The sequence below is a fragment of the Polyodon spathula genome, chromosome 19 (assembly GCF_017654505.1).
Source record: "Polyodon spathula isolate WHYD16114869_AA chromosome 19, ASM1765450v1, whole genome shotgun sequence".
Lineage (NCBI taxonomy): Eukaryota > Metazoa > Chordata > Actinopteri > Acipenseriformes > Polyodontidae > Polyodon > Polyodon spathula.
Window position 1 is genome coordinate 24,631,093 of NC_054552.1, and position 62,796 is coordinate 24,693,888.

At 38.1% G+C, this 62,796-nt stretch overlaps 1 protein-coding gene across 7 annotated transcripts; it reads left to right on the plus strand.

Moving 5' to 3' along the window:
• Positions 1-2,633: 2,633 nt before the first annotated feature.
• On the plus strand, positions 2,634-52,766 carry LOC121294424 (C-type lectin domain family 7 member A-like). Of its 7 annotated transcripts, none has more exons than XM_041218102.1 (9): positions 2,634-2,796; positions 33,866-33,991; positions 35,382-35,504; positions 39,686-39,802; positions 45,955-46,056; positions 46,974-47,165; positions 48,179-48,330; positions 49,906-50,021; positions 52,147-52,763. In XM_041218102.1, the coding sequence occupies exons 1-9, from the start codon at positions 2,682-2,684 to the stop codon at positions 52,331-52,333; spliced, it is 1,230 nt and encodes a 409-aa protein (XP_041074036.1). In that variant the 5' UTR covers positions 2,634-2,681; the 3' UTR covers positions 52,334-52,763. The 7 variants fall into 7 exon arrangements, with proteins under 7 accessions (XP_041074036.1, XP_041074038.1, XP_041074039.1 ...); XM_041218099.1 differs by having other exon boundaries at positions 2,635-2,796; positions 35,379-35,504; positions 52,147-52,761; XM_041218100.1 differs by having other exon boundaries at positions 2,635-2,796; positions 35,379-35,504; positions 39,689-39,802; positions 52,147-52,761.
• The last annotated feature ends 10,030 nt before the right edge of the window (positions 52,767-62,796 follow it).

A 62,796-nucleotide genomic window follows, 5' to 3' on the forward strand; every position in this document is an offset into this window, starting at 1 on the left:
AAAAAAGGGAAATGGGAAAGAGCAGAAAGTGGCAACAGAAACCGCAACAGCAGGAGGAGGTCGGGGATGACAGCTGGGAGGTTTTTTTGAAGAGCCTCGCGGCGGAGTTGTGCCCCGGCTGTGGGGCATATGGAAACACGGTGGCTATCTGCCCCACGCAGTATGAGGAGGAGGAGCCGCCGTCCCGAGAGCCACCAGAGGGAGCCGGGCTGCTGTCCCCGCCCCTGCCACCAGAGGGCGCCGGGCTGCCGTCCCCGCCTCTGCCACCAGAGGGCGCCGGGCCGCCGTCCCTGTCTCTGCCACCAGAGGGCGCCGGGCCACCGTCCCCAACTCTGCCACCAGAGGGAGCCGGGCCGCCGTCCCCACCTCTGCCACCAGAGGGAGCCGGGCCGTCGTCCCCGGAGGGAAACAGCCCACCCAAGGGACATAATGGGACTCTTTTGTGGGGGGGGAGTTGGCCGATTGCAGCCTGCGTACTTTGTATGTGGGGGGAGGTGTGTGGCAGAGCTCTGCCCTTTATAGATTGGCAGAGATGGGGTTAAATTCCCCTGCCTGCCTGGGTTTATTGTGTTCAGGTGGCTGGGGTTGATTGGAGTAATTAACGATCAATCAACACCCAGCCACCTGACATAAAAGGAGGCCTCAGCTTCCCATTAGGGGGAGGAGGGAGCTGAGGAAGCAAGTAGATTTTTTTTGGTTTGCTGTTTTGTGTTTTGTGAATCTTCTGGTCCAGTGAAGGCATCGCCCAGCCTGGAAACCTTTATTTTGTAAGTTTTGCTTTGTTATATGTGTTTTGAATATCTTTGTTTTGGCCCTGGTGCCCTTCTATTTTGTGTTTAATTGTGAATAAAAGTATTATTTTTTTCAACTGCAGTCTGTCTCTGGGCCTCTATCCACTCGCGAGCCTGTCACAGTGCTGTTTTTAAAAAAAATAAGAAAAAAAGTTTAATTTTCAATGTAAATACAGAGTTTCTGCTATGAAAATGTTATTTATGATGTTCATAAATAAAAATATTAAGTTGTGTCCGATTGTTTTGAAATCGAAGCCATTTAAAATGGAGCTGCACATTTTGTGGGTGCAGTGGTTGTATGTAGTCCGAAATCTCAGCTGTTCTAGTGTTAAATCTACCCCAGCTAGTAAGGAGGTGGTTTGGTGGTCTGGGTGGTCTGTTTCCAGCTGAAGGTGTGGTGGTGGAGGTGGTGCTGGTCCTCAGCTGCTTGGTGGGACAGGAGGGGTCAGCAATCCAGTGTGGGCAAAGACCAAGGAGCCCTCGTAATCTTCCGGCAGTTTGACGGCGGCCTCCAGGGTCTGGGTTATGGAGCCGTATCCATCCATTTGCACCCATGTCTTCTGGGCTGGGCTAAGACAGTGAATCATGTGATCACAGAACACCTGGGCGACCACCCTGGGGCAGGTCTCCCGTGGCCGGTGGTACTCCTGGAACTGTACCTGGCGTTTCCCAGGTGATGTTAAGGCGTTGGAGGATGGCCTGCTTGGCCAGGTCGTACTGGCTAGCCTCCTTGTTTGTCATGGCCTGGTACACTGCCTGAGCCTCCCCTCTCATACAGGGACCTAGCTGACTAGCCCAGTACTCCTTCGGCCATAACGCGGTGGTGGCCAACCGCTCAAAAGCAACCAAGTACGCGTCAGGGTCATCTTCCGCCGTCACCTTCTGTGCCCTTGCTTTAGCGGTCGCCATCATGGGTCCTGGTGATACATGGGGTGCCTTCCTGAGTCCAACCCCTCTATCAGCGATGTATATCTCTCCTCCGTCTCTGCTCCAGCACTTGCAACAGCGCAGTTAGCTTTATGACATCCATCTCCCTTTTCTTGACACCACGTGTGAACAAGTGGTTTGCAGTGCACAGCTGTAGTGGTTATGCTCCAAACAACAATAGACACAAAGTTCACGGTTTAGTCTTTTTAATTCTCTTGGTCTGCTTGAGAACGTTGAATAATAATGCTGGCTGTACTCAACAATGTGTATTGCCAGCATATAAACCACAAGATTCAGTCCTGAAATAATAGTAACAAACACAGACACAGATACTTCTCTCGACAGTGAGTGCTCTTGGTGCAGGTGTGGCTAAAAGTGATGTATCAGAGGTGCAGTGTAGTCCAGGTTTGATGCTGGCTTGTAGCAACAGCTCCCAGGTTCGTGTTAGCTGCCTAACAATGACAAACACAGACAGTCAGCAACAAACAAAACACTTAATACTCACAATACGTAATTAATAGTCTGTTTCCTTTCTCTGTCCTTGCATCGTCACACCCCCTGCGATAGCTAGTTCAATCATGTATCCTCCAATCCATAACTGTCACTTTGCATACCGCATTAGGGCGACTCCACCCCCTTCCTGGATGGCTGGCTTCCGACTGACCCTGGAATGAACTGCCAAACCATCCAGTACAGGGCACATTGTTCTGTTGTACAGCGTCCTCACAGATCAGGATGGAGATTGTTAACTAGGATTCATTTGTTCTCTGTCACAAGTGCATACATACATCTGTCCATAACATGTTTTAAAGCTGTGCGCTCAGTGATGGCAGCATTTTAGAGAAGTGGTTATCTTGACTAATCTTGTGGCCAGGAATCGATATGACATAATATTGCAATTACAAAAGATAGAGGACTTCCTCATTAGATCACTTCTAACTCAATCTATTCCTGAAGCGCACTATGGAGATGAAAAATGTTTACTCTGAGTTGCAGCAGACATCAGTGGATGTCTATCAAACAGTAAGCACACCTGAAGATGAGAAAATAGAGAAGCAGAAGAGTGGACCAATTCCAGGTAAGATTTAAAACAGTATTGGGGAAAATGGGTTCCCTTTACAAAAATAGAATATACACCACCTGAACATAATAAACAATGGGTATATCTAGCATGGGATATATTTTTGTTATCCTGTGAGTGTATAATATGAATGGATAACATGCTGACCGGATCCAGTCTGCGCCTCTGTAGTTCAGGACTGAGCTGTGTGTCGGTACAATACTGCCATGTACAAGTGTTTTATATGACAACTTTAAAATGTGTGAAATTATTTCAAACTTCTATTGTTGTTTTGATTTAGACTCAGATTTCCCTGAGAACAAGTTTAGTCAAGAAATGCCAGTTACCGATCTGCCGGTAAAGGTAGGAAACAACAGAGAGGATGTAAACTGACAGACTGAGCTCAAGGTTCTATCTAAAGAGAGTTGCAAACAGGCCATAAATAGTGTTTGAAATTAATCTGCATCAAAGCAGAGTCTGTTGACATGAAAGTAAAGATCTATCAAGTAAAATAACCCTCAAATTAGTTGATTTATGTGGGATAGAGGCCGTTCAATTCAAAATTGGTACTTGAATGGCTACAGCACATATCATTTTGCATATAACACACAGTGGAATGCATATACCAAGTAGCATAAAGAATGTCATATACAACAAACTAGGTTAAGCATATAATGATACCAATATAACACATAGCAAAATAGATCTAATACATATAAAGCATGTAATGAAATGTGTAAGACATACAACAGAATGGATATATTATAAGGCAGAATATATGTAGTATGTTCTAAAAAAAATCCAGCAGAAATATGTAGCATTTACCAAAATAGATACAGCATATAACAAAGTTGATACAGTATGTAGTAGAATGGATTTCAAATGTAGAAGAATAAGTATAGGGGCACCATTTAGGAGGAGGGGGAAACATGGGCAGAGGATTTTTACATTCTAATTTTATAGGATTTTCTAAAGATTTTTTTTTTTTTTTCTGTCTGAAATAATAATTTTTTCCAAATATGTATTCATAATGTGTAACTTTACATAATGTGTAAAGTTCATTTAGTTGTAATGGCAGTGTTTCAGTGTTGTGCCAGTCAGTACATATATGTAAAAAAATAAAAACAACTTTTATGTTATTTTGCTGATGAGAGCCATACGGAAAGAATACATATTTTCAATAGACTATAGACAATTTTATATGTTGCATAAACATTTAATATGTTGCATATATGCATCACATATCCATACTGTTGAACATATATTCTTAATAAATAGAATATAAGCTAAATAGGAACATGAATGACAAAAATTAATGATAGCATGCATCTTGATTAGTCTGCCATATAAACATAGAGGAATATATATATATATATATATATATATATATATATATATATACACATACACGCACAAATACACAGCCGACGACTACTTTTGAATTCAAATATTTTAAATAAGATACCTTAAAATCATTTTCTGCTTAAGGCTGCATTTTAAACTATGTACATGAAAACCTGCAAAGTATATATCTAACACCCACAGGTCATATAAGACACAATATGTTTAGTCACACAAGACACAATAAAGCTAGCGTAGCACCCATACCATCTCATTGTAACATTTTACTAAAGAACAACCCTTGAATGAGGTTTTCTAATAGTTACTACAAGCTTTACTGCACCTGTCTTGTTTAACTAATCCATTTAATTCAGATGTAGTCTTTAATTTGCGTGTTTTAAGGGCTTTTTGTAAGTTTCACATTTTGATTAGGTAATATACAAGCAATTAATCAAGTAAATACCCATAATTGTAATGCTTAAAAAATGCTGCACATAACTTTCTACAGCACATTGAGCAAAATAAAAAACAACATCCTACACCCCAATAGCAATGGTACATCTTCTCAGATGTGTCAGAAATGTCTCGGTAATGCATTCTCCACTGCTGGGCTGAACAGTTACTGCATTTTGGATTGTTATTGTTTCATTGATCTAAATGTATACTCATATTTTATTAAATGTCCAGTTTGAACACATTTTCTGACATGACACAAAGTGAAACTGGCAGAAACTTATCTGCAGAGATAAAAACAGTTTGGCTTAATTTCTATATCTTTCTTGGAACATATATAAAAATATGTAGTAATTTGTATAAAACATTCATCAAATGAAGGGTATATATTTAGAATATAAAAAAAAAAAACATATTTAGATTATAAAAAACATATACTGACACATTAAATCCTTATATAAAAAATACTATACAATCAGGCCAATTTTATAACCAACCCACATATAAATTACATGAACATGTATGTATACACATAAAAAACAAATGAACATAAATAAGAGGCATATAAGTGTAACAATTAGAGCCTCATGTTTTTCGCAAATGCAAAATAACACAAAATAAAACTAAATGCAAATATAAAATGAAAAATCATTATAAAGCAATCATAGAATGACATTTTTTAATAGGTAAGTTTATACAAATAATAATACGTAGTTTTTTGTATATGATATCCATTATTTTTTCACTGGAGGGCTGACTTATGAAATGCCATCCAGATCCGTTTTGAAACAGACGAGAAAACATACCCCTCAAAATGGAGTTTAAACAAGGCTCTGCCAGCAAGCTCTTACCTATAACAGTGCTATTACGCCGCTATAATATATATATTTTCTTATGTTATTGTATTTTTAACGGGGCTTGAGCAGTATTTACTGTACATAGGCAGTTAATTAAAAAGAGTGGAGTTCATCACATATGTTACCGTTACTGCCGCTAATGAAAAATTATGGTAACTAATTATTTTTCTGTGCTAGGTCTGTTTGTCAAAATGTAAAAAAGAACTTTGTTTTTATTTATATACATCTATTTCAGTTATTTTATAAATGTGTACCTTAATAAAATTAAATAAAATGGAATTTGTTAAAAGTAAAATGAAAAATTATGAAAAATAAAAATAATTTCATGGGGCTTTACTTATGATATATGTAAAATCTAAGTTATTTCTGTATGGGGTAATTTGCCAATATTTTTTTCTAGCTTGTTTTGTTTTTGTTGTTGCAATTATACAATTTAGCCATGGTGTGTCAATATGTTAGTTTATTTTCATTTATAGGTTTAAGAATTATACAAGTACAGTGTATTCCAATTAATTGGCCCATCTTGCTCGTTTGGTTGTTAGTAGCTTATTGATCCCAGAATCTCATTAAGCAGCTTCTTGAAGGAAAGTTTACAAACGAGAGGAGGCCATTCGGCCCATCTTGCTCGTTTGGTTGTTAGTAGCTTATTGATCCCAGAATCTCATTAAGCAGCTTCTTGAAGGATCCCAGGGTGTCAGCTTCAACAACATTACTGGGGAATTGGTTCCTATTCTCTGTTCTGAATACCCCTTTTCCTAATCTCCATTTGTGACCCCTGGTCCTTGTTTCTTTTTTCAGTTCGAAAAAGCCCCTTGGGTCGAAATTGTCAATACCGTTTGGAATTTTGAATGCTTAAATCTGGTCGCCACGTAGTCGTCTTTGTTCAGGACTAAATAGATTCAATTCTTTTAGCCTGTCTGCATATGACATGCCGTTTTAAACCAGGAACAATTCTGGTCGCTCTTCTTTGCACTCTTTCTAGAGCAGGAATATCCTTTTCGTAGCGAGGTGACCAGAACTGAACACAATATTCAAGATGAGGTCTTACTAATGCATTGTACAGTTTTAACATTACTTCCCTTGATTTAAATTCAACACTTTTCACAATGTGTCTGAGCATCTTGTTGGCCTTTTTTATAGCTTCCCCACATTGTCTAGATGAAGACATTTCTGAGACAACATAAAGGCCTTAGGTCTTTTTCATAGATTCCTTTTTCAATTGATATTTATAATGCACACTTTTATTGCCTGTGTGCAGTACCTTACACTTTTCTCTGTTAAATGTCATTTGCCATGTGTCTGCCCAGCTCTGAATCTTGCGTAGACCATTTTGAATCACCTTTGCTGCTGCAACAGTGTTTGCCACTCCTCCTATTTTTGTGTCATCTACAAATTTAACAAGTTTGCTTACTATACTAGAATCTAAGTCATTAATGTAGATTAGGGATAGCAGAAGACCTAATCTTGATCCCTGTGGTACTCCACTGGTAAACATTTTGAGGTTTCTCCTCAGTACGTTCTGTTTTCTGCATGTTATCCGTGTACATGCATTTCCTTAAATCCCTACTGCATTCAGTTTGAGAATTAATTTTTTATGCTGGATTTTGTCAGAAGTTTTTTGAAAATATAAATAAACCATGTCATATGCTTTGCAATTATCCATTGCTGATGTTGCATCCTCAAAAAAATCAAGCAGGTTAGTTAGACACAACTCCTTTCCATAAAACCATGCTGACTGACTCCCAGGATACTGTTACCATGTAGGTAATTTTCCATTTTTGATCTTATTATAGTTTGCATATAATAGAAGTCAAGCTTATTGGTCTGTAGTTACCTGGTTCGGTTTTGTTTCCCAGTCAAGAGACTGTTGCATGATCTTGGTTAGAGGTTTGTAAATAACTTCTTTTATTTCTTTGAGTACTATTGGGAGGATCTCATCCTGTCCAGAGAATTTGTTTATTTTAAGATCCTCTAGTCCCTTTAACACATCTGCCTCGGTTATGCTAAAGTTATTTAAAACTGGATAGGAACAGGTTGACATGTGGGACATGAGTTCCATATCCTCCTTTGTAAAAACTTGTGAAAAGTAATCATTTAATATATTTGCTATTTTTTTCTCTTCATCTTTGATTTTGCCATTTGTATCTCTTAGACATTTAACCTCCTCTTTGAGTGTCCTCTTGCTGTTATAATATTGGAAAAACATTTTGGAATTGGTTTTAGACCTCTTAGCAATGTTAATTTCTCTCTCTCTCTCTCTCTCTCTCTCTCTCTCTCTCTCCTTTAATGTCCTTTTTGACTTGTGTTTGCAGTTCCAGTTATTCTTTCTGTGTACTTTGTTTTAGGTCCCTTTTAAATTCTTTGTAAAGTGCCTTTTTTCACTGATTTTTTTTTTTTTTTTAATTGATCTATTAAACCATTTTGGCAATTTTATTTTAGATTTAGATTTGTCTACTTTTGGTATGTAATTGTTTTAGCCTGTAGTACAACATTTTTTAAAAACAGCCATCCTTTTTCTGTGGATGTTCTCTTTATTTTATTCCAATCTAATTCTATTAGTCTCTGTTTCATACCTTCATAGTTTGCCTTTCTAAAATTGTAAACCTTAGCTTTAGTCATTACTTTTTGGGTTTTAAAAATCACTTCAAATGAGACCGTGTTGTGGTCTGAGTTTGCCAGTGGTTCTCTGACCTCTGTTTTAGTTATTCTGTCTTCGTTATTTGAAAAGAATAAATCAAGGCATGCCTCCCCTCTAGTCGGTGCCTTGACAAATTGTGTTAGGAAGCAGTCATTTGTCATTTCCACCATTTCTATTTCATCCTTCGTGCTACCCATCGGGTTTTCCCATTTTATTTCGGGGAAGTTGAAATCCCCCATTATTATGACTTCTCCTTTGCTACACGCATTTCTAATGTCATTGTATAAAAGATTATTTTGCTCACCGTCTGAATCTGGTGGTCTATAGCATGCTCCTATTATTATGCCCTTTGAATTTTTGTCCGTTATTCTGACCCATATTGATTCGGTTTTATTTTTTTTGTCCAGGTTTAACACCTGGGCTTCAAGACTGTTTCTTATGTATAGCGCCACCCCTCCTCCTCTTCTGTCCTGCCTGTCTTTCCTATACAGTGTATACCCACAAATATTATATTCGTCCCCATCACTCTCAGACAACCACGTTTCAGTAACACCTATCACATCATAGTTACCTGTTAGTGCAGTAGCTTCAAGTTCTAGAATTTTGTTTCTGATACTTCTAGCATTTAGATAAATACATTAATGGTTGTCTTACCTGAGTTGTTCTTGTTTTGCTGCGGTCTCCCTTCTGTTTTTTTGTTGATTTCTCCCCCCTTCCTTTCTAGTTTAAATGCTTCTGAACCTGCTCGAGGATCTTTTCTCCAAGTAGACTGGTTCCCTTGTTATTTAAGTGCAGTCCGTCCCGTCTATACAGATAGTCCTCGTTGTAGAATGTGGTCCAATGATCAAGATAGGTGAAGCCTTCCCGTGTGCACCACATCTTCAGCCATGCGTTTTGATTAATTATTTCCAGCTGTCCATATGGTCCTTTGCAAGGTGCCGGGTAGTATACCAGAAAATACCACAGTTTTGGTTTTCTCTTTTAATTTCCTTCCTAGCTCTCTGAATTTGTTTTGCAGGGATTTTGGTCTGTCTCTTCCAATGTTGTTTGTACCGATGTGGACGACTACTACCGGGTCGTCTCCTGTTCGTTCTAGGAGCCTGTCCACGTTCTCAGTGATGTGCTTGACCGAGGCTCCCGGAAGGCAGCACACTGTTGTAGTAAGGGGGTCCAAACTGCGAATTGAACTTGCTGTGTTTCTCAATATGGAGTCCCCAACAATCATGACCTCCCTTCTTTTTGCTGTCTGGTCACCACTGTCAATGGGGTCCTGGATGTTGTTCCTTTCGTTCTCTTGTTGTTGGTTCTGCTCATCAAAATTCTGAAGTGACTCAAATTTGTTGGTTGTTTTGATTTCTGGTGGTTGTGTTTGACGAAGTTTCTTTTTTTCCCTGCTTCTGCCTACCTGAACCCAGCTGTTCTGACCTTCTATCTCCCTGGTGGCTTTCAGTCTGTTAGGGGTGATGCAGACTTCCATGAATTGTGGGTGTGCCAGTTCCTCAAGATCCTGTTGCTGTCTCACTTCTTCCAGCTCCATTTCTAGCATACTTACTAGTTTATGCAAATCCTGGATAGCGTGGCACTCTACGCACACTTGGTTTAGCTCCGCTGGGTTTTCTCGGATTTCCCACATCAAGCAGGTGTCACAGATTATTAGCTTGAAGACCATGTTGAGGGTTTTTTTTTTTTGTTCAAGAAGTTTAGTTTCTATCTGCAGCCGTCAACCTGCTTTCAAACTGCTTCTAAACTGCTCTGTACTTTTCCACGCCCGTACTTCTCTCACTCGCTGTCGCTGGGAAGACTGCCTCGTTTAACTGCGTTGTTCTGCTGTGCTGTTGGCTCCTCCCCTCGCCCGTGTCTCAGAACCACTCCCTAATCCATGTACATGCGCTGAATTTGAATCAGCTGCTCCGAGTTTCAGCTTGTTTGTTATCAGAAAAACACACGCGACTGTTTGACTTTGAGCTGCTGCTGTGTTTCCCCAATGTCCTGTGTTTTCTGATTAAAGCAATTAAAGATGCAATTTCTCCTTACTGCTTCTAAACTGCTCTGTACTTTTCCACGCCTGTACTTCTCCCACTCGCTGTCGCTTCCACTCGTAGTCGTAGTAGTAGTATTTTAATGACTGCCTTTGACATGTACTTTTTTTCCTTTATTTATATACATTACAACTTTGAAGAAAGGGGAGGGGGAAAGAAAATGAAAGGGAAATACTTTCCTTTTAACTGAGCTTAATCAGTATGTTCACGCATTGACTGTTTCATAATTATATAATAAGTATTATTATTATCACTGAATCATTTTTTTTTTCTCATACACCTATGTTTGCAGTATTTTCAAATGGGAAAGATATGTACACATAGGATTGCCTCTGTTATTGTATTTTATGACCCATAACAACTTTTCATTTACTTTTGTCATGGATGGGATGCTATTGCTTTGTTATTGTTATTGCACTGCTCTGTTTTTTTTTTTATACAATGTAATTGTATTTATTTCTGCTGTCTGTGGGGGACAGTGGTATTTGCTGTTCCTATTGGTAGTGTTAGCTATGGTAGCTAAGTTTTATAGCACAGAGAGCAGGTTAGTAGCCTCAGGTTTGGGGAGAGGCTGGTCTAGGGGTGGGGCTTGGGGCTCTGTTCTGTTTCTTTTTTCTTTGTCTCTATCTTCTGTGACCTCTTCTAGTACTTGTTTTGCTAGGAGATGAGGGATTGCTTTACTACAGTTTAAAAATATGAAAGGATTTTCTAATTCATGGCACCTACTACTGGACTAAATACTGTTCATTGAGTTTTGTTAGCTGGAATTTGAAGGGGCTGAATGATCCTTTTAAGATAATACAGTTTTATCTACAAATGTAGGAATTGCGTACCTACAGGAGACTCACCTGCGTACTTCTGACCATTTTCATATTCGAAAGGGATAGGTTGGGTGGTTATTTAATTCAACTTTTCTAAGCTTAGAGCGCAGCAATTCTTGTGCACGAAAATGTGCCCTTTACTGCTTCCCAGATTATCTGATTCTAATGGCCGCTACATTATAGTGATGGGCAAGATAGTGTATAAACACTATGAAGCATGACTTTGCCAACTGACTGACGTTATTTTGCAAATAGATCAAAGATATAAGAACATAAGAACATAAGAAAGTTTACAAACGAGAGGAGGCCATTCGGCCCATCTTGCTCGTTTGGTTGTTAGTAGCTTATTGATCCCAAAATCTCATCAAGCAGCTTCTTGAAGGATCCCAGGGTGTCAGCTTCAACAACATTACTGGGGAGTTGATTCCAGACCCTCACAATTCTCTGTGTAAAAAAGTGTCTCCTATTTTCTGTTCTGAATGCCCCTTTTTCTAAACTCCATTTGTGACCCCTGGTCCTTGTTTCTTTTTTCAGGCTGAAAAAGTCCCTCGGGTCGACACTGTCAATACCTTTTAGAATTTTGAATGCTTGAATTAGGTCGCCACGTAGTCTTCTTTGTTCAAGACTGAACAGATTCAATTCTTTTAGCCTGTCTGCATATGACATGCCTTTTAAGCCCGGAATAATTCTGGTCGCTCTTCTTTGCACTCTTTCTAGAGCAGCAATATCTTTTTTATAGCGAAGTGACCAGAACTGAACACAATATTCAAGATGAGGTCTTACTAGTGCATTGTACAGTTTTAACATTACTTCCCTTGATTTAAATTCAACACTTTTCACAATGTATCCGAGCATCTTGTTAGCCTTTTTTATAGCTTCCCCACATTGTCTAGATGAAGACATTTCTGAGTCAACAAAAACTCCTAGGTCTTTTTCATAGATTCCTTCTCCAATTTCAATATCTCCCATATGGTATTTATAATGTACATTTGTATTTCCTGCGTGCAGTACCTTACACTTTTCTCTATTATATGTCATTTGCCATGTGTCTGCCCAGTTCTGAATGCATTGACTCTATCCCTAATCTTTATAAAAAAAAAAGGCTGGGTTTTCAGACTGAATTTATCTTCTTTCTACCAATCATGCTTAACAACTTTTGCCATGCCACCTACGACTATAGCGACAAAGCCAGTAAACAGCTAGCTCTTCAACTCTGCCAGTCTGCTGCTTCACACTTGATCACTGAAATAAATACACAATCTGGTTCAACACTACTGTGGATCAATTTTATATTAATAACAAATTTAAAGTTATTCTACTCTTTACTCTTCTGAAACTCCGATGAACCTTTGTCTGCTGTCTGCTATTTTGAGGGTTTTGCTGTACGTTCAGTTGACCCTCAATCTAGAGTAGACTTGGAAGCACCACTGTCACCTTGTGAGGTTACACAGGCCGTCAAGGCAATGCAGAGTGGTAAATCTCCAGGTCCTGATGGTTACTCAATAGAATTTTATAAGAAGTTTCCATTCAGATATCTCCACTATTGTTTTTAGTTTTTGCAGTCTCTCTCCCACGGCTCTCTCCCACATACTCTTAGTCAGGCAAAAACTTCTGTATTACTCAAGAAAAATAAAGACCCTCTTAATTGTGGTTCATACCGCCCTATTTCGCTTTTGAGCATGGATATTAAAATTTTGGCAAAGGCTCTGGCACAAGAAGCACTAGAATCAATCCTCCCTACAAAAATTTAATTAGATCAGACAGGTTTCATTAAAGGCAGGCATTGTTTTTCTAATCTATGCCGTTTGTTTAACATTCTCTACACTTCCCATACTTCCCTTCTTCCTGAAATCTCCCTAGATGCTGAAAAAACCTTTGACTGATTGCTAGATGCTGAAAAAACCTTAGAGTGGGATTATCTTTTCAGTTTTGGACAAATTTGGCTTCAGGCCAATTTTCCTATCATGGACTAAATTATTATATTCCTCTGGTATGGCTTCAGTCTGAACCAATAATATTTACTCTGAATACATTCCACTGCACCGTGATACTAGGCAGGGCTGTCCCTTTCCCCACTGCTTTTTGCTTTAGCCATAGAACTCCTCTCTATTTCTCTCTGTTGCAATCAGACTATTCCAGTGTGACACATCGGGGGTTGGAACACAGAGTGTCTCTATACGCAGGAGACCTTTTACTTTACTGATCCCAGTACTTAACTAGCTTTAATTATGGATACTCTGACTATGTTTGATAATATCTCTGGCTACAAGATTAACCTTCAGAAAAGTGAATTCTTCCCAAGTACTCGTCTGCAAAACAGCTTTCACTTGACACATTCCCATTCAGATTGGTTACCTGTACTTTTACATATTTAGGGATCTACGTTACACAAACATATAAAGACTTCTTTAAATATAATTTGACTGCTTTGCTTGAACGTGTTAAACAAGACCTTTCTCATTGGACAATATTCCTTAATTGGCCACATAAATTCTATAAAGATTAATATATTACCTAAATTCTTATATTTATTTCAGTGTATTCCTATTTGTATTCCAAATTCTTTCTTTGAAACACTCGATCAGATTATATCGTAAAATCTGTAAAATATTTCTTCAGAGACTAAAACGTTTGAAGAGGACTTGCTATATCCAATTTCCAGGTTTATTATTGGTCAGCCAATATTCATAAATTTGCCTACCTGGTTCGAACCCTCTCAAGAGACTTCTGTCTACCTGTTTCCCCTGTGTTCCCCACTCTCTTGTCATAATTCAAACCCCCTTTTTCAACAGTCCCTTCGAATTTGGTCTCAATTTAGAAATCATTTTGATGTGCAACATGTCTCAATATTTATGCCCATACATTCAAATCATATGTTTGCACCTTCACTGATTGACTCTGCATTTTCTTTTTGGAACAAAAACAGCTTAAGGACGTTTAAAGATCTTTATGTTGCTGATTCATTTGTTTAGTTTGAATATATTTCTAAGAAATACAATTTACCGCAGTCACATTTTTTCAGATATTTTTGTAAAAAGTAAATTCACTCAATTTCCCTCTTTACCAACTGGATCACCTGATAGTTCTCTGTTGAATTTGAACCCAGTGTGCAATGGATTAATATCACAGATTTGCAGTACCATCTCCTCTCTGCATTGCCTGTCACTATCTCATATAAAAACATTATGGGAACAGGACTAAATTTAGAACTTTCTGATGTTTGGGGCTCTATCCTCTACAGAGTACACTCCTCTTCTATTTGTGCAGTTTAAAGTTTTACATTGCATTCATTTATGCAAAGTCAAATTGGTGAAAATATATCTTGAACTAGACCCAACATGCAACAGATGTAAGCAAGCTCCTGCAAATCTTTTTCACATAAGAACATAAGAACATAAGAACATGTACTGGTCACGTCCTCATTTGGCTTAATTTTGGACTTTGGTATGTGAAACATTTTCCCAGCTTAATCAAATGCCCATCGAACCTAACCCACTTACAGCCCTCGTTGGTGCGATCCCAGAGGATGTTAATGTATAGCAACCTGACAGACGCTCTGGCCTTTGCCTCCCTGTTGGGAAGATGGTGTGTCCTATTTAATTGGAAGATGGCTGCTCCACTGTCTCACATGCAATGGATAAAAGAGGTCATGGATTTCCTGAAGCTGGGGAAAATATGCCATCCATGGATGTACTCAAAAGTTTTATACAGTATGGCAGACCTTAATGTTTTTACTTTGACATGCTGTCCCTCGCCTCAACCATTTATTATTATTATTTCTGTTCTCTGTTTCTGTCTTTAGTTCTCCTTTCCACTTCGATTTGTTTAGTCTTATATTGCTGTGCTTTTTAAAAAAAGTATTGTAAAAAAGGAGTTCTCATTAGGGCAGAGTGGCAAAATAAAAAGGCCTCTTCAACCTCAGTTTGAAGAGGCCTCTTCAACCCACTGTTTAGGCTTGTGACACAAATACAATGAATCTTGGTTGTAAAGCTCCCTCCCGACCTGTAAGCGCCTATAAAAACTATAAAAAAAACATTGTTAATGTTTGCCTAGACACTGAATCTAAACCAATTAATATTATTAAAATGTACGCAAAGAGAAAGTGCAGCATCCTCCTACTTTGCACATTGTAAAGACAGGTTTGGTAAATAAGTCTAATCTTGGGTGTCTTGCTATCACAAGTGGGATAGATCTCACAAAGTTCCTCTTCATTTCCCAGGAATTGATGACTCAACTTTTTTGGTTAAAATAGTATTTATCTCAGAATTAAATTGTGACACACTTTTTGTAGCAGCAGGCCTGCTAAAAACAGATAAGCTAAGTGTACTTCTCTTTTCCCCTTTTCTTGTCACATTCTAGAAATGTGTTTGAAGTTTAAAGTATTGGCACCACCTGTTTTAACTAAAATAATTTACCTGCAATCTTTACAGTACTCTAGCATGAATGAGTGTTCAAGAAACTTCAAAAACATAGCATTGCTAAATATAATACACCACATTTCTAATTTTGCTCATTTTACTCTGCCAGGGCACTGTATATATTATAAGTGATTATTTTTACATTACAGATGGTCTCTCGCATAATTGGCCTATAAAAGTTATAACAAAACATTGTTAATGTTTGCCTAGACACTGAATGTAAACCAATTAATATTATTAAATGTACGCAAAGAGAAAGTGCAGCATCCTCATACTTTGCACATAGGGCATGTTTTTGTTTTTGTCAGTCGTACAGCACAGGTGTCGACATAACTTCAGATCTACCGACGTGTGCTAGAAGACAAACATAGTACACAGAAATTTGCCTATACAATATATGGCATCTTATAATAATAATAATAATCTTTATTTTTATACAGCGCTTTTCATAGAGGACTACCATCACAAAGCGCTTTACAAGATACGAGACTAGGGTGTGTGAACTATGCATCAGCTGCAGAATCACTTACAACAACGTCTCACCTGAAAGACGGAGCACAAGGAGGTTAAGTGACTTGCTCAAGGTCACACAATGAGTCAGTGGTGGAGGTGGGATTTTAACCATATTATACCAAACTATATTATGACTCAAATGCTATGCCTGAGTATATTACATCCTCTTCAATAGCACTTTTATTGCGTTTGGCTTCATTATAATTATGCCATATAAACTCGCAGGGAAAACATTGTGCCAAGACAAAGCAATACAGACATCAGTCTTGCATTTGTGCTGCTCCACCTGAGTTTAGTAAATCAGTTCCTATTCTGCCTCTGTACAGCATTTACAACAGGCTTTTATTATTATTATTATTATTATTATTATTATTATTATTATTATTATTATTATTATTATTATATACAGCTACATTGCAGTTGGTTGAATGTACAATATGTATATCTTTTTCATGATTGTCTGAGGTAGAAAGATGCTGTAACATTTGCTTTTGCTTGAAATGTCTTCTAAACACCAGAAGTCACTCGCGCATTTCCTCCAAAATAAGTGTTTTTCTGACAAATACTTGACGCTCTTTCAGCATGTTGTCTTTCTTCAGCAATGATTTGATGTTGTGAGCACCAAACAAACCAAAAGAACACAAATAACAGCACAGCCATAGCACATAAAGTATTCCCATGTTGGGCATGATGGAAAAAGTAATCAGCAAGAGAGCCCAGTGCGTTTGGAAAGTGCAATGTGAAATCAGTAGAACTCTAATCTGGATGAAGCTGCAAGTGAACCAAAGAAACTAATTTGAATGCACTTTAAAAGTAACTCAAGTTCGCTTGAATGTTTCTGGTGTGAAACTAACTGAAGCAAAAGTGAATAAAATTAGTTTGGGGCCTTTCATACCTCGTTCGTTTGGAGAGGATAATTCGCACTAGAGTTCAGTTAACACCTAACTTTGGTTCGTTTGTGCAGGTGTGAAACATTTGTTTCGCTTCAGAGTGTGCACCAAAAAAAGAGGACTAGGATTCACCTGAAAGGGTGATCTCGGCTCGATTAAGGGGGAACTGTAATGCGCTTCTCCCCAAAGTCGGCCAGTGTGAAAGCAATCACGTTCAAATTCACAATGCAACAGAAACTGAACCGAGTGTGTTTGAAGTTTAAAGTATTGGCACCACCTGTTTTAACTAAAATAATTTACCTGCAATCTTTACAGTACTCACTAGCATGAATGACTGTTCAAGAAACTTCAAAAACATAGCATTGCTAAATAAGTAATACACCATATTTCTAAGTTTGCTCATTTTATTCTGCCAGGGCACTGTATATATTATAAGTGATTATTTTTACATTACAGATGGTCTCTCGCATAATTGGTCTTTCAGCCTTGACACACTTTTTCTGCGTCTGTGTCATTACAATACAATCATGTTGAGATGAGAAAGGCTGAAAACAAGGATTGATAAGGACTGCTTACAGCTCACCGATTTCGGGGATAATGTCACTGGCAACAGCTGACATACTACTAATATTGCAACCATTCACGGGCGGAACGCTGCATGTTTAGTAATGAACATCCGTCTGGGCATTAACAGGAAGTATCATTTTGGTCACATGCACAAATCCAGACAATCGGGTTCACTTGAAAAATTGCAATGTGAAAACAAATGCATTCTGGTGCGATTACAGTCGAGAAGGTGAATTTGAACTCTCTTGGAGGAAAAATGCAGTTTGAGATCTGGTGTGAAACCAATCAAAGCAAAATTGTAACATTTTAGTTAATTTGAAAGTGAATTCTAAATCAGATCTTCATAAATGAACTAGTTATGAAAGGGCCCTTTGTTTGCAAGTGAACCACGATTAGAATCACTTATAAGTGAACTAGGTGTGAAATGGCCCTAAGGCTGCACTAGAGCATATTTATTTTTCTTGCAGGCTGATACAACATTTGTGCTGCAAAATAATCATAGACATCGGTGACGACACTGATGCGATATCATAAACGACACTGTTTAGTAAAAGACAATCCTATTTATTTTTCATCACTCTAGTGTTGCAGTTTTGTTTTCTGGGTTGTAAAGATTATTATCGAATGTCTTAGTTCTTGTATTATTTTTGTTGCATTTGTTGCAGATTATGACCCAGATGTGAATTAACCTGCTTTGCTTAACTCTCAACAGGTTTGTTCCTTGTTTTGTAACATTAACTTGGATTCTTCTCCTTTAACTCTTTCAATAAGGACCTCAAAGATGAGTCTCGCTAATACTGAAAAAGTTAATGTGACTTGGTATAGACCTATTATTACTTTGGATATGAATTTAGTGCTACTAAACTGAAGGATAAAGTGTTTTCAGTGGAAACGTGTGAAGGACAGGGTTTTCTCAAAGAAGGAAAAAAAACGTTTCTACTGAGAAACTGCTGTCCTTCACACTTTTAATATATGCCCTGTGTCATTCTGTGCATCTGAAACCACGGGTTTTCCAAGAACCCCTCATCCCATCCAATGTCTTCAAGCAATGTCAGCAACACTGCTTAAAATAGATGAGTCTGCTTCCTCATTTTTAAACACAGACAAAACGTAAAACCAATGTCCTGCAGCATTTGTTGATGTATAGTTCACCTGCTAGTTTCTGTTCTCGCTTTGGATAAAAGTGTCTGCTAAATGACTAATTCATAATAATCAAAACGTATGTCTAGTCACTGAAATTATGGCTGCTGTGCCCTTTCAACGATCATGTCTTTTTGTAATAATTTATGTTAGCTAGTGTTAACGTTTAGACATTTTGTTCTTTTAAGGTTGCTAAAAGAATAATAAACATCAAAAATGGTAAAAACTACTAAATGTATTTTTTGATATATATTTATTTATTTTTTAATTATAGATTTTGATCCGAATTTATTGGATACTAATGACGACCCAACTGCTTCTTTAATTGAGGAGATCTTGGAAGCCCAATACAACCCATCCCAATTAGCAACTGCTACCGAGGAGACTTTAAACAATCTAGGTTAGGATCTGATCCACTTAGACATTCTTATACAATAGGTCTCAATAGATAGCTGATTGTGTTTGATTAGGTAATTGTTATATCTTCTTTTTTAAAAGGTTTGAATGTCCCGGATCAAAATACTGAATACCTGATGACCCCTGAAGAAGCAGATGACTACACAAAGGAACTTCAACATTATGTCTCCCTCCATAACTTACATTTCTCAATTAAAGAGTAAGCCCTCTATTCCTAATATACAAACAGTTAAGGCTCAAGTCCATCAGCCCCAAGAAGGTTGTACATGTAAGTTTACTTTTATTTTTGTAATTATTTTTAAAAACTTATAAATGTAAAAGTTATAACTTTTATATACACTTCTTTTATAGATGATCGAGACATCAATGTAAATAGACTCTGCAATCCTACTGTACTGCTTCACCATACCAGAAACCTGCGCTTTTGGTAGGTTCTTACACACACACACACACACACATTTATGGATGTTTTTAAATAAATGTCTTTGGGCATAAACTGTTGTTTTTTAAGCAGCGTCTTTTGGAAGCAGCATCCCCCACTTCTGCTGAGAGGGTTGTGAACAACAAGAGGGTCATTCTCAGGAAGTCCTAAAGTATTGGCTGCTGGGACAGCATATCATGAACAGGGTTTGTCAATGCTTTACACGTATCTGACATCATGCCCTCTGGGACCTCAAGATTACAAACAACATGATTTAAATCATTTAACAGGTTATTTAGAGCATCCAAATTTTCACCATCGTTTAGAGACAGAGGTGCGGTTGTGAAGGGTTGACGCAATGGTACTGGAGTTGTCAGAGTCTTTATGGGAGATCTCTGGGGATTTACCAGAAACAAGCAGGCTAGTATTAGAAGGAATCTTTTTGAGATTATTTAACCATGTACATCAATTTCACTATGCCTTTTCTTGCAGGTATGCTTTTTTGAGTTTGTTCTATGTTACACCAACCTGCTGTGACAATACTTTAAGAAGGGTTAAGCGATAGATAGACTGGTTAGGAATCGTTTGAGTGGATACTGTAGACGTCTGGGGGGGTACTAATTTCCTCGGGATACTTTAAATATCTCTTGACATCAGACTTCCTGGGAATGACCCCCTTGTTGTTCACAACCCTCAGCAGAAGTGGGGGATGCCGCTTCCAAAAGACGCTGTTTCTTCCTTGGGACTATAAAATAATAAATCAATTAAAAAACAACAGTTTATGCCCAAAGACATTTATTTAAAAACATCCATACATGTATGTGGGGGGGTGGTATAAGAACCTACCAAAAGCACAGGTTTTTGGTATGGTGAAGCAGCCTTCAGGAGTGTAGAATGCAGTAGGATTGTAGAGTCTATTTACATTGATGTGTCGATCATCTATAAAAGAAGCGTATATAAAAGTTATAACTTTTACGTTCATAAGTTTTTAAAAATAATTACAAAAATAAAAGTAAACTTACATGTACAACCTTCTTTGGGCTGATGGACTTCAGCCTTAACTGTTTGTATATTAGGAATAGAGGGCTTATTGTTTAATTGAGAAATGTAAGTTTCGGAGGGAGACATAACGTTGAAGTTCCTTTGTGTAGTCATCTGCTTCTTCAGGGTTTATCAGGTATTCAGTATTTTGATCCGGGACATTCAAACCTCTTAAAGAGAAGATATGACAATTACCTAATCAAACACAATCAGCCATCTATTGAGACCTATTGTATAAGAATGTCTAAGCGGATCAGATCCTAACCTAGATTGTTTAAAGTCTCCTCAGTAGCCGTTGCTAATTGGGATGGGTTGTATTGGGCTTCCAAGATCTCCTCAATTAAAGAAGCAGTTGGGTCGTCATTAGTATCCGTAAATTCGGATCATAATCTATAATTAAAAAATAAATAAATATAAATAAAAATACATTTAGTACTTTTTACCATTTTTTATGTTTATTATTCTTTTAATAACCTTAAAAGAACAAAATATCTAAACGTTAACACTAGCTAACATAAATAATTACAAAAAGGCATGATACATACCTGTGTAAATAGTCAAAGGCATGACTTGTAGCGGGGGCACTGAATGGGTCAATTAAAACATCCTTTGGGTCATTTGGCCTGGGGTCTAAAGTGTTGGCAGATTCTATTAAATAAAACAGCAAAAACATAATTTCGGTCATTTGGACGGATCGCTAAAGCAATCACAGATTCTATTAAATAAAACAGCCTAAAAAATAAATAAATAAAACAGAACATAAACAAAACAGCACGTAAATAGATACAAATAATAAATAATACAAAACAACTCCCAATGTTATATCTGAGCAGCGTAAACAGACCCTTTTTATAAACAAAAACAGTTAAACAGCCAATATTTCAAAGACATCCAAAATAAAATCATGCATCGGGTATTTTCTATTAAGTACCAACAAAACCCGTTCTATAAATTAATTATTACTTCAAAATGGCTGTTGAAATTTCCAAAACCCGTTCTATAAATTAAGCATCCTTAAAATACAACACATTTCAAACAAAGTCCATAAGTCAGAAACAGCCATACCGCTATTGCCAGAAAAACTTCATTAGTTTTTCAAAATAGCGTTCTTAAAAACGTACTGTTTAGACATATTTAATGCGCTGCTTATAAAGGTTGTGTTCAGGGTTGGGCAGCAAGACCCACCTACAGCGTGGTTGGGACAATAAAATAATAATAATAATAAAAAAAAACCTTTGATCAGAGTTACAGACGAAAATTTAATCACGTCTGGGTAAATAACACCTCCTACAAAGAATATATTTTCAACAATGGGATGTCAACACTTGCATGACTACAGTCTACACGACCCGCCGGCACCCTGCTTGGCACATACCTATTCAATAAACATCAAAACGTCGTTTTAAGTTCGAGTGTTTTTTAAAATAGATATTAAGTTATTATTTAAAAAAATTATTTTAATATTATTATTTTTTACGGTAAAAATCCTGCATGGTTTTAAGGACGTCAAAAAATTGCTGGTCAGATAAGGAAGTTTAGTCGTTGGGAGTAAAATTCTAGCTCACACAAAAATTTTTATCTAGATTTCATTCATAGGTATGTAAATATTATTATTATGAATAATAATAATAATAATAATAATAATAATAATACATCTTTTTAATGGTGCCTAACACCCCGTAGTTTTAAGAATGAATTCGTAAACTAAAGCAGTATCCTTGTAGGTTATTCAAAGGGAAACTTCCCATCTTTTTAACACAGGGGCAGATCTGTTATAAATAGCTTAATATTTCCGCCTTTTCAAACTTGTCACAACATGTGTGCAGCTAGAGTCCACACGACCCTCCGGCTTCCTGTGGCTTTCCACCAGCGGATGGTGGATAGAAAGAGGGGAGCCAATTTTAGATACGTCAAAGCTATCAAAGGCCAAAAAAAGCAACCCTTTTCATTATGGAAATGTCATTGAACTGCAAAGACATTTCTCAAGCCTCTAAATAAACACATTTATTGAAAACAGTAAGACTACTTTAAACACCCATATTTACAAACCGCTCTAGATTCTTTAAGGATCAATTGTATGCTATTTTATTTAATACTTCTTTTTAATGTATTTTATTATTATTTAACAGGTTTGTAACAAATATTTAAACCTTTTATTTTCATAGTGGTTAATTTTCCAAGACAGACCCTAAAAAACCCTCACTGTCTTCAATAAAATGAATATGTAGATGAGAATATGGTGTTTTTGTTTTATATATATCTGAAGAGACGTTTTTGTTTCATTTAGACACAAAATATAAAGAGTATTTTTCCCAGTTATAGGGGGCCTAGATCAGGGAAGTGTGTGTGTGTTTAACAAATTAGTTATCATTTGTATAATTATAAATCCTGTTTTTTATGTTTTGTTATATGTTTTTAGGAACTGACCATAAAGTTCTCTCTCTCTCTCTCTCTCTCTCTCTCTCTCTCTCTCTCTCTCTCTCTCTCTCTCTTGGTTCCTGAGATTTTTTTGTTTTGTTTTTTCACTGTAAATGTTTTAAGGGAACCATGACCGGGTTAACAAAGTAACACAAATACTACCCCATACATCTTAAAAAACAAAGTAAACCAATCCATAATAAAATGTATATTAACAAATCGCCCTCACACAAAATCACTCCTATATAAAAAATAGTCGTATTATAATCAACAGAGGGCCCGCATAGCCTAACAAAATGGCAGACATAACGTCACTCATAAAACACGTCACCAGATACGGGAGGGATAAAAGGACGTCACTGGATATGGGAGGGATAAAAGCACGTCACTGGATATGGGGGGGGATAAAAGCATGTCACTGGATATGGGGGGGGATAAAAGCATTTCACCGGATATGGGGAGGATAAAAGCACATGGGAGGGATAAAAGCACGTCACCGGATATGGGAGGGGCGTAGAGGTCATAAATCAACTTATGGGTCATAAATCAATTAAAAAAGGGGTTATAAAATACATTGATACATGGTGTCGTACCTTTACTACTAACAGTGTCTGCAACTCCTCCTATTTTTGTGTCATCTGCAAATTTAACAAGTTTGCTTACTATACCAGAATCGAAATCATTAATGTAGATTAGGAATAGCAGAGGACCTAATCTTGATCCCTGTGGTACTCCAATGGTTACCTCACTCCATTTTGAGGTTTCTCCTCCGTACTTTCTGTTTTCTACATGTTAACCACTCCCTAATCCATGTACATGCATTTCCTTTAATCCCTAATGCGTTCAGTTTGATAATTAATCTTTTATGCAGGACTTTATAAAAAGCTTTCTGGAAATCTAAATAAACCATGTCATATTCTGTGCATTTATCCATTGTCGATGTTGCATCCTCAAAAAAATCAAGCAGGTTAGTTAGACATGATCTCCCTTTCCTAAAACCATGCTGACTGTCTTCCGGGATACCATTACCATATAGGTAATTTTCCATTTTGGATCTTATTATTGTTTCCATAAGTTTACATATAATAGAAGTCAGGCTTATTGGTCTGTAGTTCTCTGGTTCGGTTTTGTTTCCCTTTTTGTGGATCGGTATTACGTTTGCAATTCTCCAGTCTGTCGGTGCAACCTCTGTGTCAAGAGACTGTTGCATGATCTTGGTTAGTGGTTTGTAAATAATTTCTTTCATTTCTTTGAGTACTATTGGGAGGATTTGTTTATTTTAAGAGCTCCTAGTCCCTTTAACACTTCTGCCTCGGTTATGCTAAAGTTATTTAAAACTGGAGCACGGGGCAAGGGACCGCACCTGACAGTGCCGGACTGGTTCGCTGGGTTGATGGAGGTGGGCACCTCACCTCCTCCTCTCTGGGCTCTGGGAGCGACGGCTCCTCCTCTCTGGGCTCTGGGAGCGACGGCTCCTCCTCTCTGGGCTCTGGGAGCGGCGGCTCCTCCTCTCTGGGCTCTGGGAGCGACGGCTCCTCCTCTCTGGGCTCTGGGAGCGGCGGGGCCTGTTCCCACTTTTGGAGCAGCAGCTCCAACTCCGTCGGCTCCCGCTCCGGTAGCCCTAGCACTTGCCTCCACTTCTTATCCTGCTCTTTTTGAGCAGAGGTATTTTGGATGATTCTCATGAATAATTCCTCTATGCTCTCATTTCTTTTTGGGTCGTAGGGGCACCCACGCACACTGCCACCATATGTAAAAGATTGCACCACTTTAACGGTTCATTGTCCCTTTAAGACCAGACCCAACACAGAAAATGGAGTTTTTTAGCGCTTGCGCACTTTTAATAAACACAAATGAAATTAAACAAACAGAAATGAAACACCTAGCTCTCTTTGGAGCTCTAACTAAACATCACCAGGAATCTAACTAATACTCAGGATGGCTAAGCCATTTACCTGACAAACACCAAAACACAAATGGGCTTCTCTCAACACTCTCTTCAATACAACTGGAGGGAGGGAGGGAGGGAGGGGGGGGTGGAGAGAGAGAGAGAGAGAGAGAGACAGACAGACAGACAGACAGACAGACAGACAGACAGACTCTTCACTCAGCCGCCCCTAGCAGTCTGGCTGCCTCTCTTAAATACCCTGCACCTGGCTCTAATTTGCAATTACCACCAGGTGCAGGGAATTAACTAAACAATAAAAACAATTAACAATTACAAAAACCCTTAGCCCAATCACCCAACAGTGCATTCTCACAAGGTTTTAGCAGGGAGGAATTTTAACCCCCTCCCTGCTATCTTACTAATATATATATATATATATATATATATATATATATATATATATATATATATATATATATATATATATATATATATATATACAGTGGCTTGCAAAAGTATTCAGACCCCTGACCAATTCTCTCATATTACTGAATTACAAATGGTACATTGAAATTTTGTTCTGTTCAATATTTTATATTAAAACACTGAAACTCAAAATCAATTATTGTAAGGTGACATTGGTTTTATGTTGGGAAATATTTTTAAGAAAAATAAAAAAACTGAAATATCTTGCTTGCATAAGTATTCAACCCCCACACATTAATATTTGGTAGAGCCACCTTTCGCTGCAATAACAGCTTTAAGTCTTTTGGGGTAAGTATGTACCAGCTTTGCACACAGTGTCGGAGTGATTTTGGCCCATTCTTCTTGGCAGATTTGCTCCAGGTTGTTCAGGTTGGTTGAACGACGCTTGTGGACCGCAATTTTCAAATAGTCCCACAGATTCTCAATGGGATTGAGATCAGGACTTTGACTGGGCCACTGTAGGACATTCACCTTTTTGTTCTTGAGCCACTCCGATGTTGCTTTGGCCTTGTGCTTGGGATCATTGTCCTGCTGAAAGGTGAATTTCCTCCCAAGCTTCAGTTTTTGAGCGGACTGAAGCAGATTCTCTTGCAGTATTTTCCTGTATTTTGCTCCATCCATTCTTCCTTCAATTGTAACAAGATGCCCAGTCCCTGCTGATGAGAAGCATCCCTACAGCATGATGCTGCCACCACCATACTTCACTGTAGGGATGGTGTGTCTTGAGGCATGGGCAGTGTTAGGTTTGCGCCACACATAGCGCTTTGAGTTTTGGCCAAAAAGCTCTATCTTGGTCTCATCTGACCACAAAACCTTTTCCCACATCGCAGCTGGGTCACTCTCATGCTTTGTGGCAAACTCCAGACGTGCTTTCAGATGGTACTTTTTGAGTAATGGCTTCTTTCTTGCCACCCTCCCGTACAGGCCAGTGTTATGCAGAGCTCTTGATATGGTTGACTGGTGCACCATTACTCCACTCCCAGCCACTGAACTCTGTATCTCCTTCAAAGTGATTGTTGGCCTCTCTGTGGCTTCTCTCACAAGTCTCCTTCTTGTTTGAGCGCTGAGTTTTGAGGGACGGCCTTTTCTTGGCAGTGCCTGGTTGGTGTGATGCAGCTTCCACTTCTTGATTATTGATCCAACTGTGCTCACTGGGATATCCAAACACTTGGATATTATTTTGTACCCTTTCCCTAATCTGTGCATTTGTATTACTTTATCTCTAACTTCTGTAGAATGCTCTTTGGTCTTCATTTTTCTTTAGATTCACAGCCTTACCAATTATTACTTCAAGTTACAAAAAAATGTAAGTGGGTCATTAAAATAATAAGTAAACAGGACTCGATTTGCGGCTCAGAAGGGACAGGGAAAGAGGAGAGGCTAGAGTTAAGAACATAAGAAAGTTTACAAACGAGAGGAGGCCATTCGGCCCATCTTGCTCGTTTGGTTGTTAGTAGCTTATTGATCTCAAAATCTCATCAAGCAGCTTCTTGAAGGATCCCAGGGTGTCAGCTTCAACAGCATTACTGGGGAGTTGATTCCAGACCCTCACAATTCTCTATGTAAAAAAGTGCCTCCTATTTTCTGTTCTGAATGCCCCTTTGTCTAATCTCCATTTGTGACCCCTGGTCCTTGTTTCTTTTTTCAGGCTGAAAAAGTCCCTTGGGTCGACACTGTCAATACCTTTTAGAATTTTGAATGCTTGAATTAGGTCGCCACGTAGTCTTCTTTGTTCAAGACTGAACAGATTCAATTCTTTTAGCCTGTCTGCATATGACATGCCTTTTAAACCCAGAATAATTCTGGTCGCTCTTCTTTGCTCTCTTTCTAGAGCAGCAATATCTTTTTTATAGCGAGGTGACCAGAACTGCACACAATATTCAAGATGAGGTCTTACTAGTGCATTGTACAGTTTTAACATTACTTCCCTTGATTTAAATTCAACACTTTTCACAATGTCTCCGAGCATCTTGTTAGCCTTTTTTATAGCTTCCCCACATTGTCTAGATGAAGACATTTCTGAGTCAACAAAAACGCCTAGCTCTTTTTCATAGATTCCTTCTCCAATTTCAGTATCTCCCATATGATATTTATAATGTACATTTTTATTTCCTGCGTGCAGTACCTTACACTTTTCTCTATTAAATGTCATTTGGCATGTGTCTGCCCAGTTCTGAATCTTGTCTAGATCATTTTGAATGACCTTTGCTGCTGCAACAGTGTTTGCCACTCCTCCTACTTTTGTGTCGTCTGCAAATTTAACAAGTTTGCTTACTATACCAGAATCTAAATCATTAATGTAGATTAGGAATAGCAGAGGACCTAATACTGATCCCTGTGGTACACCGCTGGTTACCACACTCCATTCTGAGGTTTTTCCTCTAATCAGTACTTTCTGTTTTCTACATGTTAACCACTCCCTAATCCATGTACATGTGTTTCCTTGAATCCCAACTGCGTTCAATTTGAGAATTAATCTTTTGTGCGGGACTTTGTCAAAAGCTTTCTGGAAATCTAAATAAACCATGTCATATGCTTTGCAATTATCCATTATCGATGTTGCATCCTCAAAAAAATCAAGCAAGTTAGTTAGACACGATCTCCCTTTCCTAAAACCATGTTGACTGTCTCCCAGGACCAGACCAATTATGGAAGACTGCTGTTAAACCAATTTAAATAAAATAAAAACTAAAAATGCTATGTAAAATTGTTTCAAAATTCAGACCAGTAAGTGGCAAAACAAGTCCAAAAACAGGGTATGCTTTTGAAAACAAAACAAGCGTTCTAATTTAAAACAAAATCAGAAAGCAATTTGCAACGAACGTGGTGCATTTCTTCCAACAAATGCAGAAGTGTAGAGAGAAAACAGATGGGGCATTTTGCATAAAAACTATTTAAAATTTACAAATACAGGTATCTTTTAAAAAAAATCTTGTAGCGTGCAGAACTATGTGAATATTAAATAACACATTAAATATGTATGTTTTTTTTATTATTTTTATTTATTTAACTTGAATAGTTATAGTTTAACATTTGAACTGGGCATTTAAAATGCTATGTGTGTTTTGTGCAGTATCGAGTCCAGCCAGAATAAGCACATTGTTTTGACGTGAATATTTCCAAAAAATACATTTGATTAAAGTAGAAAAGTGACATTTATATCATGCAGTCAAAAATGACTTTTAGCAAAATGCTTACATGTTAGTGTTTAGTGCAGTCGTCTGTTCATGTTAATCAGCTGCCAGACAGCTTGTTAATGGACACTTGCCATATTATGAACACACTCAGTAGGTCTGGAGTAGGGAATCCAATTTCAGACACTTCCCAGTCCAGGAGTTAGGGATTTATTATTATTATTATTTTATTTTATTTTTTTAAATCCGCGATACCATTTTTGTAATAATAATAATAATACCATGCTTTTTGCTTTTATTAGCCTAATAATTAGAGGCATACATGTGTAAGCTAATGCAATTACATTCTTCAATGAATTAGTCTAAAAACACATAAAGCAATACAAGTAAAGATAACAGTTGTGTACTCTCCACAGTGCAGTGATTTCACTCTCTAAGTAGGGTGGCACAGCTGCCTGCTAAACTCAATAATACTGTTATTTAAAAACACAAACTTAGATAAAACACACTAAACTGATTAAACTAAACTACAAACACTGAATATTTAAACTCCAGAAAGCAGGCTTGTCTAGTAAATGCTATACATTTTTAAAAGAAGCAACATCATACAGATTTTTTTTTTCTTTTTAGCCTACAGACTGCAGACCCACCGGCATGCTATTTTAAATATGTAATTTATCCATGTGTGCGCTCAGCACTCACTCACTGTCAGCAGCTGCTTGGATGTTTATAGTTAACCTCACCCAACAGAAAGGAATACACCAATACGGCTGTGGTTTTATTTTAAAGGAGATTAAACATTGGTAATTCAATTGCTAAATTGCAAAATACTCAAATGTATTATTAAATAAAGAAATAAGTAAATACAAATCCGTTGTCCACCATTACAGGATTTTTCTCGCCTACCCCTGGAGGAGCGCAGAAGGACCCCCAGGGGTATGCGTACCCCAGTTTGAAAACCGCTGGATTATGGTATTTGGTATTATTGTGTTTTATGGTGATGTGGCAGAGCAAAGCTCTGCCCTTTAAATTGGCAGAGATGGGGTTAACTTCCCCTACCTGCCTGGGTTTATTATGTTCAGGTGGCTGGGGTTGATTAGTTGATTAGGTTGATTAACGATCAATCAGCTCCCAGCCACCTGATATAAAAGGAGGCCTCTGCTTCTCATTTGGGGAGAGGGAGCTGAGGAAGCAGGTTGGTTTTTTTTGGGGTTATTTAGAAAGTTTGAATCCAGTGAAGGCATCGCCCAGCCTGGAAACTGTTATTTTTGTAAGTTTTGCTTTTTATCTTTTTTGTGTTTAAATTGCTTTGTTTTGGCCCTTGTGCCCTTTCATTTTGTGTTTATTTATAATAAAATAGTTATTTTTTTGAACTGCAGTCTGTCTCTGGGCCTCTATCCACTCGCCAGCCTGCCACAGGTGAGAATAGAAAACCTGAAGTGGCCTATTAACCCTTTAAATCATAATCAAGGAAACCATGGTGTGACAGGGTAGCCGAGTGGTGACGTCAGGCCAGAATGCAGGAAGAAAAACCAACACATCAGCAATACTGCAGGGCAAAAGATGCTGCGGCGTCGTTTATTTTTCAAAACAAAAAGAACATATTCTTAACAAAAAACACTGCTCACAGTGCAAAAAATAAAAAGGTAAACAAAAACAGTGAGTGGGAGAAGTACAGACGTGGAAAAGTACAGAGCAGTTTAGAAGCAGTAAGGAGAAATTGCATCTTGAATTGCTTCAATCAGAAAACAGAGGACATTGGGGAAACACGGCTGCAGCTCAAAGTCAAACAGCCGCGTGTGTTTTTCTGATAACAAACAAGCTGAAAATCGGAGCAGCTGATTCAAATTCAGCGCCGTTCTGAGACACGGGCGAGGGGAGGCGCCAACAGCACAGCAGAACAACGCAGTAAACGAGGCAGTCTTCCCAGCGACAGCGAGTGAGAGAAGTACAGGCATGGAAAAATACAGAGCAGTTTAGAAGCAGTTTGAAAGCAGGTTGACAGTTGCAGAAGAAACTAAACTTAAAAAAAAAAACCCTCAACATGGTCTTCAAGCCAGTAATCTGTGACACCTGCTTGATGTGGGAAATCCGAGAAAACCCAGCGGAGCTAAACCAAGTGTGCGTAAAGTGCCGCGCGATCCAGGATTTGCATAAACTAGTAAGTATGCTAGAAATGGAGCTGGAAGAAGTAAGACAGCAACAGGATCTTGAGGAACTGGCACACCCACAATTCATGGAAGTCTGCATCACCCCTAACAGACTGAAAGCCACCAGGGAGATAGAAGGTCAGAACAGCTGGGTTCAGGTAGGCAGAAGAAGGGAAAAAAAGAAACTTCGTCAAACACAACCACCAGAAATCAAAACAACCAAAAAATTTGAGTCACTTAAGAATTTTGATGAGCAGAACCAACAACAAGAATGAAAGGAACAACATCCAGGACCCCATTGACAGTGGTGACCAGAAAGCAAAAAGAAGGGAGGTCATGATTGTTGGGGATCCATATTGAGAAACACAGCAAGTTCAATTCGCAGTTTGGACCCCCTTACTACAACAGTGTGCTGCCTTCCGGGAGCCTCGGTCAAGCACATCACTGAGAACGTGAACAGGTTCCTAGAACGAACAGGAGACGACCCGATAGTAGTCGTCCACATCGGTACAAACAACATTGGAAGAGACAGACCAAAATCCCTGCAAAACAAATTCAGAGAGCTAGGAAGGAAACTAAAAGAGAAAACCAAAACTGTGGTATTTTCTGGTATACTACTGGCACCTTGGCTGAAGATGTGGTGCACACAGGAAGGCTTCACCTATCTTGATCATTGGACCACATTCTACAACGAGGACTATCTGTATAGACAGGACAGGCTGCACTTAAATAACAAGGGAACCAGTCTACTTGGAGAAAAGATCCTCGAGCAGGTTCAGGAGCATTTAAACTAGAAAGGAAGGGGGGAGAAATCAACAAAAAAACAGAAGGGAGACCACATCAAAACCAGAACAACAACTCAGGTAAGACAACCATTAAATGTATTTATCTAAATGCTAGAAGTATCAGAAACAAAATTCTAGAACTTGAAGCTACTGCACTAACAGGCAACTATGATGTGTGTGATAGGTGTTACAGAAACTTGGTTGTCTGAGAGTGATGGGGACGAATATAATATTTGTGGGTATACACTGTATAGTAAAGACAGGCAGGACAGAAGAGGAGGAGGGGTAGCGCTATACATAAGAAACAGTCTTGTACACAGAACTGCAAACACAAGTCAAAAAGGAAGTTAGAAAGGCCAAGAGAGAAATAGAAATAAACATTGCTAAGGGAGCTAAAACCAATTCCAAAATGTTTTTCCAATATTACAGCAGCAAGCGAACATTCAAAGAGGAGATTAAATGTTTAAGAGATACAAATGGCAAAATCATAGATGAAGAAAAAAAAATAGCAAATATATTAAATGATTACTTTTCACAAGTTTTTACAAAGGAAGATACTGACATGCCCCACATGTCATCCAGTTCCTATCCAGTTTTAAATAACTTTAGCATAACTGAGGCAGAAGTGTTAAAGGGACTAGGAGCTCTTAAAATAAACAAATCCCCTGGGCCGGATGAGATCCTCCCAGTAGTACTCAAAGAAATGAAAGAAGTAATTTACAAACCGCTAACCAAGATCTTGCAGCAGTCTCTTGACACAGGGGTGGTACCGACAGACTGGAAAATTGCAAACGTAATACTGATCCACAAAAAGGGAAACAAAACTGAACCAGGTAACTACAGACCAGTAAGCCTGACTTCTATTATATGCAAACTTATGGAAACTATAATAAGATCCAAAATGGAAAATTACCTATATGGTAACAGGGTCCTGGGAGACAGTAAACATGGTTTTAGGAAAGGGAGATCGTGTCTAACTAACTTGCTTGATTTTTTTGAGGATGCAACATCGATAATGGATAATTGCAAAGCATATGACATGGTTTATTTAGATTTCCAGAAAGCTTTTGACAAAGTCCCGCACAAAAGATTAATTCTCAAACTGAACGCAGTTGGGATTCAAGGAAACACATGTACATGGATTAGGGAGTGGTTAACATGTAGAAAACAGAAAGTACTGATTAGAGGAGAAACCTCAGAATGGAGTGTGGTAACCAGCGGTGTACCACAGGGATCAGTATTAGGTCCTCTGCTATTCCTAATCTACATTAATGATTTAGATTCTGGTATAGTAAGCAAACTTGTTAAATTTGCAGACGACACAAAAGTAGGAGGAGTGGCAAACACTGTTGCAGCAGCAAAGGTCATTCAAAATGATCTAGACAAGATTCAGAACTGGGCAGACACATGGCAAAAGACATTTAATAGAGAAAAGTGTAAGGTACTGCATGCAGGAAATAAAAATGTACATTATAACTATCATATGGGAGATACTGAAATTGGAGAAGGAATCTATGAAAAAGACCTAGGAGTTTTTGTTGACTCAGAAATGTCTTCATCTAGACAATGTGGGGAAGCTATAAAAAAGCCTAACAAGATGCTCGAATACATTGTGAAAAGTGTTGAATTTAAATCAAGGGAAGTAATGTTAAAACTGTACAATGCACTAGTAAGACCTCATCTTGAATATTGTGTGCAGTTCTGGTCACCTCGCTATAAAAAAGATATTGCTGCTCTAGAAAGAGTGCAAAGAAGAGCGACCAGAATTATTCCGGGTTTAAAAGGCATGTCATATGCAGACAGGCTAAAAGAATTGAATCTGTTCAGTCTTGAACAAAGAAGACTACGTGGCGACCTAATTCAAGCATTCAAAATTCTAAAAGGTATTGACAATGTCGACCCAAGGGACTTTTTCGACCTGAAAAAAGAAACAAGTACCAGGGGTCACAAATGGAGATTAGACAAAGGGGCATTCAGAACAGAAAATAGGAGGCACTTTTTTACACAGAGAATTGTGAGGGTCTGGAATCAACTCCCCAGTAATGTTGTTGAAGCTGACACCCTGGGATCCTTCAAGAAGCTGCTTGATGAAATTTTGGGATCAATAAGCTACTAACAACCAAACGAGCAAGATGGGCCGAATGGCCTCCTCTCGTTTGTAAACTTTCTTATGTTCTTATGTTCCTACAAAAACTGACTACAGGTCAGGCCAGGCAATTGCCTTCACTGTTCCTATAGGAAATTTCAACAAAACCTTTCTCCTCTCGCTCTTCTGTACTCTCCTCTGTACATCCACTTCTTGCAGCCAAAGCTGCAGGTCTTTTATATCCATAGCTGTAGTCTGCACAGGTAGATTTGTTATGCGTAACTGCCAGCTAATTCAATAATCATTACTAGCTGACAGTCACACATTCACACAAGGTATTTTAAAGTGGATGGGGCTTCCCATCCACACTGCCAAATAATACATAATAATAATAATAATAATGCAAAACAAATACAAAACAATAAATTGCACAGGGGCGGAGGGGTACCCCGTGGTAAAATAAACAAATACATGTACAGGGCTCCTCGCCCTGTTACACATGGTAATAGATTAACACAATATATGTCAATGTTGAAGATAATACCAGAATAAAATCATCAGAAAATGTTCTCTGTCTTCTCAAGAAGCACCATCTATGGAAATGGACACTGAATACACCAGCCTGCAAAAACCACCAGAGAACATCTACGCAACAGCAAATCTGCCCAAGGATGGGGGAAAGGAGGAGCCACCAAGTGACACATCAGCAGGTAATCTTTTAATGCAATAGAGAGCTGTAACAAGAACAATCACAAGACACTCAAAAGCAGTGGTGATGCTAGCTAATTGGAGAACACCCTCTTACCCCTCAATCCTACTGTCAAACAATGCTGTTTATAAATTGAATCACTAATAGTTTTATGAGAAGACATTATATTTGATTGTGAATACTTCTAAAAATTAAGCAGTCAACCTTATTTGCTCATGTGAACTCATAAACACCCCTTTTTTTCATAAATAAACTTGTCCTTAGAGAGTGCTAAAAATGAGATTTCTGCCTACTGTCATCTTAGCTTGGGAGAGCAGTTCTTCTTAATCAGCGCAGGTATACCTGACAGAGTGCCTTGCAGGTGCAATTTCTAAATGCTGTCTCATTCTGTTATTAAATCATTTGTGTTTCAGGATCACTTTCATCGAAAAATATACAGATTTTTAAATGATGCAATACTAAAAAAATCTAAGTTCTAGTTGAAAAAAATCCCTCTGCAGCCCTAATCGATTGCTTAGTCTGCTTATGCCTAACGTGACATTTTTAAGTTTTTGCAATTGGAAGCTTAAAAGTACATTTAGTTTGTGTGGCAAGGTGGTGAATGGATACAGGTGAGTGTAGTGCAGTGCAAGTACAAATCACATAGATAATTATGAACAGGGTGTTTATTGAAATGATTACAATGTCCAGAGCCTTATGGCAAACACCTGTAAATAATAAATTTTGAAAGGGAATACAGCGGCATGTATCACTTCAGTTTGTAAAATCCCATGGGTTTGACCCGCAACCAAAAGTCAAGTCTTTACCACCCACACAAAACAATAAGCTACTAACAACCAAACGAGCAAGATGGGCCGAATGGCCTCCTCTCGTTTGTAAACTTTCTTATGTTCTTATGTTCCTACAAAAACTGACTACAGGTCAGGCCAGGCAATTGCCTTCACTGTTCCTATAGGAAATTTCAACAAAACCTTTCTCCTCTCGCTCTTCTGTACTCTCCTCTGTACATCCACTTCTTGCAGCCAAAGCTGCAGGTCTTTTATATCCATAGCTGTAGTCTGCACAGGTAGATTTGTTATGCGTAACTGCCAGCTAATTCAATAATCATTACTAGCTGACAGTCACACATTCACACAAGGTATTTTAAAGTGGATGGGGCTTCCCATCCACACTGCCAAATAATATACAATAATAATAATATAATAATAAACACAAATACAAAACAATAAATTGCACAGGGGCGGAGGGGTACCCCGTGGTAAAATAAACAAATACATGTACAGGGCTCCTCGCCCTGTTACACATGGTAATAGATTAACACAATATATGTCAATGTTGAAGATAATACCAGAATAAAATCATCAGAAAATGTTCTCTGTCTTCTCAAGAAGCACCATCTATGGAAATGGACACTGAATACACCAGCCTGCAAAAACCACCAGAGAACATCTACGCAACAGCAAATCTGCCCAAGGATGGGGGAAAGGAGGAGCCACCAAGTGACATATCAGCAGGTAATCTTTTAATGCAATAGAGAGCTGTAACAAGAACAATCACAAGACACTCAAAAGCAGTGGTGATGCTAGCTAATTGGAGAACACCCTCTTACCCCTCAATCCTACTGTCAAACAATGCTGTTTATAAATTGAATCACTAATAGTTTTATGAGAAGACATTATATTTGATTGTGAATACTTCTAAAAATTAAGCAGTCAACCTTATTTGCTCATGTGAACTCATAAACACCCCTTTTTTTCATAAATAAACTTGTCCTTAGAGAGTGCTAAAAATGAGATTTCTGCCTACTGTCATCTTAGCTTGGGAGAGCAGTTCTTCTTAATCAGCGCAGGTATACCTGACAGAGTGCCTTGCAGGTGCAATTTCTAAATGCTGTCTCATTCTGTTATTAAATCATTTGTGTTTCAGGATCACTTTCATCGAAAAATATACAGATTTTTAAATGATGCAATACTAAAAAAATCTAAGTTCTAGTTGAAAAAAATCCCTCTGCAGCCCTAATCGTCTGCTTATGCCTAACGTGACATTTTTAAGTTTTTGCAATTGGAAGCTTAAAAGTACATTTAGTTTGTGTGGCAAGGTGGTGAGTGGATACAGGTGAGTGTAGTGCAGTGCAGGTACAAATCACATAGATAAATATGAACAGGGTGTTTATTGAAATGATAACAATGTCCAGAGCCTTATGGCAAACACCTGTAAATAATAAATTATGAAAGGGCATACAGCGGCCTGTATCACTTCAGTTTGTAAAAATCCCATGGGTTTGACCCGCAACCAAAAGTCAAGTCTTTACCACCCACACAAAACACAGACACAGTTCCTACTGTGCATGAATTAAGTGCTTGTGGTGTAAAGACAGGTCCTAGCGAAAAGTGAAGTGCTGGTGTCCGGGTTTGATGCTGGCCTGCGGCTGCAGCTCTCGATCGTGTTAGTAATCTTGACAGACAATACAGACAAACAGCATTACAAGACAGACTTAACAAACACTCACGTTTCTTTTACTGTTGCAGGGTCTCCTTTTAGGTTGTATTCTAACCATTTACAAAGGAACAGATTACTTTGCTACGGCACTATTTTATACCCTTGCTCATGACCCCTTGGTTAACGAGCGTTCCTCCGCGGATATCACGCCGTTTCCTGTCCGGGTCATTCAGTTTGGGTACCATAGCTCTGCCCCTTTTCTAGCCGGTCGACTTCCACCTGCCCGCGGGAATAAGGGTACTCTGTTCCCTTTATCAAGCGCCCTCTCAGCGTCATTCGATCTCTCAGTCGGTAATTTATTCATACTTTTTGATAGGAGAAAAACAGCTGTTAATTTACAAAACTAAACTCCTGTACATCCTTGCTGTGCCTTGCAAAAGATGGCAGATATGTATTTCCTTGAAAATCAGTAGAAGGCAAGTTTGTACCTAACTGTGTATTTGTTACAATCCTTATCCAAGTCAGATCATTTGAAAAAAGCAAAATGAGATTGTGGGTTTATTTTTGAAGTCTGTCATGCTTATTTTTGTTTACAAAATTACTTCAGTAGTTCGGGACAAAACACCAATCACAAAATTATTTGATTTAAACTATTTATTGAAGAAATGCGAGGTATGCGATCGCTGTGGAAGGAATAACAATACATGATTTCCATAGATACGTTAATTTGACATCAAAGCAAATTTGATTGGAGGAGTCACTGTGAGGACGAGACAGAGACCCACAATAGGAGAGTAGTCTAATTTTAAGAGGTAGAGATGGGGAAGGTGGTGGGTTACGAATTAATCAATAATGCATACAAGGGGTAAGTGGAGAGGGTATTTATAATGCTTGTAGGATTTAATTGCTGATGTGTAAATTGAATTCAATTCAGTTGGTGAAGTGGACATTGGTGCATGACCCTCCTCCCAAACTTTAAATATAAATTTCATTTTAAAGATCATTAGAAACAAGGGCTGTACTGTATGTGCAAAACCTGCTTTAGGGGTGAAGCTGTACACACCAGCAGGGGTGCGGGAACTAGGGGTGTACTTAGGACTGCAAAATAGTTAATCAGCTTCCTCATTTAGCTTGTTGTCTTATTTTCTCTACTCAGCCGAGAGCAAAACTGGATTTTGAAATCAGTGTCTTTAACCAGTGTCAGCAACACTGCTTAAAATAGACAAGTCTGCTTCCTCATTTTTAAACACAGAATTATTTCAATGTGTGTTTGCAGCAAAGGATCATGATACTTGCAGGACTGTAAATTAACGGTGTCTAAGCGGCAAATGCTGTCAGTGCCTTCCAATTGCTGCAATGCCGGCCCGGGGGTGTTAGACAGGAAGAAAAAGTTTATGCTCTTTTTTTTTTTTTGAACTACAAAGACAGTAATAGGAAAAAACACACACACACACACACACACACAGCAGTTTTGTTCGATACCCCCTTTCATCAGGGTGGTTCCCCTTTTTAGGAAGGGAAAAATCCTTAAAAAAATTTCTTTTTTTTAAATAAATATATTTTGTTTGTTTGTTTGTTTATTTTGTAATACACGCACCAAGTAGGCAGACTGAGACAAGCCGGCGTAGTCAACTCAACAGAGGGGGCACAGCTGAGCAAGGTCCCGGTGCAGGAATTATGCTTCTCTCTCTTTGTTTTTTTTTTTGTTTTAAACTGCACCACGGCAACGCGGCTGAACTGAAAGTTTTTTTTTTTTTTTTTTTTACCACGCGCGTTAAGAAACTCAAATCAGCAAGTACTGTAAGGTTAGAAAAGCAGAATGCAATCGCAAAGCGATGTAGGCTGTTGAAAAGAAAAGGATTAAATGCAGTGCAGTTGCGCAGCATTTATAGCTCAATTCCCAGAAGCTGCATTTGCAATGCCAGGGAAGTGGCAAGCTGACTTCCAGCAGGAAAAATTGCAGGGGAACACAAGAAAACTCGAGAGAAAGAACTGTTTCACACTCAATCACAGCAGCAGGATAAGATTAGCATGGACCGCGTGCAGTTACACAACCGGGGCAGCGCGTAGCTTACAATGGAGTGGAGCACAGCCTACATCAAGGGGGCCGAAGCACCAATGCTCCGGGGGCACCAAGCACCTAGGGTACTGAGCAAGAGTTCTTTTGTCTGCACAGCATGCAGTCACACAACCGGGGCAGTGCGCAGCTTGCAGCGGAATGGAGCACAGCCTACAGACAGTACTTTTTTTTTTTTTTTTTACTGTATAGCAGCAATAAGAAAGACACAAATACACACAGTAGTTAACTATGGGGGAAAAACAGCACCACACCAGGTGAGTCAGATTTTTGGCCGAGGGCACCGAAAGGGCGGACCGAGAAAACAGCAGAATCGACTCAACAGGGGCCCAGTGGAGGAATAACGTATCCTTTTTTTTCAGCTGCAAATAGTAGAGGAAAAAACACAGTAAAGCTGAAAGGTTAGTGAAAGCAGACTACAATCACCATGCGACGTAGGCTGTTGAATTTTTTTTTTTCAAACAAAAGCGTTTAGCTCAGTCTTTAGAAGCTGAGTTTCTGGTTCTATGGAAGTGGCAAGCCAACTTCCAGCAATAAATTGAAGGGGAACTTGAGAAAACTCGAGTGTGAGCGCTTTTAAAAACTCAGTCACAGCCCTGGAATGGTTAGTTATACCTACATTACTTACCTGGTTGTGAGAAGCAAAGGAGAGCGTGATCTCTGCGGAATGACTACTTATTCCCTTGCTGAGTGGGACCGAGGACATCACTCCCTGGAGGGGACTATCGGCAGCTTTGAAATAAAATGCTCAGTAAATATCTGACCTGTGGCAGGCATATCCCACAAGTATGGCTTTTGATCATCTTCGAATTGAAAGTGAACCTCAGATCTACTGATGTGTGCTATAATATTAAACAAAAAGAGTGCACAGGAATTGGCCTCTACAATATATGGCACCTTATAACTCAAATGACATGCCTGAGTATATGAAGTCCTTTTAGTATATTAAATAAATCCATTTCAAATAATATGTTAGAAGTACTAAGAAAAAAAAAAGAATTTAGTTATGGAAAATAAAAATCATTTTAAAAGCACATTGTTTTTCTTTCACTGGTGATATGTGTGGAACTTTTAAACTGTATTCAAGGAAACCATGGTAACAGGTGAACAAATTATACGTCAATGTTGAAGGATAATACGATTATAAAATAATCAGAAAATGTTCTCTGTCTTCTCAAGAAGCACCGTCTACGGAGATGGATGCTGGTCTACAAAAACCACCAGAGAACATCTACGCAACAGCAAATCTGCCCAAGGATGGGGGAAAGGAGGAGCCACCAAGTGACACATCAGCAGGTAATCTTTAATGTAACACAGAGCTGTGATGCTCACAAGCACCTTCATGAAGACGTTCTTAAAGAGTTTTTGCAATTGGAAGCTTAGAAGTTCATCTGTCGGTAGTTTATTCATATTTTTTGATAGGAGAAAACAACTGTTCATTTACTACACTAGCTCCAAACTAGAATCCTGTACATCTGTGCTGTGCCTTGCAAAAGATGGCAAACGTGTATTTCCCTAAAAACAGTAGAAAGCAAGTTTGTACTTAACTGTGTATTTGTTAAAATCCTAATCGGATCATTTGAAAAAAATGATCCGATTGACTTATTTCTGATATATCATGACTTATTTCTGTTTCACAAAATTACTTTTAACACAATTGCAAACAACGGTTGTACTATATGTTTAAAGCTTGCTTGTACCACCGTCTTTAGGGGTGAAGCTGTAACACAGAGGGAATTGTAACATTAAGGCTGCAATACAGCATATTTGTTTTTCTTGTAGGTTGATACATAAGAACATAAGAACATAAGAAAGTTTACAAACGAGAGGAGGCCATTCGGCCCATCTTGCTCGTTTGGTTGTTAGTAGCTTATTGATCCCAAAATCTCATCAAGCAGCTTCTTGAAGGATCCCAGGGTGTCAGCTTCAACAACATTACTGGGGAGTTGATTCCAGACCCTCACAATTCTCTGTGTAAAAAAGTGTCTCCTATTTTCTGTTCTGAATGCCCCTTTTTCTAAACTCCATTTGTGACCCCTGGTCCTTGTTTCTTTTTTCAGGCTGAAAAAGTCCCTTGCGTCGACACTGTCAATACCTTTTAGAATTTTGAATGCTTGAATTAGGTCGCCACGTAGTCTTCTTTGTTCAAGACTGAACAGATTCAATTCTTTTAGCCTGTCTGCATATGACATGCCTTTTAAGCCCGGAATAATTCTGGTCGCTCTTCTTTGCACTCTTTCTAGAGCAGCAATATCTTTTTTATAGCGAGGTGACCAGAACTGCACACAATATTCAAGATGAGGTCTTACAAGTGCATTGTACAGTTTTAACATTACTTCCCTTGATTTAAATTCAACACTTTTCACAATGTATCCGAGTATCTTGTTAGCCTTTTTTATAGCTTCCCCACATTGCCTAGATGAAGACATTTCTGAGTCAACAAAAACTCCTAGGTCTTTTTCATAGATTCCTTCTCCAATTTCAATATCTCCCATATGATATTTATAATGTACATTTTTATTTCCTGCGTGCAGTACCTTACACTTTTCTCTATTAAATGTCATTTGCCATGTATCTGCCCAGTTCTGAATCTTGTCTAGATCATTTTGAATGACCTTTGCTGCTGCAACAGTGTTTGCCACTCCTCCTACTTTTGTGTCGTCTGCAAATTTAACAAGTTTGCTTACTATACCAGAATCTAAATCATTAATGTAGATTAGGAATAGCAGAGATACAACACTTTTGCTTCAAAATAATTATACACACCAGTGCCAACACTGCTGCAGTGTCATAAAGGACATTATTTATTAAATAGAGAATCCAATTTATTTAACACCACTCTGTTGCAGTTTCTTATAAAAAATATTGTTTTTATTATTTATTATTTTTGTTGTATTTAATATTATTAGTACTAATCATAGTGCAACATTGGATCCTAAAAATACAGTATAATACCTTTAAAAAAACATGAAAACTTCTGACCCAGAGGCAACAGCTTGCAAACAACCAATCAGCAGTAAAATGCAGGAGTGCTAGTTTTCTGTTTGTAGACAATGTTTCGTCTTAGATTTTTGGGGGAACTGAAAAATGTTGAGGGACATTTCTTGATGTTGCTATGTGTATTGGGTGTTAAACCATTGTATTCGTACTTTTATAATTACTATTCAGTCTCATTGATTGCCCTCTTCAGAGTTGGGGGTAACGTGGTATTTAAGTAACACATTACTGTAATACTATTACTTTTGTCAATAACGAGTTAATATAACACGTTTGATTTTTAATGGGAGTAATAATATTACAGTTACTTTCTGCAAAAAAGAAACAAGCTTGTCTCGTTACCTTGCCTCTGTTGTGCACATTGTAGCCTTTTCTTTTTTAACCTGACATGCCAGACTCCTCTAATTACGGTGCCTCAGCACCACTGACTCGTTCTCTCTTCGGGGATGTCTCACGGCAATAATAAGCCATGGGGCAATCAAATCAGTCTTTTTTATAGCGTTGTCATTGAATAAGGCTAGGCACTAGGAACAAAAAATGTGTATCTGTATATGACAATTTTGATGATACACTTCAGAAATGTCATACACAGGATGCAGCGCGTATTTTGAAGTAGAATAGGCCAAGATGGAGAAGAGGCTTACTTGACTGTACGTACATCACACTACACCCCTTTATTTATTTATTAGTTTGTTTGCTTGCTTACAGTGCTGGCCATGTTTATTGCAACACTCTATCATTTTGACGTTTACTGCTTTATCACCAGATCTTGTTATTTTTTCTATAGACTTTTTTTCTGTTAGTGTTGATTTGCTGGTCATGATTATACTGGATGCTAGGTTTTGTATGATTTTTCTCTAATAAACCAAATGATTTAATAAATGATATAATAAAATAATTACTAGATGCATAGTTAAAAAGTAAGCAATAGTCACAACAACTGTTTCGCAGGACAAGACAAGAGAAAGAAATGTAACAGGTAATATAACAAACTACTTGTTTTATTAAGTAATAAGTAAGGACAATATACTGTTTTTTTTTTCTGAAGAAACAAATAAGTATCTTTTTCAGTAACATGCCCAACTCTGCAGACAACTAATAGAGATGTGACAAACACATGGCATTAGCAAATCTCTTCGTACCACTGCCAAATAGGCTGTATGTACTAGGTACGAAAAACCAACGTTCCAGGACAGTTTTTTGCATTGCTGTGTGTAACCACTCTCTGAACTGTGGAAGCAGTGGGTAAAATGTACTTCATAATCACTGTACTAAAGATGAGCAACATCTGACATTATTTGCAGCAAACTAAATAATCAAATCCTTCCAGGTGCCAAGCCAACCACAGGGAGGATAAGCAGAACAGATTGAGTTATTAACCTCATGTTAACATGTGTGTTTGTTAGTAAACACTGTTTGCCATTATTCCAGATCTACTTGATTTCCGCAAGCGAGTTGCAAAGGACGAAGAAGAGCTCAGTAAACTTCACATGTCAAGGAAGTGTGGAACATACACAGGCACACATGGGTTGGCAAAGGTTTAAACAGAATTATGCATCGCTTTAAGACTTATTTTTCCTTGAACAAGATTATACATATTCAAGTTTGTTTAATTTTCCACAGCTTATTGTACAAATGTATTGTAGCACTGTATGAAAATTAAAGCAGACTCGCAACAGGTTTTCAGGTTCTCGAATGCAGTGGTTTATTATAGCAGGGACTCTACACTGAAAGGTACAACGTGTTGCTTTACCTGCCAGCAGTACAACTACAGCTGAGCAGCACAGTGCTACTCAGACTGTGACAAAATAATCAAATAAAAGAAAAGAAAGTCCAAAGCACACTGTTTTGGCCATGTGCTGCAGCCAACTAAGTGCAATCTCTGATTTCTTTCTTGGTTCCCTTAGTCCTGCTTCTCTCTGGCTTTCTTTTGCAGTTTATTCTCCAATTTCCTCTCTGTTCTTCAGCTCTCTTTCGTCTCACACCATGCACCGTCTCAGCAGCCCACTACTTCTCTCCCTATCCAGGCCACGCCCCCAGTGCCCCAGCCACCAGTCACAAGTATGCACGGCTTCCTGCTCTCGATCCCTTGATTGTTGCAACATCTTGTCCTCTGATTTGTGACAACAACATTGCAACTAAGTCCCGCTCACGCTGCAAACCGAGCCATGTGTTTTTAAGAGCATTGTATTGTAGGCTATATTGTGTATGTTTTACTGGTAATATTTTTTATTCGCCGTGGCTACTTGTCAAAAGTGGGCTTTGCACTTGTCATTGTTTTCTTGGTCTTTGCGAACTGCAATTTTTTGAACTCGTGCCATAAGGTATGAAATCTTAATTGTGCATTTTCAAAGAAATTACTAATGACAGTTGTTTTAGAGATATGTTGACGCTTAAAAAAATGGTCACGGCAGCCAACGGTGTTTCACTTCATTGAACTGCTAATACCATTGACTTGTTGTATATTTTGTTTCATTCATAGCTCTCAATGCGTATCTGCTACTTACTGTCACAGTGACACACCGACTGTACCCCCGCGCACCACACTCATAAGAACTATGTTGTCTGAAAAATTCACACCAATGTGAATGCAAGTAAAAACATAGATTGGCATATGACTTTGCGGTTTGGTAAAAATGTACTTGCGGTCCGCCTACTTTAGCATAACCGAGGCAGAAGTGTTAAAGGGACTAGGAGCTCTTAAAATAAACAAATCCCCTAGGCTAGATGAGATCCTCCCAACAGCACTCAAAGAAATGAAAGAAGTTATTTACAAACCGCTAACCAAGATCATGCAGCAGTCTCTTGACACAGGGGTGGTACCGACAGACTGGAAAACTGCAAACTTAATACCGATCCACAAAAAGGGAAACAAGGTAACTACAGACCAGTAAGCCTGACTTCTATTATATGCAAACTTATGGAAACTATAATAAGATCCAAAATGGAAAATTACCTATATGGTAACAGGGTCCTGGGAGACAGTCAACATGGTTTTAGGAAAGGGAGATCGTGTCTAACTAACCTGCTTGATTTTTTTGAGGATGCAACATCGATAATTAATTGCAAAGCATATGACATGGTTTATTTAGATTTCCAGAAAGCTTTTGACAAAGTTCCGCACAAAAGATTAATTCTCAAACTGAACACAGTAGGGATTCAAGGAAACACATGTACGTGGATTAGGGAGTGGTTAACATGTAGAAAACAGAAAGTACTGATTAGAGGAAAAACCTCAGAATGGAGTGTGGTAACCAGTGGAATACCACAGAGATCAGTATTAGGTCCTCTGCTATTCCTAATCTACATTAATGATTTAGATTCTGGTATAGTATATATAGTAAAAGGTATTGACAGTGTCGACCCAAGGGACTTTTTCAGCCTGAAAAAAGAAACAAGGACCAGGGGTCACAAATGGAGTTTAGAAAAAGGGGCATTCAGAACAGAAAATAGGAGACACTTTTTTACACAGAGAATTGTGAGGGTCTGGAATCAACTCCCCAGTAATGTTGTTGAAGCTTACACCCTGGGATCCTTCAAGAAGCTGCTTGATGAGATTTTGGGATCAATAAGCTACTAACAACCAAACGAGCAAGATGGGCCGAATGGCCTCCTCTCGTTTGTAAACTTTCTTATGTTCTTATGTTCTTATGTTCTTATAGTAAGCAAACTTGTTAAATTTGCAGACGACACAAGGAGGAGTGGCAAACACTGTTGTAGCCGCAAAGGTCATTCAAAATGATCTAGACAAGATTCAGAACTGGGCAGACACATGGCAAATGACATTTAATAGAGAAAAGTGTAAGGTACTGCACGCAGGAAATACAAATGTGCATTTTAAATATCATATGGGAGATATTGAAATTGGAGAAGGAATCTATGAAAAAGACCTAGGTGCTTTTGTTGACTCAGAAATGTCTTCATCTAGACAATGTGGGGAAGCTAAAAAAAGGCCAACAAGGGAAGTCATATTAAAACTGTACAATGCATCAGTAAGACCTCATCTTGAATATTGTGTTCAGTTCTGGTCACCTCGCTATAAAAAAGATATTGCTGCTCTAGAAAGAGTGCAAAGAAGAGCGACCAGAATTATTCCGGGTTTAAAAGGCATGTCATATGCAGACAGGCTAAAAGAATTGAATCTGTTCAGTCTTGAACAAAGAAGACTACGTGGCGACCTAATTCAAGCATTCAAAATTCTAAAAGGTATTGACAATGTCGACCCAAGGGACTTTTTCGACTTGAAAAAAGAAACAAGGACCAGGGGTCACAAATGGAGATTAGACAAAGGGGCATTCAGAACAGAAAATATGAGACACTTTTTTACACAGAGAATCGTGAGGGTCTGGAATCAACTCCCCAGTAATGTTGTTGAATACCTGTTACACCCTTAGTGTAAGTATATTGATGTTCCCAGGCAGTTTAATGGTGCTTCATATCTTTATTATCAGGTCTTGCTGGTCGGAAAGAGTCCTTCTACAAAAAGACTTCCCTCCTGCTTACTGTGATCTGCTGCCTGCTGGTTTCCATCGTCCTGGGCCTGAGTGTTCTCTGTAAGTATGTAGGATCTGTAATACATCGTCCTGGGCATGAGTGTTCTATATGTATCTAGGATCTGTAATACTGAGTCTTTGCTGGTACAATTTTTACCTTAGTGGGTAATAGCCATTTCTTTAAAAACAAGTATGCTATTAATATGTCTCCATAAACCCACATATGTTGATATTATTATTAGTTTGTGCTTAAGAATGTCCTAAGCAACTTCCATTATAAGAAAGAATAATATGCTTAAACTATAAAGGATACAATTCACTAGACTGCTGTGGGTTAGCACTGATGAACTAATGTTATAGAGAATAAATAAACTGCTGTGTGGAGGAATTATATTGGTCAGCATGGCAGAGTAAGGCAGAAGTCAGTATCTGAGAGACATTTTCTGAAGTCCCTTAATGAAGAGTGCTGTGCAGTTAATACTTGAGAATTTGTCGGAATGTAAATATTACAACAAAACTAGAGTTTGAACAACACATGGTTAAATGTAACAGTGTTGCCAGCTTCATACACCCTGATTAGCACTAATCGTAAGGACTACAGTACCTTATCCAATGTAAGATTAGGGCTAATCAGTGACTGTGAAACCAGCTCTCACTGAAATCAGATGCTTTACCAGTATTTATCAGACAGTAATTTTCTAAAAGTAATGTTTAAAAATAAATTCCTATAATTACTGATTATCATCCCTTGGTTTAATATAAGAACATAAGAACATAAGAAAGTTTACAAACGAGAGGAGGCCATTCGGCCCATCTTGCTCGTTTGGTTGTTAGTAGCTTATTGATCCCAAAATCTCATCAAGCAGCTTCTTGAAGGATCCCAGGGTGTCAGCTTCAACAACATTATGTTTTGGTCCATGAAGTAAACATGATTAGTGTGCATCTCTGGGGTCTGTAAGATGTTTCATTTCTCTCAGCTTCCAGGACGTCTCAAGGAAATGGTGAGGAGAATAGCAGCCCTATTCCAGTTGATCCTGAACAGGAGGAGAAAGTGAATGAAGTCAGCAAAGGCCTCCCCACACACTCCAGCTTCAAAGGGAATTGCTCCGATATGGAGTCCCTTTTCTTTGAGGCAGTGTCGGGGAGCAATATCACAAAAAACTGCAACAGTAAGAGTCACTCCGCTGACCAGCCTGGCAATATCATTTTTTTTAATTAATGAATGTAGAGCTGATGAAAGAAGAGGGAAAGTGCTAATAATAAAAACACACATTGTTCATGTAACTATTCCAGTACATATTTATAAAATCTCAAAAACACAATATAAAAATGCACAATACTCTTGTGGTTATACTATTTTGCCACACCTTTGTTTCTTGTGCAGAATTCTTTGTCAATAATTTTTTTTTGTAAATTGAAAAAACAAACCAATAAACTAATTGTAAATTTTAGATAAAGTTGTCTTTATTATAAATACAAATATATTTTTTTTTGTTTGAATTTACACAAGTGTTGTTTTCCTCTTTAAATATATTTCATCATATCTAGACTATATCTCCACCTGCTGGACACTGAAGTTTTACAACTCTAATCTGTGTGCTGAAATAAAATCTGCTGTAACTGGAGTAAAGCACAGTACCAACAGGTGCACTGAGATAGATCCCTCACCTCTGTGAAAGGGATACAGAGAGACAAAGAAAGAGATTTCTGCTGTTTGTATTTTTATTAGAATAATGTCCACTAGGTTGTTGGAAACAAAATTCCAACGTTGGAAAGTTGGGGAAAAAAACAGTTGTGGTCTGAGAACCCAGATTCAAAGGCATGAACAAGATGCTAGTGAATTAACCATAATTTCTCTGCACCATGTATCCCAAAGATAAAAGCGTATGCCTCACTTTGGAGTTTTACGTCTGTACAAGACTCTGCCAATACAACTGTGATGAAACTGTTTAGGAAATTCTTTAGCACAAGATATTGAGGCTACCAGATTCTGGGGATATAAAGAGTTGCCTGTCAGATTGTCTTTAAACTATGTGTGTGCAGGCCAAAGATTTGTCCATATCTAGAGACTGCTCATCTAATTGTGATGAAACTTGTTTAACACAACTTAATGTTGCTCCTGTGTTTGTAGCTACGGTTATGTGTAAGCTAGTCATATGCATCCTTGTTTCTTCTTCACTAGGTCAAATGTGTGAATTGTGTTTGAAGGGCTGGGTGCTGTTCAGTCACAAGTGTTACATGTTTTCAATGGATATCATGCCCTGGAATGCCAGCCAGGCTCAGTGCAGATCAAAGGGCGGTGACCTGGTGAAGATACAGAGTGAGGAGGTGCAGGTAGGAGAATGATAGACCATCCAGTATTGTGTATTGCGCACTGAGAGAGTTCCAGCAGGCTTGTGTTACCATGGCAGCCACAGCAGGAATTGGATCGGAAGGAAGAGAAAGGAAGAGATGCAGATAAACAAATAACTTTATAACTTTTCTATTTAAAGTCTGGAACATGTACTTTTACTGCCACAGCTGTAAACATACAGATATGTAGAGCTATGGCCATTTTATATCACTGTGACCTAACTCACATCAGCACATGTGCAAATGTCAAACAGAAGCCTCAATATACTTCTGGATCCTGATATACTTGATATAATCATACAGTCACATCCATGATATCATTGTCGCCTGGGATTATAACCAACAATAACATTGAGATATCTTCCAGATTGTGTCTCTTGTCTTTCATGCCAACACATCCCCAGTGTTTTGTCTGGTGCCTGTTGTATAAGTTCAGTGTTTTGTCTTCAAGATGTGCAGTTAAACACAACATGCTGCTGCTGCATGAATTACAAGGATGTGACCTGCGTTGAAGAGATCTGTGGTTTGAGCAGAGTTTCTACAAATGTAAAGAACAAAATTTCACCCCAAAATACAAACAAAATTTAAATAACATGACAAAACTGGCTTGATTTTATCTATTTATTTATTTATTTATTTATTTATTAATTAATAGTTTCATTTTGTTGAATGCAACTTGCACTTGTTTTTTTTTTCTTTTATAAAAGGTAATCGTTTTGAAATGACCTTACCTGTTTTGATAGTGTTTTTAGAATAGGGATAGTGACTACCTTAAAAAAAAAAAAAAAGTTAGAACATTGCGTTTTCCGATACTTGTAATAACTCATGTTTGCATAGCTGATACAGTACCCAAGTCTTCAAGTGTAAATAACACAGTAGAGGCTAACAGTTTTTGAGAATTTTCTTTCTCTAGTAATGGAATCGCCAATTGAGGTTTTTTTTTTTTATTTCCATTTGTTTCTCACAATGTGGAGTGTTGTGTGTACAGCAGCCAGATACTTCAGTGCTAGTTTTAGGTTTGTGATATATAAACCGATTTAAGGTGGATTGTTTGTTTTTGTTTAAAATATTTTGTAATGTACTTTTTTAGTTTTTAGTGAGCAACTAGGAGTGTTCAGAAAAAAATTACATAGAACTTTAAAGTCTGTTTCAAAGCTCTTTTCAAAATGCCTGCTAGTCCACTGATAGTGTAAGGATTATTGCCCACATTGTCAAACAGAAAACACAGCAATAACAATCCATGATGTGGTACAGAACAGAAAAGCCAGAGCACTTGTAGTGATTTAGAGGACAGCTCGCAAACCCCAGTGCACTTGAGTAGATATTTTGAAAAGAGCTTTGAAACAGATTTTAAAGTTATAAGTGTAAAAAGTTGTCAGGATGTTAACCTTGAAAAAAAAAAGACAGGTACATTATTAAAACAGTTGTAGCAACACGTGGGGACTGTAACACTATATTTTCTGAACCCTGCTACTGACTGTTTAATACTGACATTAACAGGAGCAATGTTAAATGGGGTGGACTGTAACCATGGCAGCTTCACTTTTTTGTGTTTAGAAATTCATCTCAAAGACGGCTCAAAAGAAGGGTGGCTTTTACTTCTGGATTGGATTGGCTGATCAAACCAAGAAAGGAGAATGGCGCTGGGTGGACAACACGCCTCTGAGAAGAGGGTGAGGATTTTAAAAAAATTGGAAAAGACAAATTTGTATATCTGTTCTGACAAATTTGAATCTCCTGTATACCCAGGACCTAGAGTACTCTAAATGACCTTGCGTTGTTTCAAATCAAGTCGACCCACCAATGCTGCTCTTGTACTCTGATCGTAATGGCTACTTTCAAGACAATAATGCACCCTCCACTGTGCCAGAATTGTGAGTCAATGGTTTAAGAAGTCAAAGGCATTCGTTAACATGATCCTCAACATGCCTCTCTGCACCAAAAGCATGAAATATTAATGATTACCTGAATGGAAATAAATGGGTAACTTTGAGACACCTTCCTGTACCTTGTGGAGTCCATGCCAAGTTGTGTCAAGGCTGTGATCAGGACAAACAATGCTACTATGTGACAGTACTTCAATAAGTAGCTCTCTTAATTAACAGTGTAATAAAGCCCACTTTCCAAACAGCAATAAAGGTAACAAAATAATCTATGTAGATTATAATGAATGAATAAAGTATGTCTTCATTAGACAACTATAAAATGTAAATACGTGTTTACATTAAGTGATATACCCTATTAAACACAGTACATCACAGTACATCCCAGTCCTGTTATACATTCTGCTACAGGAAGACTTATAAATAATGTAGGACAGAGTAGATGTTAAATCACTGAATGCCATTAACTAAAAGTCAAGTTAAAACAGCTGCTAATCAATGTGTCTTTTTGAGGAGTGCATTTGGTGTAGCAAGCTGTAATGGTTCGTATGGTACTCTGTCTCACAGTCAGGCTTGCGGCTGGGCTGCTCTCTGCAGGTAGGTGGATGCTTGTATTGTAGGTGGTTATTATTGTACCTATGCTGTTCATGTTGCTCAGTCTTTTAAAATGTCCCCAAACGAAACTTTATTTTATTTTTTCAAATCTGACTGGAATTTTTCGAAAGTTTATTGGCTGGAATCTCGTTCTTGTTCCGTTTTGGTAAAGGTCTATTAACCACAGTGGTTTAAATAGTTATTATACCATACTACAAGATAGATTATATGATCAGTCATTTGTAATCAGTTATTGGAATAAATAATTACACATGCCTATCCCTGGTTTCCATTCCTTACCCAAGTGGCTGAGGTTTTGTGTATCATACTCGATGTAGCTGAACTGCATCATCGCATAGCCAGAAGGTGCATGTAGAGAAGAAACCAACAGTGAAATCTTCATGTTTAAAAGTGAACGCACAAACTGAAAACTAAAAGAAAAGATTTGTAAACTTACCACTCACGCGTTATGACATGGAAGGAAATCATCATCATCGCTATGTGTTGATGAAAACAATCATACTCACTTTCCACCCGTCTTCTTTGGAGGGTTCGTTCAATTGGGTCTTGAAGGCTGTGTAAAATCGTGTGTATTGTCATAATGAACATTCTTTAAATGCTGCACAAATTCAGTCTGGTTTTTCATTTTGTTAATTTCAGTTTTACCGTAAACCAATTGGACGTCAAAACAGCTGAAAGAGTTGATGAATAACAGAACCGATCATAACTGGTTGTTTTTAGCACACAGCTGCTTACAGTAGCTTTGAAGAATGTAATGTTTCCAGTGTAGAGTGTACAAAAGAAGCTGTAAACATTATCATACCTGCCTTGGCTAACAGATCTGGCGTCTTTTTTGGGATGATGATGATCCAAAATGAATGTGCTATCATGATATGTTGTATTCTTTGTACTTTTGATTCGAACCGCATAGTTTAACACAACGTGATTCTTGGGGTAACTTGATGCAATAAAAATCCAGTAAAGCCACACAGTTGAATTTAAACATGCCGGCACACAGGTTGAATTCCATCATTAAAAACTTTGATCAGTAATAACCTGCTCTGCTTAGCTCTCGGTTTGAAAAGTACTAATAAATATTATTCTCGGATTTTCAATGTAGACACTAAAACTAACACTGCCACTGCAGTTTTGCAGTGTACCAGTACAGGCGTCAGGGATCTTATCAAGAGAAATATCACTGTTCATCATGCAAATTGATGAGTCTGCACACCACTAACATTGAGAAGGTGGGACCATTTCATCATGTTAAAGTATCCATTCAGATTCCGTAATATGTTAACCTCCTTCTCCTGTGTTCCAGATATTGGCGGCAGGGTATTACCTCTACTGGCAATGAAAGGGAGTGTGCAGGCATCAACCCCCTATCGAATGCCTTGAACAACTGGGACCAGTCAGTCTGCGGAGCATACAGCAGAAGAATCTGTGAATCCACAGCTGTGCGTTTGTTTAACAAAGCAAACAACAATGACAACCTTGTACTTGCTTAGAGTATTGCTGGTGCAATAATTCAAGTATTTAACTTCAAACAATGAAATCTGATTCTAACACTTAACAGACAAAGTCTAATTAGTAATTTTACATTAACATTTACATTAAATAAATAAAAAGTTAACAATATAAAAAAAAAATCATTTCCTAATCACACTGGACACAGTAAATGTGATTTAATTGATTACTGTAATCCAATTCTGCTGTACATAAACCCATTCTACTTTGTTACACTTCTGAGATTACTTTTACTATGTTATAAAATATTTTTAGTTTATTGGACTAGAGTGAAAATAAAGAGTTCAAAACATTAGCTTTCAAGATCACAGACTTTTGCATTTGGATGTTGCATAGCCTAGTGGGTTTGGATATTGCTGTTCACATGCTAAAATAAAGGAATTTGAAATATGCAGAAAAGCAGCATTCTGATCTATATTCATTACAAAAAAACTCCATTCAGAATATTTATTTAAGCTTGAAGCCACAGAGGCTTAAACAAAATAGGCTTTCAGCACAGATACTGAGATGTGCAGGGGAGCATCCAATAAGGGGAGCAGTGAACAGTGACAATTAATTAAAAAACCTAAGCAACACTACCTTTGAGAAGTTCCACTACACGATGATAATGGAGATGAACTTGGGAACTGTTTTGAAACTGTAACTATCATGCCACTATAATGTACAGTAAGAAAAGTGCCAGGGTTTACACCGCACCAGATGAGTTAAAAGCCAGATTGTACAAATAATAGTTCTGCTACTGACACTGGACTGTTGCACTGCATCTGTTGCCTGGAAAACCTGCTTTAGTACGGTTTGAAAAGATTCTATGGAGGTGAAGTAAGGATAAACGCAAAGTGATTTGTGGGTACAAAATCCCCACAATGCTGCCGTAAAGTCTGATTTTACCAGTTGCTAAAAATGTGACGAATGTAAAGAATGGTGTTCACCTGGTGTTTTGCACCTGCTGTCAAATTTGCTTTTTGCCCTCATTAATCCATTAAAATTATATTGAAATGCATTCAAATGAAGAAAAGAGCATGGAATTGGGCAGGATCTGGATACTAAGCAGGCACAAACATTATAATGTGATGTAAGGATTTTGCCTAAGTAGGCAATCGCTAAGCCTCTGAAAACTTTACCCCTCTTACAAGGTGCAAACCATTGTAGAAACGAGTAACTAAGATCTGTATAAAAGTACACACCTGCAGAGACCTGTCATTGGCCTCAGGATGGCCACTGTGGTGCACTTCCTGATGTGGTGACACCTGTCTCTTGTTGAGGAGAGACAGGAACACCTTCAGAGGAGAAGGGCAAGATAAAGAAGACCCTGCATATTCAATACATTGTTTAGGATGCCGGAGGATGCAGTGATAAAGAGTTATCGTCTCTCCACAGGTCATCCTTGAACTCCTACCTGAATTGAGGGATGAGCTAGACCATAGCGTCAATCTAGGGACCACTATCCTTGCACATGTGAAAGTGCTGTGTTCTCTGTACTAAGCCTCTGATTCCTTTTAGACCACTGTTGAAATGCCTGGAGGTATAATACAGTCAACTTTTTCCAAAGTGCTAGGCAAATTTCTGAATTTCATACTAAAAAGGATAGGCCAAAAAAATATAATTTCCTAAGGATACTAGTGTAACTGATGTTGGCTGAGGCTTTTCCAAACAACTCTTTCATGCTGAGTGACCTCAGTCATAAGGACTTTCAGCTACTCAAACTTTTTTGGGTGCCATGAGGATTTTGCTGCCATTCCTCTGACATATTTTATATTTTATTTTTTGCTTTGTGTTTTCATGCTCCACAAATATCATACAGCGACTACTGTTCTCTGTACTCCTAACTCTGCAAGTGCGGCCACTAAATAGACAGATGCGCTCATTGAGACCTCATTATTTGTGCACGTTGAGTAATTTACATTGCTCTTAAGCTTACATAGGTTGCAGTGCAAAATAATTTCCTAGCCACAATGCAATTTGAATGTTGCATCTGCAATTATTTGCAGACTTATATAAATACATAATACATGTAATGAGTTTTATGAAAACTGAATTACAACCGTGCAGTAGTACCTGGTTCTTACTGTCTGGAATCTTGTGTTTTATCGGTTTTATACGTCATTCCTAGAAGGAATACAAATAAATAAACCCAAACCTAACAGAACAAACTGTACACATAACAACAGTTTAAATCAACATAATAAAAAGACAATACAACCATTTTAAAACAATCTTGGGTGAGGAGAAGAAAGAAAGAATAGAATGGAATGCTGCACTTGTGGATCCATTATTTTTCCTTTGTAGCATATACTGTAAACTGCACTACTATAGAACATTAATACCAATGCCGCAGTTTTTTTTTTAGTTTTTTTTTAAGAACATAATATTTTTTTTTTTTTTTTTTTTTTTTTAACCAGTATCTGATTTTGGAAAGAATATTGAAAGAACTCTTGCTTTATTGACACTGACTGACTACAGAATGAAGTACTGTAGCAATAACATAGAGGCAGAGGGAAACTATAAATAACTTAATACAAATATGTAGGTCAAAATAATTTTAAAGTGAGTTGATAGATAAAAGCAGTTTGAAAAACAAGTTTGAAAAACGCAACAGCCGTTTAAAATGGTGATATCAAACACAAAAGCCCAGGTTAGGAGAAGCAGTTGGACAACCTTGTCAAGCATCAAGCAAATAGGCACAATTGGAAAAGTGCTGGGGCCCAACATTCACACAATTGTTGCTTCTAACTTTGCTTCTTTTTTTGATCGCTCCACTTTATCTTTCCACTTTACATTGAATTGCTCATTCCCTTATCAGCCGGGTTGTAACCAGAATAAACATGCTGAGCCACATATGTGAAGGGAAGTGCTCAACACAGACTAAAGTGTTCTTGGTTATCCTTACAAGCACTACTGCTGAGAGAAAGACAGATAGGGAATGGGAGCTGTGTCATCAAGGGTGCAGACAAGTATGCCTTGGGAAGACACATGCAGGTAAGACACAAGTAGATGAGGGCACACATGGACAGACATTTAGCCCATACATACAAGAATACATGAAAGAGCATGAAGCAATATATTTCCAACAATGAAGATGATGAACAAGACCAATAATGGCAACAAGTGCAAGGGATATTGAAAATGCAAGGTAAGTGTATGGGAAGTGACAGTTGATGGGACAGGCATTGTAGATCCAGGGCTGGGGTGTTGGAGGTTTCTTTTTTTTTGGTTGTGCATTGTCAGTGTTTTTTGTTGCAGGTGTGACTTTTTGGGTGTCACAATCCCATTGAAGTTTTGCAAAGAGCACTTCAGTTAAAGTGGAGTGATGAAAAAAAGCCAAATTAAAAGCAACAATTGTGTGAATGTTGGGCCCCAGCACCTTTCCAATTGTGCCTATTAGTTGCATATGTACATCCATGAGTGGTGAAAACAATATGTCTATTTTGGTAGGTACTGATATTCATGTAGGTACAAAACAACAATGTTATGAATGGTTAAAAAGGTATATATGCATGTCACTGCTAAAGGGTAATATACCAACACATTTTAATGCTAAAAAAAAACATTCTCCTTGTTATAGATGTGTTATGAAGAGGCCAATGTAAGGCATTTGTAAAGCATTCAATCTCTTCATAAAAGGTTATATCCATGTCCTTTGCATTTCTTGGCCATGGTTAGACTTCAATGAATGCATCATTTGCTTGCACCCATTTTCCAGTAGCACCCACAGCAAGAAGAGACACATAGGGTCCTGAAGTAACACCCTATCCTTGGTGTATGATAATGGAAGATAACTGGTCATCCCTGTTGTCCACAGTAATTTTGCTCTTCTGCACAGCAGTAAACTTGGCACTGTGTCGCTTTGTAATGCTTCTGTCTGGTTTGGACTGCAATCATTCTTCCTGCTGACTGAATAAGTTCACTTTTCATGATTGGAGAAGTTTTGCATTGCCTACATTTGCTACCAACAAGCATGCATGTCTTACGCATGACAGCTGCGTTACGTTCTGTTATGCTAATGCAAGCTACTGTACTTTATGGGGGAAAGTGATCTAAACATGGCTCTTCTAGCTGGTAAAAAGAAAAATTGATTGGTAAGAAAATGAATGGACCATGAAATATTTATATTACCAACTACCTAATGCAAAGCCAGTGTGTATACTGTGCAATGAATGTGCGTGTCAGTAGTTAAGGAATATAATGTGAAAAGGCATTTTGAAACCAGACACACAGCTTTTGGAAAAACATATCCAGAGGGCTCCGCAGTTAAAAATTGAAAATTAGAGGGGCTGATTTCTTCCTACCAACTGCTCGTGCAACTCTGTTGCGATCTTGCACTCAACAAGAGAAATCTACAGCAGTTTCCTTTCGTGTGGCATGGATACTCGTGAAGAAAAAGAAGCCATTCACATACTGAAATTTTGAAGGAGTGCATGCTGGCAGTTCTGACTGAAAAAATCAGTGATGAAAAAATGAAATCAAGTGTAGTTTCGTCTATTCAGAAAATACGCCTTTCAGACACTTCTACCATGTGCAGGGTTGAAGATTTGGGAACCGGAGTTTTCGACACGCTCCTGGACCATCTGAAAAAAGCAGAGTTCATATCACTTGCAGTAGATGAGTCCACTGACAATACAGACAACACTCAACTGTGTGTGTGTGTGTGTGCATTTTTTTTATTGGATTTGTTTCTGTGAAGAAATGCTAGCTTTACTCCTCTTGGAAAGTTACGCGACTGGTGAGGTAATTTCTAAAAAGATTACTTCATTTTTTGAGGAGCATGGACTTGACCTGAATAAAGTTTGTCTTCTAGTTACAGACCGTGCTCCTTCAATGATAGGAAGGAAAATTTGTATGATAGCGAGGCTTTCTGCGTTAGCACCGCAGTCCTTGCATTATCCATCAAAGTGTTTTGTGTGGCAAACTTTGCAATGAGTTGAAAAAAGCCATGAATACAGTGAAGGCAATAATAAACTTCATCCGATCAACATTAAGCCTTCAACATCTGCTATTCCAGCTGTTGCAAGCTGACATGTCCGCAGACCATCATGATTTGCTAGTGCACAACTATGTATGCTGGCTCAGTAAAGGTAAAGCACTGAATCACTTCTGTGTTCTCAAGGATGAAATAATCGTATTTCTCAATTATTCTTCTCATAAGAATGCAGAGAAGTATTCATGAATCGTTAATGGCAAAAGTATGTTTTTGAGTGATATGTTTGGACACTTAAACACTCAATTTGGAACTGCAGGGAAGGGATAAAACAATAATCGGTCTTGTGGAGAAGCTGAATGCATTTCAGATTAAGTTGTCCCTTCTTATCAAATTTGCATGTGCAAAAACTTCTCCACTTTCCAAAGCTGTGCAATTTTACAGCCTCATCATCAGAGAAAGTCACCAATGTGATTTCTTGATCAAACTGAAGAATAACTTTGCTGACAGAGATTCAAGATTTCCAATAAGTCATGATATTTGCTCAGAATCCATTCACCGTTTCACCGGAAAGTGATTTTGCATATACCGTAAAACAGTTACTCTCATCAGTTGAAGAAGGGCCACTGCAGTTGGATCTTGTGGACATTCAGGCATCTTCTTTGAAACAGGATTTATAAAATGATGGCGCTGTCAAGTTTTGAACTGAACGCATTCAGCAGGTTGAGTTTGCAAATACTAGGAAATTAGATGTACTTCTGCTCACTATGTTTGTCTCTAGTTATACATGTGAATCCAGCTTTTCGCATATGAATGTGATAAAGAACAACACAGACAGTTCACTGACCAATGAAATGCTGCAACACTGCCTTCGAATCGTTGTAGTGTCATATGAGCCTAACTTCATTCATGTGAAATAAATGCAATTTTTCCCATTAAACCGAGTTGGAATAAGAAAGACAGTCACAGCTTAACAGCTATGAGTATATCATGTTTAGGCTAGGCAGTACTGTACTTCCTTTCATTAATTTGCTCTGAAATATAAAATACTAGCCATTTTTCGTATTGTATACGAGCACTGACATCAAGTATTGAAATGACAATTCTAATGTATGGACAGTGGGGGTTTTTTGTGCTAGCAAAGTACTTAACACTACAAAATAGTAATTAATAGTACTCATGTGCGCCGTCTTTTGATGATACAATGGTAATGTTAAAGTGTTCTGTTAAAGTGCTATACATATGGTGAAATTAGCTAAATATACTAACATCAGTTCACATAATATGTTTATGTTGCTTAAAAATGTGCCGAATAAAATGTTTTTGTCCCACCTAATTTTTTTACAGTCTGGCCCACTAAAAAAACTAGTTGAAGAGCCCTGATCAAGAGGGTAAACATGCAACACCTGTTGGTTTGATGAGCAGTAGTACATCTAGTACATAGAATGTCATGACTTATTGTGACTGAAACCATGCGAGATACTTCAGGACAAATTTCAGACAATTTGATGAGCAGCAAGATTGTTGACTGTATTTTAATGAATCCTTCATTTGCATAGCATGAGGTGAAATTTGGGTTGCTCAAGCCTCTGAATGGATGTGTAACTGCAAGTGTTCTCTTAGAAGATTGATACTTTTGCTGTTCCTGAACATTAGTGATGGCTTTGTGAATGAAATGCACTTGATCTTTTACCTTGTGTCCCTTGTGCTTGTGGGTCTCCTTCAATCCCTCTTAGACTGTTATACTCTGCAACTGCAGTTTGAGGTGCCTAAATGCAGTTGTGGTCAAAAAATTGATAAGGTGGACACTGCTTAAGGATGTAACTCTGGAAAGTGCAACAGGGATGAAAATAGCTAGGTGTCTATTTTTTTTTTTTTTAATTAGCAGTGGGAGAAAACCTTTTCAGCAAGTATAGTAGAATCTGACAGAACTGACGGGCGCTGTATCTACAATAGATACTAATGAGAGCAAAACAAACAAAAAAGGAAACGCAGAGCTTTTCAAGAAAGCTGTGAGACTTTGTATATAGTTTATATTTTTAAACGCTGCAATAACAATTTTTCTTATGAAGCATCCACACTATAATTTGACAGAACAGATGATTTATTTGCACTGTGCAGAACCTTATTTTCCCCCATTGGTGCTTGAGCCCCACAGCACTCACAGAATCGCTGCTTGTGCAGAGATATTCAGGGTGTTAAATGATTAAGGTTCACAGATATACAGGGTGTTGAATGGTTAAAGTTCACAGAAATGTAAGGTTTTCATTATTAAAGTTCAAAGATAAGCATGGTGTGATTGAAATTCACAGATATACAGGGTGTGATTAAAGTTCACAGGTATACATAGTGTTCAATGATTAAAGTTCTCAGATATGCAGGGTGCTCAATTATTAAAGTTCACAGATAAACAGGGTGTTCAATGATTAAAGTTCACAGAAATGTAAGGTTTTCATGATTAAAGTTCAAAGATAAGCATGGTGTAATTGAAATTCACAGATATACAGGGTGTGATTAAAGTTCATAGATATACATGGTGTTCAGTGATTAAAGTTCACAGATATGCAGGGTGTTCAATGAGTAAAGTTCAAGATAAACAGTTCACAGATATGCAGGGTGTTCAATGAGTAAAGTTCACAGATATGCACGGTGTGTTCAAAGTTCACAGATATGCAGGGTGTTCAATGAGTAAAGTTCACAGATAAACAGTGTGTTCAATGATTAAACTTAACAGATATACATGGTGTTCAATGATTAAAGTTCACAGATATGCACGGTGTGTTCAAAGTTCATAGATATACAGGGTGTTCAATGAGTAAAGTTCACAGATATGCACGGTGTGTTCAAAGTTCATAGATATACAGGGTGTTCAATGAGTAAAGTTCACAGATATGCACGGTGTGTTCAAAGTTCATAGATATACAGGGTGTTCAATGAGTAAAGTTCACAGATATGCAGGGTGTAATTAAAGTTTACAGATAAACAGGGTGTTCAATCATTAAGGTTCACAGATAAAAAAAGTTTACAAACGAGAGGAGGCCATTCGGCCCATCTTGCTCATTTGGTTGTTAGTAGCTTATTGATCCCAGAATCTCATCAAGCAGCTTCTTGAAGGATCCCAGGGTGTCAGCTTCAACAACATTACTGGGGATTTGATTCCAGACCATCACGATTCTCTGTGTAAAAAAGTGCCTCCTATTTTCTGTTCTGAATGCCCCTTTGTCTAATCTCTGTTTGTGACCCCTGGTCTTTGTTTTTTTTTCAGGTCGAAAAAGTCCCTTGGGTCGACATTTCAATACATTTTAGAATTTTGAATGCTTGAATTAGGTCGCCGCATAGTCTTCTTTGTTCAAGGCTGAACAGATTCAATTCTTTAGCCTGTCTGCATATGACATGCCTTTTAAACCTGGATTAATTCTGGTTGCTCCTCTTTGCACTCTTTCTAGAGCAGCAATATCTTTTTTATAGCGAGGTGACCAGAACTGAACACAATATTCAAGATGAGGTCTTACTGATGCATTGTACAGTTTTAACATTACTTCCCTTGTTGGCCTTTTTTTAGCTTCCCCACATTGTCTAGATGAAGACATTTCTGAGTCAACAAAAGCACCTAGGTCTTTTTCATAGATTCCTTCTCCAATTTCAATATCTCCCATATGATATTTAAAATGCACATTTGTATTTCCTGCATGCAGTACCTTACACTTTTCTCTATTAAATGTCATTTGCCATGTGTCTGCCCAGTTCTGAATCTTGTCTAGATCATTTTGAATGACCTTTGCTGCTACAACAGTGTTTGCCACTCCTCCTATTTTTGTGTCGTCTGCAAATTTAACAAGTTTGCTTACTATACCAGAATCTAAATCATTAATGTAGATTAGGAATAGCAGAGGACCTAATACTGATCCCTGTGGTACGCCACTGGTTACCACACTCCATTCTGAGGTTTTTCCTCTAATCAGTACTTTCTGTTTTCTACATGTTAACCACTCCCTAATCCATGTACATGTGTTTCCTTGAATCCCAACTGCGTTCAGTTTGAGAATTAATCTTTTGTGCGGGACTTTGTCAAAAGCTTTCTGGAAATCTAAATAAACCATGTCATATGCTTTGCAATTATCCATTATCGATGTTGCATCCTCAAAAAAATCAAGCAAGTTAGTTAGACACGATCTCCCTTTCCTAAAACCATGTCTCCCAGGATCCTGTTATCATATAGGTAATTTTCCATTTTGGATCTTATTATAGTTTCCATAAGTTTGCATATAATAGAAGTCAGGCTTACTGGTCTGTAGTTACCTGGTTCAGTTTTGTTTCCATTTTTGTGGATCGGTATTACGTTTGCAATTTTCCAGTTTGTCGGTACCACCCCTGTTTCAAGAGACTGCTGCATGATCTTGGTTAGCGGTTTGTAAATTACTTCTTTCATTTCTTTGAGTACTACTGGGAGGATCTCATCCGGCCTAGGGGATTTGTTTATTTTAAGAGCTCCTAGTCCCTTTACCACTTCTGCCTCAGTTATGCTAAAGTTATTTAAAACTGGATAGGAACTGGATGACATGTGGGGCATGTCAGTATCTTCCTTTGTAAAAACTTGTGAAAAGTAATCATTTAATATATTTGCTATTTTTTTTCTTCCTCTACGATTTTGCCATTTGTATCTCTTAAACATTTAATCTCCTCTTTGAATGTTCGCTTGCTGTTGTAATATTGGAAAAACATTTTGGAATTGGTTTTAGCTCCCTTAGCAATGTTCATTTCTATTTCTCTCTTGGCCTTTCTAACTTCCTTTTTGACTTGCGTTTGCAGTTCTGTGTACTCTTTCTTTTTGGTCCTTTTTTAATGCTCTGTAAAGTGCCTTTTTTCGCTGAATTTTTTTTTAATTGATCTATTAAACCATTTTGGCAATTTAGTTTTACATTTAGATTTGTCTACTTTAGGGATATAATTGTTTTGCGCCTCTAGTACTACATTTTTGAAGAACAACCATCCTTCTTCTGTGGGTGTTTTATGTAATATGGAGTCCCCAACAATCATGACCTTCTTTTTGCTGTCTGGTCACCACTGTCAATAGGGTCCTGGATGTTGTTCCTTTCATTCTCTTGTTATTGGTTTTGCTCATCACAATTTTGAAGTAACTCAAATTTGTTGGTTGTTTTGATTTCTGGTGGTTGTGTTTGACGAAGTTTCTTTTTTTCCCTTCTTCTGCCTACCTGAACCCAGCTGTTCTGGCCTTCTATCTCCCTGGTGGTTTTCATTCTGTTAGGGGTGGTGCAGACTTCCATGAATTGTGGGTGTGCCAGCTCCTCAAGAGCCTGTTGCTGTCTCATTTCTTCCAGCTTCATTTTTAGCATACGTACTAGTTTATGCAAGTTCTGGATCGCACTGCACTTTACGTACACTTGATTTAGCTGGGTTTTCTCGAATTTTTCCCATCATGCAGGTTTCACAGATTAGTGGCTTGAAGATCATGTTGATTGGGTTTCTTTTTTTTTTTTTTAAGTTTAGTTTGTAGCCAACAACCTGCTT

Bases quoted from the DNA above. Each gene is read 5' to 3' on its own strand.
- LOC121294424 (XM_041218099.1), top strand. From the start codon at position 2,682: ATGGAGATGAAAAATGTTTACTCTGAGTTGCAGCAGACATCAGTGGAT. The intron at 2,797-33,865 runs GTAAGATTTAAA...TGTCTTCTCAAG, and splicing joins GAAGAGTGGACCAATTCCAG to AAGCACCATCTATGGAAATG. The intron at 39,803-45,954 runs GTAATCTTTAAT...CTTTATTATCAG, and splicing joins ACCAAGTGACACATCAGCAG to GTCTTGCTGGTCGGAAAGAG.